The following is a 72089-nucleotide window of genomic DNA, read 5'->3' as shown; positions in this document are numbered from 1 at the left end:
AAATGTTACTGTCACTGTTAATTGTTGTGTATTTCGTGGAATAGTCATTTCTCCTTTTATTTGAACATCAGTAGCATTAATCAGCAATTGGTCTGACTTAAATGGTTTTTCTAGATCAGTGAAGTCTATCGGGATTCCCCCGATTTGGGACCAGTCTTTTTTATTAATAAGATCTGAATTAATTCAGAGTCGATGCAATATTTCCATGCCGAGCAGAAATGAAATCCCTCACGAAACAATAATTTTGGTTTACTTTATATTCTAATTGGGATTTCCAGCATGTACCTGCTGGTAACCATGTGTTTCTGAATCTATCACATCAAGCCCAGACTCACATTTATCAATTAGATTAAATGTGGGAATATTTCGATCCTTTTGTAATTTCCTTAATATTTTCACAATGAAACTTTTTGAGCTATGCAAACTTTGGAGACAATTGTTTTCTTATCTTCATTGAGTTGAATAGAGACAAATATGTGGTACTGTGGAAGTTCCTTCACTTTAATCAAGTTCTTTTACAGATATGATGGTAATGTCTGGGACCTGAGTATTCTGGAAATGAATTTCTCCTCAGTCAGGGCATTTTTCAATCAAATGAGAGGTGCTATTCAAACTGATATATTTATTACTTCTTTTTAGTTTGATTGAGTGGCAAGTTTGGGTCCTGAGGACCTGGTTCACACAATCTATCAGAGGTGAAAACTTACAAGTAAATCATTTCCTAGTAAAACATGTCTGGAGCCATGTGGGGAGCCACAACCATATCTGGTCAATGGGTGGGTCAATGGGTGGGCCAACAGGTGGGTCGATGTCATTATACTTTGAATTCTATTTCAGTAGCCCCATCTACTGGGATGTGCTTAGCCATTGAAATTATGGAGCTGTTGAAGGAGCGGTATGAGTGAAATATGGTGGCTTTTCCCTCTAGCTTGGATTAGAGTCTCAAGCACTTCTCTAGATATCAAAGTCACTGCATCTATTGGTGCCCACAAGTCACACTGTCCCTAAACTTAGGCAGGCACAAAAAACCTTTCGTCTTTAATCTCCAATTTACAGAGAAGGTGTGAGTTAGCAGATACTTCCAATCTCATTTGATGAAAGTCTGGGATTTCGTAAACGTGACTTCAGGCAGTCGCATCAGGGGCATTCTCCCAAGGGTCAAGTTCATGTGTATTGGTCAAGAACTCAGTAGGAATTAAATAGCATTTTCAGATTATGTAAGGGATTGGGCGTTCACCCTTTTCGACGGGTTCCAGGCCACTGCTACTGCTTGGATAATTTTGACCGAACTTTGGACAACCTGAAGCGGGAAGAGCATCCTTTTGTTTTGAGGTTTCTGTCAAAAAGATTCAGTTTTGTTCATCTTGGTTTCTTGGTTTCTCTGATTCTTTACTTTTAGGTTCTTTGCCGGACTTCTTTTCACTAGAATGCCCTGTTCTTGTGGAATAGACATTATATCTGGTAAATAAGCAATGGTGGGGTTACTTTCCCCAGAGTTCTCTTCTTTTTCAAATATAATACATTTTTCTCCACATTGAATCTGACTTTTTTCTGGTTTCTCTGATTTTATTTCAAGTAATAAAAAGGGCTCACCATCAGCCTTTGCAAATGTTTCTGCAAACTCGGGTATTTTCATTCATGGTAAAATAAGCTTCCTCTAAGGCTTGGCATATGCTTTCATTTGCCTCCCCCTTTCCTCTTTTCTTTGTGTATTTTTAACAGGAATATCTTCCCCTTGTCATTGCCCACCTCGAATTGTCAATTTGTTCTGGCCAAGGTTTCTATGAGTGTTAGAATCAGGGTTTCCCTGTGGGGATCACATGAATTGACCAATGCCCCCTGGCAACTGTTTGACCTGGTGCTCAAGTTGTGAGAATCTCTCACCACTTTCTAGACTACTTGGACATCTTTGTTTATATCTCTGTTATTTTGTAGAAAGGCAACTGTCACTTCTGTGGTAGTCATTTTGGCAGTTCTGGCAACTATTGCATGCATTGTTAGGTCTCCCTTCACCCTGGTACTGAGATCTGTTATCCTGGGACATTGGAGAAGATGGTGGGACATTTTCTTGATAATTACTCATAGAAAGTGGTGATTGGTTTATCTCCTTGGAAACATTTTGATTTAAATTTCCCTGGGAACCTACTCCTGGGTTCTGAATATTTCAGTCTGCAGGAGGAACATACTTATAGCCTAGTATATGTTTTAAGCCTAAATACATAGGATTTACATAAGTCTCTAGTTTTGTAGGGTCGATATTTTGCATGAAAGGGGGAGGACTAGTCAGTTGGCTTTGAACACACGGTCTTCTCTGTCTGTTAGGTTCCTTACATCAGTGAAATAGGCCTTTGGCCTCCCTGTCTCAAAGTCCTACTAAGGTGTTCTCTTTACCTCATCTACTTTAATGATGGCTAGAGAAGGTGTTTGCTTGAGGTTCTTTTCCTTGTTTTGGATGTTGTTGGGTTCTGTATTTAATAGATCCACATAGCCTGCATGATTATCCACTCAAAGTTGTTGAGTTATCAAAATCACTCATTGAGCTACTAAGTATTTTGGAAAGTCATGGAAGAATGTGGTGTTGCATTCTCGACTTTCGGTATCAACATGTTGAGATATCTGAGCAAATGCACACTTGTGTTCTTGAGCAAACTCCCTAGAGGATTGGTGCTTAGCACACATTAAATTGTAGGTTGCCTTGCAGGTCTCTTGTGAATTTATGAAAAATGCTTCAAAATAGCTGTCTTGTAAGAGGACCATTTGTAAGGATTTTGGTCTTCCAGCCCTGCAAAGAAGCTTGAAAACTCTGGATGAAATGTCCATTTTACAAAGTCCATATTCTTTTTTTGTTGTAATCTTTTTATTAGTTTCAGTTGCTCAAACAAAGCGTTACAATATATTTTGGCATGCCCCCATGCCACAAACTGCAATGGAACAACTTTAAACCCCCCCATCAGTCGTAGAATTCTTCAAAGACAAATAGCCTTCTCTTGTGCACACAAGGGTGTAAACTTTCTCCACTCCCTTCCCCCAGGGCCAAAGGGGCACAGCAGTAACAACTCTAAATGTCAGGGTCTTGAAACTTCTTAACCCGTTCTAGGTAATCTATACCTCTTATCCTCCCTTTCCTATTCCCCTGCATGTGCCCTATGCCATTCATTCCTGGTCAAACAAATTCAGGGCTCAGAGTCTCACCGGGCACGTCAGAACGCAATTTTTTCTAGAGAGAAAGGTCACCAGCTGTCCCCATTTCTTGGCAAAGGCCCGGCAAAGTATCTCTAAGGCATGCCATAATTTTTCAAACCCCAGAATGAGCCATATTTTATGGCACAAGGCTGTGATGTGCAGAGGCTCTACCTTCATCCAAGCTGCTCCTATCACCACTTTTGCCACCAGTAATAGTTCAGATGTCAAGTGACCGCCTGGTAGGTTCATGTTAAGAAGCATAATACCCAGTTCCCATGGCAAATCTATGCAAATTATCCAATGATGGTCTTGTGGGCCACCTCCAAAAGAGCTGTAACTTCGGACATTTCCACCAGATGTGTAACAGTGTTCCTTGGCTTCCACACCCCTGCCAATATCTGTCAGTCTGCTGAGGTGAAATCTGGGCTAATCGCACTGGAGTCCTGTATGCCTTGTTTAGGAGTTTGTAATTAGTCTCTCTATATTGTACACTTGTGGTGACCTTTTTCATGTTTTCTAATACTTCCTCCCAGTACCTCATTTCTATTGACTGTGCCAGCTCCCATCTGGCCATATATGCTCTTGGACACTGATCATCGCTGTCACTAAGACTTTGTTCGAGATTAACCCTCTCCGAGAGGCTGCCTTAGCCATTCGTTTCTCCAACAGGCACAGAGATTGCATGGCCGCCTGCCAAATGCGTGACTGCATTACCCCGAGCATGATCTAAAAGTACTGGTATCTATCCTCTTCCCTGAGGGAGAATTCCTTTTCACAATCCTGGAAAGTTTGTTCCTTCTCTATTTCACCAAGGAGAACCCCTACCTTGCAGGCCCAAATTCCACGTTGCTGTGTAAGGGCATAAACAGGGAGGGAAAGGTTGTCAGACCCATCTTCTGCGCCATCCCATTCCACACTCTCATTGTTGCCCTTCTGACTGGGTTGATATACAGCTAAGGGGGCCTATTCACCTTCGGCAACCAGACCCACCTTCATAGGACCTCCCCCCATGCATCCACTGCCCACCACTGTTTCTAAAATTCCCCCTTAAACCATTCTCCCAATATATGCCGATAAGCCTCCTGGTGATATCCGGAACCAGCTAGGAAATCCAATTCCTCTCACTTTCAAGGGGGCCATTAAAGTGAATTTTCTTATCCTAGCTCTCCCATTGCCCACACACATCTCAGTGACTCTCCCTGTAGCGTCATTGGGTCTAGCCTGGGAACTCTGAACGGAATCACCTGAAAAAGATATAGGAGCTTGGGCAGTTGTCATGATGCCTACCCCCGGGGACCCAGACCAAGTCCAGCAACCCCGGAAGCATGCATCAAGTTGTTCTATGCAAGCCCAACAACCCCTGCTAGGGGCTATTTGGGTGCAGTCCTGGCTCTTTAGCGACAGGCTCATATGGAGAGTCAGTCCTGGCGCCATGGGCTCCAGGCTCATAGATTAAAACTTACCTGATGCAGACCATGCTGCAAACTCACCTGATGCAGACCATGTTGCAAGAGCTCCAAGCCAAAAGAGGCTTGGAAGGAACTACTTTACCTAGGGACTATTTTTTACTCGGGTGGGGCTGGGGAGGAATACTTACCTGGGACTACTTTGGAGGCTATTTAAACCACGCCCGAAGAGCAGCACACGCTTCGCGTTATTCTGCATCCAGCAGCGTAACGCTCACTGTGCCTGCAAGTCTGCATCCAGTCTTCTGCCACGCCCGCCTCGAGTCTGGAGCTCCTAGAAAAAGGGAGAAAGAAGGAGAAAAGGTTAGAACAAGAGCAATACCTTTGATCCTTACCTGAATTCCCAATCCATCGCGACTTCGAGCTGGAAGAAAGAAGTTGTTTTATGTGCGTCGCCTCGCCTGCTGCAGTGCCGAGCTGAACTCACCGGCCTTCGCAGCATCTTCACATTCCACCGCATCCTTCTGCATGTTCCTGCTGCACTCCGGCACCTAAGGGGAAGACAAGAACAGCAAGGTGAGCCAAGGGAATACACAGAGGCAATATTAGTTACCCCCCCATAGACTTACCTGATTTTACCACCGGGGGTACTATTCCTCTACACGGGTCGGCGCAGCTTCCACTGCATCCTCGCCGAACCCCGGCCCCTAAGGGGAAACAAAAGGACAGCAAGGTGAAACAAAGGGACAAACAAGGGGAAACCTCCTCACCACAATAGACTTACCTGATTTTACCACCGGAGGCATTATTCCCCGAGACTTCATACTTTCTCTCAGCGCCTGAATAAGGGAGAAAGCAACAGGTTACATATTGACATTATTTTATCGAGCTGTGTTGGATAATACAAATCCTTACCTGAATATTACCGGTTGCCACGAGGAACTCTTCGCTAGGGTCAAGCTGCAACCTGCAAGGAATCGGACAAGAGTGAAGGTCAGACATTTGAACTCTTGCGAACTACATACTTACGGCGTCTTGCCGGGAATCTCAGAGTCAATATTGTTCTGGAACTCACCAATTCTTTCGAGCCAGTAAAGCAACTGGTTATCTACTGGAGCTCCTTCCAAACCATCAGGTGAGACTATAAGAAGGGACATCAAAGGTGATCAGTGGGGAGAACAGCGGGAGTGGGGGAGGGTTAACGCTCAACTCCACGGGTGGTTAATTCCCTTTCTCCATTTGCAGAAGAATATTCCTACGGGCCAAGCAAACGAAGCTAGGTTGGCCAGTCCAGTCCGTCATCTCGGCACTGCGCGTCACATTGGTGGAGGCCGCAGCTGTCCAGTTCAGATCACCTGGGAGCCAGGTGAGCATAACAGCAGCAGCATCCTCTTTATTGTGTTGATTCCCCTACTCATGAAATAGTTAGTCTAAGCCACTTCACTACCTTTTCCCTGATCATCCTGTATAATTTGGGCTATTTTAGCCTGATTGGCCGGGTTTGGAGTGACTTTAACCCCCAGATATTGGATCGACAAACTCGCCCATCTAAATGGGCATGACTACGCAGCTTTTCTTCCGGTCTCATTTCTAGTGGTAGTAGGTGTGGCAGAGACTGTTCTGGGTTGGCTACTGCTACCAGTACATCATCTACAAACATTGCAAGCTTTTGTCATCGCCCCTCAAATTGCACTCCTTTTATGTCCCTGTTGGTTCTTACCCTGTCTGCAAATGACTCCATGGAAATCGCGAACAGGAGCGAGGAGAGGAGGGAGAGAGTGAGCAGCCTAGCTCCCCTCCAAAACTGGACCTCATCCGTTAGGACCCCGTTCACCCTCACTCTAGCTGTTGGCCTAGTGTACATTGCGGATACCCACCCTTGAAATGTCTGCCCTAGTCCCATGGCCCTCATTGTCTCGTCCAGAAAAGCACACTCCATTCTGTCAAAGGCATTCTCTGCATCTAGAGACAGCAGGATAGCCGGCCCCTCTTGAAATTAACCACCATCTCCACTGGGTGGATCACCGTTCTGACAATGTCAAATGTCTGTCTCAACCTAATGAAACGTGCTTGTTCTGGCCCAATTAGCCCCAGGAGCAGGGAGTCGAGGCTATTTGCCAGAATCTTAGTGAATATTTTATAGTCTGTGTTTAGCAGGGCAATGGGCCTATAAGACCCACATTGCATGAGGTCTTACCAGCTATAGGAATAATTGCAATAATTGCCTGAGACATGGTGGCTGGTATTTCGTTTAATGAGTCCATTAGGAGCATCAGGCATCCCAACAGCACTTTGGAGAATGTCTTGTAAAATTGGGCTGTGTGGCTGTATGGGCCGGGGGTCTTACTGGGGTTTAGGGAAGTAAAGGCCTTCAGTACCTCTTCCTTCTCGACTGGGTGGTTCAGCGACCGTCTCTGCATCTCAGTGATCCTCTTTAAGCATGCCGCCTTCACATACTCCTGATGTGAGTCCTTGTAATGCTCTGTGCCTCTGTATAGGGTGCTATAGAATGTGTGAAATGCTCTCACTTCACCCTACGCCCTTCCTGGTGCTTCCCAAAATCATCCTGTGTCTCAGAAATAATGTCCTTGCTTTCCCGCCCCTTCAGATAGTGAGTCAATATCTTGTTAGTTGTGTTGCTTTTTTTTATAGTTGCTGCCTCATGTCAAGACTTTGTCAGCCTTATTAACGGAAATGACGTTAAGCTGCCCTCTTAGGTTGGTTATTTGTCTCCAGGCCTTCCTCAAGCCCAACTGATTGTGCTTCTCCTCCCAAGATTTTAATTCCCCCTCTAATCTGATCTGCTCTGCCTTGTGCATTCTTCGCAGTGCAACCGCAGCTGATATCAGCTTCCCACATATGACCACCTTGAGGGCGTCCCAGACCGCATTAGGAGGGATGTCCCTCTCCTGGTTTATCTGAAATTATTCTTTGATATTGTCCTATATGTCTCTAACCACCACTGGGTCTCTCAGAACTCGCCCTGGTGGGGAGAGGGGATAGAACGTGGGTTCTTCTGACATATGAGTAACTGGGACATGAGCTGACAAAGAAATGAGCCCTATCCCTACTGAATGTATGGTTTCTTGTAGTGATTTGGAAATGAAGATGTAGTCTATGTATGTGTAAGTGACATGAAGGTGGGAGTAGAAAGAGAATTCCTTCTGGCCCTTGTGCTGTTTCCTCCAGGAGTCAATAACTCCCAGACCCTCCATTATTTTGGGGAGAGCCTTGGATGGAAAGTGGGCGGGGGGTTTCTGGCTCCTTGAGTGATCGAATTCTCTGTCTAATATTGCACGGAGGTCCCCTCCCAGTATCAACTCCCCCTCTGCAAATTGGGATATCATGGGAGTTACACCTTCTAGGAGTCATGGTTGGAATTTGGGGCATAAATGGATCCCACCATCATTGATTTGACCCCCCAGCTCGACCTTCACAAGTATCACCCTGCCCTCTTTGTCATGCCATGCATTTGGCACCATAAAGGGGCATTGTCGTATAGAAATGGGGACTGCACACTGAGTGTCTACAGCTATATTGCCGTACAAAACAGTTAGTAGAGAATAAGTAATACAAATGCACATGAATGCTGCTAAAGGGTTCTGCCCACAAAAAACTCACAGCAAACTAGCCACGCTGCACACTGCTAAAGGAGAACCCAACGGTACAAATGGGACTCAAGATAAACCATTCAAACTAACATTTCACACAGTTGTTACAAATAGTCAAGAAACAATATCAAAACAATGTGAACCAAAACACCTTATATACAAAAGGTAACGTTCTTATTACACAAATGAAACCTAAGCATATATCACTCATTGCCTCACTTTGATGAAGCCGCGAACATTAGCCTGAATCGCATCTAGATAGAAATGCGATGATGAATGTTAGCATGCCCACTCTTGTGTCACTGTGTACCCTGCTTTCCTATTCCCCATGCTGTTGCTATATAGCCGTGTGCCCCCTCCTGTTGCTATGTGTCTGTGTTCCGCTATGTTCCCTGCCATCCTGTCCACGTGCTTGGTCTCGGGCGCTTTAAAGATAACCATCATATCACATCACTACGCTTACTCTCTACTATACACCATCAGTCAACTAGAGCACAGCTATACCCCTGATTAATTCGGCCGAGCTGTTCACATACGATTACTAACCCGTGAACACCTCATCACCCTAATGAAATGCAGCTAGCCGAGCACATTCCGGCTTAGTCGTTCACACATGCGTCCCTCAGGCCTAACGCAGCCACAGCCAGTCTGGAAGTCCACTCCCCAGACTGCACACATCCAACAGATATCTACAGCACCACACTTAATGCTAGGATGCAGCTACCACCCGTCAATTACATCAGCTGCACACATCTGGTGCACCCACACACCCTATGACACTCTCTCTCTCTACTGACCAGAACTACGGTTCCTGAGGGCGTTCAACCTACCAGCGCTTTGAGGTCATACCAATGATATATAGAGCGCTATATAAATGCCAAGTAACATAACATAACATAACATTAAGAGTATACAAGTTAAATACACTTGACACATACAATGATGCTTTGAAAAATTGTTTCAAATATTGCTAATGAGGGTCCAAAAAGAACTAGCCTGCACGTTTCGGGACAAGAGTCCCATCTTCAGGGCAACACCCTCGTTATCTTTCTGTGAAAGTAATACATAAATTACAATCAGTACTCAATTTATCAATAAAAATATCACATAGATATATTCAACTAGGCAGCAACCAAAGAACTCCTAACCTGCAAAGGCCAAAAGACCATTTGTTTTTCATACCAAACGATGTTTATGGACAGCAGCACGCAACCAAAGAGTCGCCAATATAGAACAATCATAAGAGAATCAGTTGTCTGGAAAACATAAACATAATAGAAAACCAATGTGAGATGAACACCATATTTTAATGAACCCTCAGCACACGTGATTACACACCCATGTTGTGTAGTAGCTGATGGAGGTTCCTACATGGCGGAAAGTCAGTTTAAAACTCTGTGTTGTGTAGAACGCTACAACAGTAGGAAGAAAACATTACTTGTGTGCACCGACCAACTTAAAAAAATATCCAACTCTGCCGGAGGTCGGGTACTTATCAACCGGCAAGCCGTGTAAAGTTGAACTAGCCTTGTTGCTGGATGTGATCACTGAGACATGGGGCTTACCCCCTACAAATAGAGCTGGGCGTCTAGTCATAACGTGCACGTCAGGTACGCAAAGCCAGAGGGGCAAGCAAAAGATAGGCAAGCGCCATGTTAGAACAAGATGTCCTTGATGAATGTCTTGATTCGTGCAGAATGTGGTGATATAACTAAGCTTATATAATCTAGGACTGGGACGTTCCCATGTTATGCTTGTCAACACTGCAAAAGGGGCATCCTCACCTAATTAGTACCACCACCCCTGCTCTTTTGCTGGGGCCGAGGAGCAGAGCTGCGTTGAAAATAGTCTGCTTCTCAGCAGATGTTTATCCCTGGCCACCAGATGTCTCTTGTATCAGCCCGCTCTCTACCTGCAGGCGTCCCATAAACTGCAGTAGTTGCTGCCACTTATTGGGAAAGTTGAGGCCCTGTATGATTTGTTCCCCCTCTACGCACTCTCTGCTGCTGTTTCATCTTGTGTACCGCTGCCTTACTCAGCATCCCTGCCTTGGTCCTTATTCCTCCCTCCAACTTAACACAAGTGAATGTGCTTCCTGTCTCGCCATTCTGGGTGTCACTGTCCCCCTGGTGAGGTAGTCCTCCGGCATCTGCCCATCTCAAAACAAGATTATGACAAATAAGGAGCATCCCCCTCCCTTCTGCACATTTGTCTGACCGGGGACCCACTTTACTGGGCCTCATTCGGGCCCCAAGTCTCCAGAGTCTCTTCTCTGCTGTTCTTAGGTTGACAAACATTTCTCCGACCCACTTCCTACTGCTCAGAGCCTGTCACCCTGGTTTCTCCCTGTGTATATGCCCCTGTGTTTCTTCCTGGGGCCTTTTGTTTCCCACCCCTGGACCCTCTTGTGTCAGGGCTATGTCTTCTCTGATGTGGCTCCCCATCTTGCTCCAATGGAATGTCCAGTATTTTGCAGCCCTCTTGTACTTCCTCGAGTCTATGCTGCAACGCCTTACATTCAAATAGCAGTCCACTCGGGTGCAGCCACCTATATCAGACATTTTCCTTCTGTAGCTTGGCTTTAAGAGTTTGCGTCTTTGTAGAGTCGCTCCTGCCAGGTCCTGGAACAGATGTATCTAATTTCGTCCTATCTTTAGCAGCCCAAAATCATTAGATGCCCTCAGGAGTTGTTCCTTAAAGGGAAAGGAGAACAGTTTATGAATGTCTCTGAGCCTATTCTTGCTATCTCTCTGTTGTGCACCAACCCTGTGAGCTCTGGTGAGGTCCATAACAGAGTCCGATGCTCTGGGGATCAGCTCCCTGAACATCTTCTTAACAAGGCCTTCTAGGTCATTCCTTTCATGACCTTCAGTGAGGAATTTGAGCCTGATGTTCCACCTTCGTGACCTGTTTTCTAATTCCTCGCATTTACGAGACACCTCCTCAGATTGATCTCTTAGTTCTGGATGGTGCTTCAGAGCCTAGGGATCTCATCTGATCATCTGATATCTCTTCTACTGTCTGCTTGGTGACATTGATAATTTCCCTGAGGGTTCAGACCTCTGTCTGCATCCCAGCAACATTCTTGCAGATGTTGTCTCTGAATGAGGTGAACTCCAGTGTCAGAGAGTCCTTGAGGTTTTTCATTATTTCAATGAGGTCCTCCTTGGTGAAAGCGTCAGGGAGGATCCTTTTCCTCGCAGCTTCCACCCTTCCCATACTATTCCATGGAGCTTTTTTAAAAAAATGAGCCAATACACCCCATGCTGCGCTTCTTGGAGTGTTTAGGCATGGGAGCTGGTGAGTGGTACATTAGATCCCTCTCAGAACCATATCACACTGGGGATTCCAAGGATCTATCAAACAGCTACCAACCACATAGTGTTGCCCAGGTTTGGTAGCCACTTCAATCCTCACTCCAGCATACCCCCTGCCTCTTCTTCTTCTTATTATTAGTATTATTATTTAATGTTTATAACGTGCTACGTACCTCACAGTGCACAAAACATACATTAATTTGGGGTCATCAGTGGTGGGGACAGGATAAGAGGGAGGATCACTTAGTCTGCTGAATTGAAGAGGCGGGTTTTAATGGCTTTCTTGAAGGCAGCCAGTGATGAAGATGCTCTTATGGGAACAGTAAGAGCATTCGATTCCTGAGGCGCATGTGTTTCAAAACCTCTTCCACCAAATGTTTTCAATTTAACACACGGTTGAGTCAGTGTGTGGTTGTCTTTTGAGCGTAGCGACCGTAAGGGTTGCTGGCTGATCAGATATTGGGAGGTGTGAGGGGGGTATTCTGACTTTTGTAAGTAAGGGACAATGGGCCTCATTACGAGTCCGGCAGTAACCCTGCCGGTGCTACTGGCGGGTTCTTGCAAGACTAGTAGCATTTTACCTGCGCCTGACTTCCCGGTGCCACCGGAACATTACAAGTCCTGGTGGCGCGCAAAGTCAGGCACTGGATTTCATAACTCCCCATTCCCATAGAGTCCCATAGGAATCTTCCTACTGGGGCCGCTGCACCCAGTAGGGTCAGAACCTGTTGGGCACAGCGGCCCCGGCAGGCAAACCTGTAATTTGCCGGTCCGGAAACAAGGGTTCCAGTAAGCTTACCAGCACCTTTGTTTCTAGACTGGCATGGTCGTAATGAGCCCCAAAATCATATGAGTAATTGTTTGATGTGCAACCAGTGTAAGGCCATTCTATATGCGGTAACATGATCTTGCCTGGATAGCCCTTAGATTGCCCTGATACCTCTGTTTTGAGTTGTCTGTAGGTGGTGCAGGTTAGCTTGTGACGTACCTGTAAGCAGGCTATTACAGTAATCAAGCCGCGAGTTTCACTTAGGTAGTAGCAAGAAGGGATCTGTTTTTAGTAGTTAGGTAGGGTCTGATTTGGTGTAACAGTTTAATCATGTATCCGCAGGATGAGCGTATATGTGAGACTTGTTGTTTCATAGATAGTTCAGAGTCCAGAAGAACACCCAGTGTTTTCATGCATTTGGTGACTGGAATCTGATTACCTGAGATTGAAAAATGAGAGTACTAAGCGTCACATTTCTTTAGTCGAGGACTGGGGGCAATGAATAGAAGCTCTATTTTTTGTTATTGAGAGCCAGGGAATTGAATGCCATCCAGGATTGAATTGACATGTACATCCTATTCAAGGCCTTAGTGTCTTCAGAGTGCATACCTGTCAAGTAGTACCTGGGACTGTATCTCTCCAGCCCCAAAATCTGTCCACTGACTCCTGGTTGCTGCAAGGATCAAGTTCAAACCCCTCTGCATCATCCATAAGGCTGTCTGGGGCCAGGGACTGCGCTATCTGCAACTTGCTCTCACCAAATACTTCCCCTTCAGATTCCTCTGATCCTCTGGCTCCAACTCTCTGCTTGTCAAGTGATTCTCTAAGCAGAGAGGGGGCAGCCGTTACCTTTCCTCAGCTGGCTCCCTCCTCTGGGACAGCCTCCCCCACCTTCTCCACCTTGAGTCGGAGCTCCTCAAACTCTGCAAACACCTCGACTTTCCTCTTCTCCTCCTCCTTCCATCCCTCCCTCCCTCGCTAAACCCCCTCAGAGCTATGATTGGTGGCCTGGGCCCTTATGTGTCCTGCTGGGTCATGGCCTTCAATCCGATCACCACGCAGTATCCGCCCTTCCTCTGCACTTGCCTCATGACCTGTGCTGCCTCTCGCTGCACAGGTCTGCACTCACTCTATGGGCTGGTGACCCCTCTTCCTTTTTGGGGTCACTCCCTAGCATTAACTGGCCTGCCTCGCAAGTGACTTTCGCACTTACTGGTTGCCTTGTTATGGTCTCCCTAGCACTTCACCCCTCTGTGGATCCTTAGCACTTACCCTCATGCCCTCTCCCTTCTCTCTCTCTACATTTGCATGAGCAGAATTTTCACAAGATCCCTAAATAAACATGCTCAAGATCTACATGACCTTGTGCTGGTAGTAATCTTGATATTCTGTGCATCACGGAAACCTGGACATGGGACAAAAGTGGCCCTATGATCAGCCTGGCGGTTCCTGCAGGTTTTTCCTTCTTTTGCACTAATCGCGGATATGGTGGTGGGGTGGTGATTATTGCCAAAACCAAGCTTGGATATTTTCCAGTGTCATGCCTTGGCTGTGAAATCCTACATGTCAAAATGACCCCGACCAATCATAATTGTATTAACATTGTTTTAATATACAATTGTTCTATTGCCATCCACTTCAATTCCTGACTTCAATGATGAAATCATAAAAATATTAAACAGCTTCTACAGCCCTAATTCCGCTACCCTTTTCCTGAAGCACTTGAACTGCTGGAGAAGAAACAAACAGGATAAAGAAGCAATTGAGTTAGAATTCACCCTGAATATCATAGACCACGAGGTCCAGAATAGCGAACCAACCACAAACAAAAACAACATACTGGACTGGATAGTGACAAGAAAGCTTATAGTCAATATTAACCAGACCATCCCATGCATATGATCAGACCATTATGTTATCGACTTTACTATCCAAACTATAAATCCCCTCCCCAAACCTAATAACCAGACAAAAACAGTTCGTAGTTAGAATTTCAAAAAGGTACTCCGCCAAGACATCCTACTTTGTCTAGATACCATCATGACCAATACCTGTACCCTACGACCTAGCTGATTGCATGGTGACCTCTTTTTCCAATACATTCACTGAAACGCTGGACTCAACAGCACTGCTTAAAACCAAACTGGTAAGAGACAACACAGGACACCAAACCTGGTTTACTCCAGAGGTCAGAGCTCTCAAAAGACAAAAATGCACCCTAAAATCATGATGGCTAAAACATAATTCTGAGGAAACCAGAATAGCCTGGAAGGAGGTAGACAAACTATATAAATCTCAAATACTGGACACCACATTTCTTGTCTTCAACAAGCAGATTGAACAATCTTCCAACTGTATGGGAAAGCTATTCAAGATTCTGAACTGCTTGTAAAACCAAAGGTATCCCAAACTTCCTTTCATCCCACAAGCCTTGACTGCTCTATGGTCCAGGCCGTTACTGACGATAAAATTGTCAATGCAAGAAACAAAATACTAAATGCCTAGAGCAGTGCTTTCACACAGAAGGACCAGGCTATCACTAAACCCAAGGGTCTTGAACACTCAAGCAAATCTCTTTCCCAGATATGCTCAGAATGTTATCCTCCTTGTACCCCTTCAAAACTAATTTTAGAGCCCAGGGATTATTTGGCCCATGCCTGACCAGATTTGTAAATGCCATTCTTCAGGGATGGCCAAGTACCCAACTCAATCAGGAAAGTCACAGTTACCCTCCTTCCGAAAAAACCCAATATAGACCCAAAAGAACCAAGTAATCTGAGACCAATTACAAATTGTAGATTCCTTCTCATAATCTTAGATAAATTTGCCAACGCACAGCTCCAAGCCTTTGTGGAGCATAATAACATCCTTCATGTCCGACAATCGGGCTTCCGTGCATCCTTCAGTACTGAGACAGCTCTTGTGGATCTTCAATCCCACATGTTAAAAATCATGGATGAAGGGAAAGCCGGATTGTTGAGCTTGCTGGATCTTTCCCTGGCTTTTGATTTGATAGATCACAAATGTCTCTTGCTTTCCTTGAGTGATCTTGGCCAATGCTCTAAGGAAGCTGTTGGCTGGTTCCACTCCCTCCTCTCTAGAATTCAGTGGGGACCAATGTTTTCTCCTCCAACACCTATCACATGCACAGAGTGCCTCAAGGAGCTTCCATCTCGCCCATGCTCTTCAATCTATATATCAGATCCCTCGGCACTCTCATTGAAAAAGTGGGCGCATCCTTTACAAACTATGCGGATGACACACAGGTGGTCATGGAAATTAGTGGTGATCATGCCAAAGACTCAATCACTTTATCCAACATTGACGTCCAAATTGAAAGATGGATGTCAGAGAACTAGCTATGTCTGAACGGCAGCAAAACAAAGCTGCTGATCTTTGTATCTCAACAGGCCGGGCCAACTTAGTTCAGACTACAAAGAATTCCAAATAAGAGACAATGAAATCCAAGTCCAACAAAAAGTAAAAACCCTGGGAATTCAATTGGAGGCCTCGTTAAATGCAGATGCCCTCGTAAATTACTTAAACCAAACCAGGAATATTCTCCCCTACATCAAAGAAAAGAACTGCACCACCATCGCTCGAGCAGCCATCCTGACCGGACTTGATTATTGTAATTCGCTACTAAGTGGAGCCTCGCTTTCTAATCTTAAGAAGTGCCAGATCATTCTAAACGATGCTGTGCGTATTGTTAAAACACCCCCAGAAGAACTCACATAACAGATCACAGAAGAAATCTCCACTGGTTACCAATACAGGAATGCATACGTTTCAAAATGGGCACCATTGTTCATTGCTGCTTTGTCAGCACAGCCCCTGAATACCTTAAACCATTAGTTCCCCTGTGTCTCCCCCTTTTGATCGTCCAACCAAGGACAAATACTTGCCCTGTGGGTGCTTTGAAACACAATTTACTTGATGTATAAGCGCCTTACAAATGCCCAATAAATAAATACAACAATTTGCATTTTGGACACCCAGGCTATCGAGGAGTACAAGTAACGGCCTGATGTAGATGTTGAATAGTGTGGGGGATAGGCATGAGCCCTGTGGCACACTGCATTTGGAGGTAATGGAGAAGCCTGGGTGTTTTCAGCAGCTAGCCTTGATGTCCTAGGACCCAGAAATGACAAAATCCATTGAGTGGCCTTCTCTGAGCAGTGGTGACACTTTTCAATCTCTCTGGAGGAGACTATGATGTATAAGATTGAATGCCGCAGAGAGGTCTAACAGCGTCAATAGTGCTAGGTGACCTTTTTCCACGATGCCCACAATGCTAGATTTGCGGTCTAAATGTGCAGTCTCTGTCCCGTGTTGGGTTCTGAATCGAATTGATAAATGCCCAGGATTTTATTATCCTCTATACATTTCTGTAGCTGCAAATACGCCACTCTGTCGATGATTTCAAGGAGATAAGGAACGTTGGTTATGGGCTGATCGTTTTTGGCCAATGCTGGATCCAACATGTTCTTTTTCAATAGAGGGGTAATCCCTGCTTCCTTCAGTAATGAGGGCACAATGCCGTTCCTGAAGGACATGTTGATCATCCTGGTGATCCATGGGATTAGTACATCTAGGGAGTCTTTAAAGATGTTAGTAGGACAGGAGTCCCCTAGGCACGAGGTGGATTTGAGGTTCAAAACTATGTCATGGATTTCAGCTTCTGTGCAAGTTTGAAATTCAAAATTAGGTAATGAGGACTTGGTGTTGGCTGTAGTAAGATTGTTCAATGTAGTAGGGCCCTTGGTACATTTTAAGCAGGACTGTTGGTCAACAAGGGCCTGCTGGTGGCCAGTGGTTTTGTTAGTAAACTTGTTTTGTATCTTCTGACACCAAACAGAGGGCCTCATTACACGGTAGGCGGTAAACCATGGCGTTTTTAGCGCCATGGTTCATGCCGGTAATTTACTGGTACCGCCTTGGAGGAAAGTGGAATTAGCGCCCTATTCCAAGGTTGGGAAGGCGGTAATTCCTCCTTCCTCCATTGCCCTTCCCCATTCCCATTTTTGCCCTATAGGGCATAATGGGAATGGGGAAGGCGCTAATTACGGTACCGCAAATTGCGGTACCGTAATTAGCTCCCTGGTCCCTTTGCGGGTTGGATTTTTAACGCCTGCAATAAGCAGGCATTAAATTCTCCAACCCGCAAAGAGACCTCGTAGTAAGGCGGTAAGGATTTACCGGTACCGGTAAAGTACCGGTAAACCCTTACCGCCTACTGTGTAATGAGGCCCAGAGTCTTTTATAATAGGTGGAAATGGAGAGGTACTGCTCTCAAATTGTTAAAGGATTTTAAACAGTCAAGAACTGGATCTTGCGTTGTTGATACGCAGATTGCAGTTTTGGCTTCAATGATAGTATGTTTAAATGTATGCGCAGACTCCTTATATTTACTTAGTGTGAGAGGACCGGGCTTCTACTGCTCGTTTCACTTTCCTGGCTTGTTAGATGCTGTTGTTAAACCATGTTTTTTTCCTGGTTTCAGTCTTGATTTTCTTTGTTGTTTCTGGGCCAGAGTGTCGATGGTGGAGGCAGTCGCATGGGAAAGAGGTAACACTAGGTCTGGTTATCAAATGATTCTATTGAATCCAGGTTGGAAGTCGGCAATGTAGAGAAATTAAGGGCCAGGACATTTATTTCTTCTCTGTTCTTGTCTTGCTTTCTGCTGTCAGCAGTCGTATTATCGCATTGACCTGAAGTGGTCAGACCAAGGACAGGCCTGCATAGTAGTGGATGTTCTTTGCAGATTGTGAGTCAAAATCCAATCTAATGTATGATCTTGTTTGTCTGATGTATCTTTTGCCCATAAATTGAAGTCCCCTAGTACGATCACTGAGGATTTCGTTTTTGTGATACTGTTCAATGCTGCAAGTAATTGCTCTTGGAACAGAGGTAGGTTTTGTGGTGATTTGTATAAAATAAGTATTGTCAATGAGGAGTTAGGTTTAATTTTCATTTTAATAAGTAGGTTTCGCATCCTTCAATATTTGGGGTGTTTATGGAGTGACAGTCAAAATGCTCTTTCGCAATGAGTGCCACTCCTTCTCGTTGTCCAGTGCGATCTGTTCTGAAAATGTTGTACCCCAGTGGTAGTGCAAAAGAGACTGAGGTCAGGGCAGGGTCATGAAGCCAGGTCTCCATCACGGCAAGCATGTCAATGTCGTACATGGTCCTATGATGAATCCCATGTTGAACTAATGAGCGTGTACTGAGGAGAGATGTATTTAACAACTCACTGCAACGAGACTCCTTGGTATTACCCCTAGCCTCTGAGTTTGTGTGGAGTGACTCGGCAGGGTTGTCAAGGGGCTATTTTCTGGTATCTCGACACAGAGAAGGGATTGCATTTGGTCTGCAATAACTTATTAGGGACTCTAAAGTTTGTGCTTTTACAATCCTGTTGTCGCCGACCGGGGTTAGTTAGTACGAGAGACTGGTCATGGGTCAGTTTAATAGGATATGTTTGTGTAAGAACATTTTGTGGGGTGATGTTTTCAGGATTATCTATGGTTGTGTCTCCAGTATAGTCAAAGGGGTTCATAGGAATGTTAGGCAGAATGTCTTTCACCTCCTTTTGCATAGCTTTAGGAAGAGGTTCGAGCGTTTGGTATCTTGCTAGAATCTCAGTTTGTTTCAATTGGTAGCGAGTTCTAAGTATGGAGGGCATTCTGATAAGTATGCACAGAGATAGGAGTACTACGACAAGAATTCAAACCTTGCAGGATGTTCGGTGGAGTGGGGGCTAGGGGTCCTCCGTGGACAGTCGTGGGTGCAGGAGCAAGAATCAGCTCCCCTAGTGCAAACCTTTATGTACCGGCATTAACCGTTCCTACAAACGCGCCAGTGCTAACACGCCGCCGACATGAATATAAGGCCTGGTTAACGTTGGGTAATGTAGTTCTGAAGGACTGCAGATATGAAATGAGATCCCGGTGTAAGAGCTGACGGGGATCTAAATTCTCTAAACAGCTTGTGTGAGCTAGATATAAAGATGTTAGCTACAAGTTAACTAGTAAGTGCCAATCCAGATCTTGCAGATCAGTTAAGGTGACAGAAAGAGGTAAGTGGATAAGTGCTAGAGGGGCCCCCTGAGCGGGGAGGAGTGCCAGAGTGCCCATTGCAGAGGCAACAGATAAGTGCGAGGCAGAGATCACCTGGTGAAAGGGGGGTCTGACGCCACTCAAGTAAGTGCTCCGACCTGGGAACACCACAGGCCAGTAAGGGTCCGAAGGCAGTTGCAGGGGGGATGGGTGCTGTGGGTGATTAGGCAGAAGGCCAGGACCCAATTCAACTCTTGAGGGCCCAGGCCGCCAATCTCAGCGACTGAAGGGGATTAGCACAGGAGGGTTAGCAATGCTTAATTTGTGCCATTATTTGCCGGTGGGCAACACCAGCACTCTTTCTTGGGCACTGGCAGTCATTTGGTCCTCCAAACCCATGCCGCAGCGCACGGCCACCAGGCAGCTTATTTATTTATTTATTTAGCATCTTAATCATTATAATTTTTTTTTCTGGCCTAGCCTGGGTGGCAGTGCTGATGTGCAGTTTTTTTAACGTGTGTCTGTGCATGCCAGCCAGGCAGGGGGGCGCAGACTCATTGTGTCTGGCCACACCCTGGTGCTGGCTGGTGCGCATGGCCAGGCTCATGCCGGCGCCAGCGCACACGTCACAGAGTCAGCACGTTCAGGCAGCCAGGTGGACAAGTCTTTTTTCCGGTCCAGTCTCAGACCGTCTGTTATAATGTGTGTCTTCCCTCCTGTGTCTTCCTTGCAGGGTGAGGTGATGTCAGTGGAATGTGGTGAGGTCACTGTGCTCAGAGTGTTGTCATTTGAATAGTGTTCCATGGGGGACAGTTGGAGACAGAGAGCTGGCTGGCTAGGATGTGCCGGTGTTTTCCTGCTGTACTAATGAACTAATAAACCCATATAACTTACCTGCTGGCTCAGATGTGTTGATGACGAGACCGCATTGTTACACTGGCGACGAGGATGGGATCCTGTCGTGGAGGGGACAGCAGTTAAACAGGACGCCGCCCTCCAAGTGTCCACATCCAGTACAGCAGCCAGCTGTGCAGCCGTTGGGGTCCAGACCGAGGTTGCACCCCAGCAGGCCGGGTGGTGCTGGGAGAAGAAGCTCTTATACTGTGGGAGCCGGGACCCTGGAGGTGAGGGGTCAAAGAAACTGTTCGTGGAACTCCGGTGGTCTGCAGCAGGGAGTGCATCCCTGGGTCCAGAGCTTGAGCGACGAGCAGCAAGAGCAGGCTCTTTTGCGGGGGGAGTTGAAGACTGGAGGCGTGGGCGTGAGGCCGTCTGGATGCCTGCAGCGCCCTAATGTGATCTCTTCTGGCCTGTAGTGGGGGGCTTGAAAGCCCTCTTGTCCCCGTGTCTAGTGCCATTTGTTCAAGGCATCTGAGAAGGTTCGTGTTGCGCCTTCCGGCGTTTGCGAGCTGTTGGAGCTAGTGGTCGCAGGGATACTACAGCTGAAATCCTCCGTTGGTTTTGGGTTGATTTTTTTCAGTAATCGAACGATCCTGTTTTCGCCTGGAGGCCGGGTGGTTCAGGCGGAGTTGGGGCTTACAGCGCTCGCCAGTGGAAACAGGAGCCCGTGTGGAGAAGGGAAACAGGAGCCCGTGTGGAGGAGCTGGCAAGCAGTGTAGCCAGTCTTATCCATTTGGAGGCGGTCGGTTCCGCCGTCGGGTTGGTGTGTGCCTGGGCGCTGGGTTGCCGGAGAGGAGCCGGGAGCGATCCTATCCCTTCGGTCCTGCATGAATAATGATGACGTCGAGGGGGCATTGTCATACGTTCCTGCGTTCCGATCACGGAGAATGGAACGTAATGGTGTGCGCGGCGTGGTGGACGCATGCTGTGCGGCCTGACGTGAGCTCCTTCATCCAGGAAGTGGAACTTAATGCTTCAACGTCCTTTCCAGGAGAGTGCACTTCGGATGTCTGGACGTTGGTAGTCGGCGGGGAGTGGACTCCCTTCAAGGTACTGTTGCAAGTGATGAAAGAGGCAGATTGCCAGGGTCCGGAGTGTTCCCTTGTGCAGCTGTTCAGGAAACGCTGTGGACACTAGTTCCGTCTGCAGTGACTCTTGGAAAGGACTGCGTTTGAATGCCAACATCAGAGAGAACCATTACGCAATATAGTAATGGTATCATGTAGCTGTGGGGTCAGTGTGCGTTGAGTGGTGTATTTGTGTTGTGGCCCTATGTTAGGAATAGTTTTCTTTGTGTTTGGCCAGTTTGGATGAGAGTAGGTGTGTATGTTCATGTTGTGGCCTCTTTAATGAAACGTAGATGTTTGAATTATCTTGCCGTTGTCTATTAACGTGCTTCCTTACAGGGAGGTTTCAGAACTGTTTGATTATAATGTTGTGCCATTAACATATTTTCTTACAGGAGGCATTTGGAAACGGCATCGGGAGATGTTTTATTTATGATGCGATGGAAATATTTATTTCGGTCTGTCTGATATTCGTGGGAACTTTGATTTGCTTTGAACTTGCCTGGCGTTTTTACCAGTGACTTTTTGTTGACAATTTTTACTTCTATCTATTTTTATGCAATAAGTGTTCTGTTTTTAACACATGCCAGTGTACGAAGAAACATATTATTATTATGTGTCATGTTTTTATTTTTTTATTTTTTTTGGAGCATTGCAATTATTAGAGCTCTGTTGATATTTCATTTGAAATGCTACAGTTGTTTTACAATTTGCGTGCTGTTGTTGTGGTGTGATTCTGGGTGTGAGTGCGCATGTAGGTTGTGCGCGTGTGGTGGTGCCTGTTGTAGTAGCCACCGTGGTAGCCTAGTAGGTTCTAGGGGTCCCATTTCAAGGTGATGTGTATTTCATTTTGCACTTTGTTAATAGTTGTCCTTTGTGGTAGCCTGGCGGGTGCTGGGGGTCTCATTAGGGGATGGTGTAGCGTGATTTTGGTGTAGTGGTGTTTTGGCAGGGACTAGGGTCCCACTGGTGTAGTAGTGTTTTGGCAGGGACTTGGGGTCCCAGGGTGTAGTGGTGTTTTGGCAGGGACTTGGGGTCCCAGGGTGTAGTGGTGTTTTGGCTGGGACTAGGGGTCCCAGGGTGTAGTGGAGTTGGTTGGCAGGGACTAGGGGTCCCATGGGTGTAGTGGTGTTTCTGTAGGAACTAGGCTTCCTGTGTGCTTGTGTGTGCTCACAGGAACTTTATGTGTATGTTATCTTCAGGTTGGATTGTGTGTGGAGGTAAAGCTGTTCTCTATATTTTTAGAGTGTTGGAACTGATGTTGTCGTTTGTGCTTGTTGTGCTCATTAGAGTTGGGTTAGTGCCCAGTGGTTTCTCTTTTGGGTTGGGTAGTGCCCGGGGGTGGCAGCCCTGGTACCCTGGGGTGGCGGACCAGGGTGGAAGGTTGTAGGTGCACTGAGGGGTTTCGGTTGTCAGTGGTGTATCCGTTTTAAGGGACGCTGGGGTGTGGTAGGCCCTAGGCCTCAAGGGGCAGCTTGAGGCAGGTGGAGTTCTTGTTTTTGTTTTGTTCCTCGATATGTATTCCAGTTCTGTTGAGGGGAGGTGCAGCCCTTTATCCATCTCGGTGGGTTCCTCTTTGGTGAGTTATTGGTGGATAGAAGGTAGGTGAGGTGTTGTAGGTTCTATCTGTGTTTCGTTGAGTGGTAGTCACCTTGCATTTGTTATGCTTCCGCCGGTTTACTGCTTTGGGTTTTATTAGTGGGAAATAGTTTCAATGGTCTCAGTGTGCTTTCACCTTTATGGAGGGTGGAGTTTTTGTGCTCCTTTGTTGGCCTTGGTGTGTGAATGGACTCATGTGGACCGTTTCCTGGGGGTTTGGGTAGCGTGTTCATATTAGTTTGGGTGTCGATGGGCAGAGACGTGGTGGCCACGCGTATTTGTATCATTTTGTGTAGGATGGCATTTGCGTTAGGAACACCTTTTTGTCAAATTAAGAGCGGGAGGAGTGTTATAATGTGTGTGGCATGTAGGATCCACCTTTATTTAATTAAGAGAGGGAGGAGTGTTATAATGTGTGTCTTCCCTCCTGTGTCTTCCTTGCAGGGTGAGGTGATGTCAGTGGAATGTGGTGAGGTCACTGTGCTCAGAGTGTTGTCATTTGAATAGTGTTCCATGGGGTACAGTTGGAGACAGAGAGCTGGCTGGCTAAGATGTGCCGGTGTTTTCCTGCTGTACTAATGAACTAATAAACCCATATAACTTACCTGCTGGCTCAGATGTGTTGATGACGAGACCGCATTGTTACACCGTCCTCCTTGGCTGAAGACAGTCGGTTGGCCCGTGGGACTGGCGGGAGTCCAGTCGAGTAGCAGTAGTTACTGGCTCCGCACCAACATGCAAGATAGTGCAGAGGCATGGTACACTGGCTGGTTATTGGCAAGGCTCAGGTTCGAATCCTGAGTACGGAAGACGTATTAAAGAAAATAAAGTTACCTTCTTGGAAAGGTAGTCTGCGTTACAGAAGTTAGGGTACGTCGCCTTTAGTTCCTGCCACTTTGACCTCTGTTTATAACACGTTTCAGGACCTGGTTATGGGGCCGCAACGCAACTCTTTAGGTAATCAGATGTTTCCCCACATGCTTATTAAAAACACTATAAGACACATTTCCAGTCAAAAAAGTGCATCAGCCCAAGAAAGGATTCTGTACGTTGCGTGTAGCGATCATAAAGTGTATAACAACTACAAAACAAGACCACCCAGTTCCCCAATTCGGGCCTCATCACGAGTTTGGCGGTAACTCTTAAAACCGACGGTCGCGCTATTACCGCCGGATTTAAGGTTCCGCCAAATCAGGGCTTCGGCGGATTTCACTCCAGCTCTGAGCTGGGGGGAAATCCGCCGAAAATTCGTGCTATTACCGCTGGTGGGAAATTCGCTAGCGGTAAGAGCGCGAAAATTCCCCATTCAGCCCAATGGTGAATGGGGCATTCCCGAATGGGCTCAGTGGGGAATGGGGAATTCCATTACCGCCAAACCCGTGATCCGATGCTAATAGCCCCGGGGTTTGGCGGTAGGGCTAATACCGCCGGCGGTAATACCGCTGGCATTACCGCCCAACTCATGATGAGGCATGGACGCGGCATGTGACCTGAAACTCGTATGCCTTCCACTGCATCAGGGGCATATTTTCTCAGGCTACCTATTTTACTTCCACATTTTCTCATGGGAAAGGGGGTTCAGCTTGCTCACACGTATAATATGGGGCCACTTTGAAAAACATTTCCATGGCCTCTTTTGGTTCCTACTGAAGTCGTTGGCAAGCAAGCAATTGATGACACACATGGTGCTGTTTTGTTACAGATAACATATGGAAAAGTGATTCTGGTGCAGAAGGCGGCAAATGCATGCGAGGCAGGTCAGCAAAACAGCACAGAGCAATGCATGACAGTGCCTCCCAGGACCAAGGTTTCCAAGCACAAGATAAACCTTCGTCAGTGTGTAAAATTGTCACCTAATAGATTGACTATTTAGGTGTTCGCCGTTATGCACAGGTCATGTGTGGGAGTTTTTTTATTAAAAGCGGGTGCAGACCCATACCTGCCTAACCTCCGAGTTTAGTCCAAAGACTCGGGGTTTTTTTGTTGCTCTTTTCCGGGTCTCTGTGGAAGAGCATGGAGTCTCCGGGTTTATGGCCGTTCAGGACACCACTCTACAAATGAGCCGTAAATGAGCCATAGACATTCCTGCATTAGGCAAATTGCTGCACGGGCGCGAACCCCATACAAAAATAAACGTTTCTGCAATCTGGCTCAGGTATCTTCCACTGAACGTTCATGACAGTGCCTGGACCTCTCTCGTTGGTCTCGTTGTCAAGTTATAGAATGTATGTAAACATGGGCGAGTGCAGAACATTGTGTATAAAGGTACAGGCCCTTTTTAAAGGGAAGGACATGCATTGTGAAGTCTAGTGAGAAAGAAAACAAAAGTTGACTCATTTGCCAGATTTTTCCTGTTTCTATTGCAATTGTTAGTTTGGGGAAAAACTGCCCTCTTTTCATAGCCCTTTTGTATGTTTCTTGGTAGTCATGTTTTTTTAATATGTGGGCATGGCCAGTGGGAGGAGCTTGGGTGACGTAATGCTCAGGGTTTTTGGATCTGTAATGTAGGCAGGTATATGCAGACCTCAGATGGCATCTGAGATACTGAGCAGAGATAAAAGGGCCGGTGGGGAAAACAGAGAATATTGTGAGAGTTTGCCCTTGCACTGTACTAGATATGGCCTGCAAACATGAATATGACAGCACACGCAAACAGGAAAGGTAATATTTGGCCACAAGCTGCAATGGGTGGGGTATTTGGATGTTACTTGGGGTTGTCAACTCTGAGATAATAATGCATATTTTTGATGACTGCACAATGTGTTTAAAAACCACCGCCCCATCTCAAACACCAGGTTCCTTGCTAAACTCAACGACCGAACGGCTTACTCCCAACTAAATGCCTTTATCGAAGCCAACCATCTCCTAGACCCCACAAAATCAGGTTTCAGAGCCCGACACGGAACTGAAACCACCCTAACCTCAATCTGGGATGACCTTAAAAACACGGCAGACTCCGGGGGTTGCGCCGCTTTAATCCTTCTTGACCTATCCGCAGCCTTTGACACAATCAATCACTCAATCCTCCTTGACCGCCTCCCCTCCCTAGGAATTCGTGGTACCGCTCTCAAATGGATAGCATTGTTCCTCAAAGATAGGAACCAAATAACTCTACTCTCCAACTATTCCTCCCAAGCCCGACCAGTCGACACGGGAATTCCACAAAAAGCTTGCTTATCAGCCCCCCTGTTCAATCTCTACATGGCTACACTCCCACAAATAATTTGTTCACACAACATCCTGTGTTACAACTACGCTGATGACACTCAACTAATTCTAAAACTCCTGAACTCAAAACCCATCTGCCAACCTGACCTCGCTTCCTGCCTCATCGATATAGAGCTCTGGATGACCACAAACCACCTCTTGCTAAACCCCTCCAAAACCGAAATCATGGTATGTGGCAACTCCAAACTTCTTCCACACCCACTATCTTGGCCATCTGCCATGGGCAACTCACCGACTCCCTCTAATTCAGTAAAAAACCTTGGACGTACCCTAGACTCTGACCTAACACTATCGCCCCAAGTCAACGTCTCAAAGTCCTGCCACTACCACCTTAAAACTCTTAGGCACATCTTTCCATACCTCTCCTTTCCCAACAGACTCTCCACCGTCCAATCAATTGTTATATCAAGACTGGACTACGCTAACCCCCTCTACCTCGGAGTCCACGCATACTAACTGACTAAACTACAAGGAGCACAAAACGCCGCAGCCAAACTGCTACTAGCGCTCGGCCTGAGAGACCACATCTCCCCAGCCCTCAAAACTCTGCACTGGATTCCGGATGCCCGGAGGGTGACCTTCAAAACCTTATGCATTTCTCACCGAGCACTGCATGAAACCGGACCTCAATATCTGCAAGACAAACTAAAACCCTATCACCCTCCACGTACTCTAAGATAAAGCTCAGCCGGCCTCCTAGCCATACCTAAAACAAACTCAGTCAGGTTAGGCGGATCATCTTTCTCAGCCTTGGCTCCCACGCTGTGGAACGCACTCCCACCCCACATCCGACTCACTGAAGGACCTCATGTTGTTCTGCAAATGACTGAAATCTTGGCTCTTCCCCTAAAACCGAACCCGAACTCAAACTAACTCAAACTGGATAACAGCATCTCAATGACTTTACCAATTAGTAGATCATAAAGAGCAATGCAGCATCATGATCCAAGCGACAAATCGAAAACTAATTAACTTTTATTGGTTAGCTAAAAAGGACAAACAAAATAGAATAAGTAAAAAGGATCAAATCAGCGAAGTAGATAAAAAGAATGCGTTGTACGAGAGCAGTAAAGTGGCTGAAATTATGGAAATGGACAAATAAATGTAATGGATAAGATGAACAATGTGGACGTGAGGAATAAAGTGGATAACAACAATTCAACTAACCCAAACTACTAGATCTTAAATAACAATCAGACAAATAACAATATATCAAGATCCAAGCAAGAAATCGACAACTAATAACCTCTAATGTAAACTAAAAGACAAACAGAATAAAATGAGTAAACTAGATCAAAGCAGGGAAGTAAAAAAGAAAAAAAAAACATTGTGCGAATACAGTAATACGCTTGAATGATTGCAATGGACGAAAAGGAACAAAATGGAGGAAATGAATAAAGTGAAGAGGATGGAAAGGTGAATATACGAGAACGATGAGTACACAGATAGATGGCACGGAATGTTTAAGTGCATGGTATAAATGGAAAGTACAGAATAGACGATCTGAGTATATGAGACGGGTGTAGTGCATGGGACTGATGGAGAGCAAGGAACGGATCGAGTGCGTACGACAAGTGACATGCACTGAACCAATAATGCAAGATGAATGAACGAAGGAGTGGAGTGGATGAAGTCGGTGGATGAGTGCGTTGAGCGGATGAGTGCATTGAGCGGATGAGTGCGTAGAGCGGATGAGTGCGTAGAGCGGATGGGTCTGCAAAGAAGATGAGTGAATAGAGCGGATGAGTGCGTAGAGCGGATGAGTGCGTAGATCGGATGAGTGTGTATTAGCAGATGAGTACATAGAATGGATGAATTTGATGAATGCGCAGAGCGGATGTGTGTGCAGAGCGGATGAGTGCGTGGAGCGGATGAGTGCTTAGAGCGGATGAGTGCATAGAGTGGATGAATGCGTAGAGCGGATGAATGCATAGAGCGGGCGAGTGCGTAGAGCAGGCGAGTCCGTAGAGCGGGCGAGAGTGTAGAGCGGGCGAGTGCGGAGAACATGCGAGTGCAGAGAACGGACGAGTGCGTGGAGCTGATGAATGCGTGGAGCTGATGAATGCGTGGAGCGGATGAATGCATGAAGCGGATGAATGCGTGGAGCGGATGAGTGCGTAGAGCGGAGGGGTGCGCAGAGCGGATGAGTGCGCAGAGCGGATGAGTGCGTAGAGCGGATGAGAGCATGGAACAGATAAGACCGTGGTGCGGATATAGGTTGTGGTGCAGATGTAGGTTGTGTTAGTGGATAATAGAGTGGAGCGGATGTAGGGTGCATGGAACGGACTGGAGTGCATGGAACGGATTGGTGTGCATGAAACGGATTGGTGCGCACGAAATGGATTTGAGTGCATGGAACGGATTGGAGTAGATGGAACCGATTGGAGTGCATGGAACAGACTGGAGTGAATGGAACGTATTGGAGTGCATGGAATGGACTTGAGTGCATAGAAATGCGTGACTTACATGGAACGGCCTAGAGGGCATGGTACGTTTGAAAGAGCATGGAAAGGAATGGTTCTGAGTGCTTGAAACGCACCTAATGCATGGAGCAGTCGGAGTACATGGAATGGATGAGTACATGGAACTATTGGAGTGGGCCGATCTCAAACACCTAAGGTAAACCACCATATCCCATCTCCACGCTTACTCTCTTCTTACACCACCACTCAACTAGAACACAGCGATACTATGACACCATTCGGTATAGCTATTCTCATACCATCATCTGCTTCATACTCCCCATCACTCTAACTAAACACTGCTGGTTATGCACCCTCCAGCCTAGGTGTTCTCCTCAGGCCAAACGCAGCCAGAATCGGTCTGGATAAAACCTTCCAGAACGAAAACATACGCTTGATCTCTCAACCACCACACCTACCGCTAAGAAGCAGCTATCACCCAAATGCCACACCAGCTACACACATATCCGGTGCTCACACGCACCTTTGATTCTCTCTATTTTCTCTACTGATTTGAACTTCGGTTCCCGAGGGCGTTCAACCTACCAGCGCCTTGAGACCATACCAATGATACATAAGGCGCTATATAAATACAAATTAACATAACAAAACATAACATATATATCAAAATAGACAAAGGTTTTATAAAAAATATTAGCTAGTGCCTGTAATGAATATGTAGTCGCGTATATACTACATTTTCATTACAGGCACCAGCTGGGCCAAGGTTCTGGGTTTTGAAATAGTAGAAAGAAGTGAGAGTGCCCACTATCCTCTCGTGCTTAATCCATCACCGAAGCCAGTCTTACCCAGGAGCCAAGCTGCGACTAGTTTCAACATTGTAAGGAAAACTATGAATTGGGCTACATGGATAACAAGAGACATAAAGCCAAAGGTATATGACTACCTTAATGATAACCTGGGAAACAGCCACAGTAGTGGTTTGTCTAACAAAATGATTGTTGCAGAATTTGAACTAATAAGCAGGGAAATTACTTCATTCCTAACATGTTCCAGGCCCCATGAAAAAGAAGACCACAGTGCTAAATTCATGGTATGACAAGGACTATACAGGGGCAAAGAAATCCATTGTTTCATGCAAAAGAGTTGGTGCAGTTCTGGACAAACACTGGCTTTGGGACCTCAGGGCACAATATAAGGCTATATTACTAACAAAAATAAATGAGTATGCCAAAACAAGGTGGATATTCTTGCATATGGTATTAGCGCAGGGAGATAGTGCCGGCTTCTGGGGACTGGCAACATCAAGGGAGTCGAACCCAGAGCAGGCCCTTCAATGGCATATCTCTGCAGATGAGTGGTGGGCCCATTTCTCTAGACTGTATGCGAGTCCGGACCCATTAGGAGGGAATGTGCTTGGGCAAAAAGAAAACGATGGTCCATTATGATCGATGAGGTCAAAAAGGCACTGATTTTACAAACATCGGGGAAAGCAGCTGGCCCTGGTTGGATACCTGTGGACTTCTACATAGATGACATTGTAATCTGGACCCTAACTCCGCTTAAGGTTTTTAATGCTGTTACCTGTTCAGGAGAAATCCCCAAGACTCGGAGAGATGCAAATATAGTCCCCATATAGAAGAAAGGGGGAGGGGACTCCCAGAGAACTACCGCCCGATCTCTCTACTAGATTGTGTCGGAAAAACATTTGGCAGAATAATTCTGACCACACCACAAACCGGGGTGAATGAAGCAGGGGTTATTACAGGAGCGGAAGTAGGCTTGTGTGCCGGTAGAGGCACTGTGGATCATTGCTTTCTTTTATTTTCATGCTTATGTTGTTCTCATGTTTATATAATATATATCTTGTTATGTTAGAGTCTATTTTTGATGTCTGCTCTCCTGAGCTCAGACAGCACTTGGCCGATTCCAAGGAGATAGATCCAAAGAAGCTAGCTAGGGCTGCTGACGTGTGGGTCGCCAACAGGGCTACTCACAAGGATTCTGGGGCTACTCAGAAAAAGGATGAGTTAAAACAGCCAAAGAAAGATAACAAAGAGAATTCTAATACCTCCAATCCAAAAGAAGGCCACAAACAACAACATAAGGGTAAACCACAAGGGAAAACAAATCAGGCTAGTGCACCATCTGGACCCAAACCAGATGGAGGTCAGAACAAACCCCCATTCATCAAGACATTTGGGAAATGTTATGTTTGTGGTCAACTGACCATGTGAAAGGGGATCCCAGGTGTAAGGGTAAACCTTCAGGGGTCCACACTGTCTCCTTAGCCTTCTCCCCAGAGGAAGAAGTACCTATGGCAAGTGGAAACTTTCACCTACTGGCTGATGAACCCATGAGAGTCTCAGCTAGTGTTTCTTTAGTGTCAATGGGCTTGTGGGAACAACAGAATGTAGATGTCTATAATGTCATCCCAGATAATACTAAAGAGTATTATAAAGATAGTGTTCTTGTGAATGGTCAGGAAACCCCTGCCACCAGAGACACTGGAGCCAGCATAACTGTGGTGGATGAATCATTTTTCAAGGTGGAGGATGTTGCCAAGGCACCCAAACGCCTCACCAAGTTAGCTGGAGGCCCTGTGCAAATGCTGCTTCCCAGTTACCAGCTCTCATCCAGTGTAATGATATGACTGTCAAAATACCTGTTAGTGTGCACAGTGAAATGCCTGGGGGAGTCCTGTTGGGTAATTATCTGAAAACTCTTAGAGATGTGTCAAGCACCCGCAGGCCTCCCAGTAAAAGGAAACAGGAACTCACTAGGTCTGCAAGGGAGAGAACCTTGAGAGGCTCTCCAGAGTAGTTGATAGAGGAAACCATCACTCCCTCTCCACAGGAGTTGCTCACTGCTATTTCTAGGAAAACAGAGGCAAAGGGGAAACCCAAGACCTCCAGGAAAAAGTCAGACAGCACCCCTGTGCTACCAACAAGGACATCCCCAAGATTGTCCAAAGTCACACCTGTGACTCCTACACCTGCTGAGGCAGAGTGTGAGGCGCAACATTGTGTGGTTGAGCCAGCTTCTGAAGAATCAGATCTGGAAGAAGACACTGTCTTAGTTGGAGATCTTGACCCTGTTGACCGCCCTGAGCTGCAGTCTTTACTGGCAGAAGGTGGACCCCACAGGGCAGACTTCAGCAGAGGACAGAGAGAGTGCCCTACTCTTGAAGGTCTTCGACAACAGGCTGCTAACCAACTTGATAGGCAATATGTTGGGAAGCACAGGTTAAGCGGGAAGATGGCCTCTTCTACAGTGAACCAACTGAGTGTACCCCTGGGGACTGCAAATGAATTGTAGTGCCCTTTGCCAACAGACTCCAGTTCTTACAGTTAGCCCATGAAATACCTTTGGCCGGTCACTTGACTTTCAAGAAGACCAAGGGAAGGCTCTCTCTCTACTTCTACTGGCCTAAAATGGGTTCAGAAGTTGACAAATTCTGTAGGAGCTGTCACACTTGACAAACCTCTTGCAAGAGTGGAGCCAAGAATGTGGCAGCCTAGGTGCCTCTCCCAGTGGTGGGAGTTCCTTTTGAGAGGGTGGGCATTGACATTGTCGGTCCCCTTGACCCTCCCACATCTTCAGGGAACAGGTTTATCCTGGTTTTAGTAGATCATGCTACAAGATACCCAGAAGCCATACCTATGAGAACTGTTACGGCTCAGGCTGTGGCTAAGGCTCTACTTGGTATTTTTACCAGAGGAGGGTTTCCTAAGGAAGTGATATCGGACAGGGGATCCAATTTTACGGCCCACTACATGCAAGCCATGTGGAAAAACTGTGGTGTCACTTACAAGTTCTCTACAGCCTACCATCCACAGACAAATGGACTCGTAGAGAGGTTTAATCGTACTATAAAGAGCATGATAGGTGCTTTAGAAGAACCTCTTAAGAAAAAGTGGGACTTTCTACTACCATGCCTTCTCTTTGCATACACTGAAGTCCCTCAGGAGGGAGTTGGTTACAGTCCCTTTGAACTTCTCTATGGCCATCCAGTCAGAGGTCCAATGGCCCTGATCAAGGAGGGGTTGGAGAGTGCTCCTTCCCCCAAGCCAGTCAGAGTGAGTGACTATGTGATAGGTCTCCGGAGGAGAATGTCACACATGATGGCAGAAGCAAGTGATAACTTGAAAGCAGGTCAGGCTCTGGTCAAACATTGGCATGACCAGAAGGCCAGCATGGTTGAGTTTACTAAAGACCAGCTTGTATTAGTTATGGTACCAACAAGGCAGAGGGCCTTGCAGGACAAATGGATAGGACCCTTCAAGGTTGTGGGCAAACTTGACGAGGTGAACTATTTGGTGGACTTAGGTAGACCTAAGGAGGCTCCCAGAGTCTTTCACACCAACCGTTTAAAGGCTTATGTCTCAAGACCAGAAGTAGGAGCTTTGCTTCTAGCTTCAGCTCACGAGGAAGAGGAGAGTGAACCTGTACCTGACCAAGGGAAGGCTCTCTCTCTACTTCTACTGGCCTAAAATGGGTTCAGAAGTTGACAAATTCTGTAGGAGCTGTCACACTTGACAAACCTCTTGCAAGAGTGGAGCCAAGAATGTGGCAGCCTAGGTGCCTCTCCCAGTGGTGGGAGTTCCTTTTGAGAGGGTGGGCATTGACATTGTCGGTCCCCTTGACCCTCCCACATCTTCAGGGAACAGGTTTATCCTGGTTTTAGTAGATCATGCTACAAGATACCCAGAAGCCATACCTATGAGAACTGTTACGGCTCAGGCTGTGGCTAAGGCTCTACTTGGTATTTTTACCAGAGGAGGGTTTCCTAAGGAATTGATATCGGACAGGGGATCCAATTTTACGGCCCACTACATGCAAGCCATGTGGAAAAACTGTGGTGTCACTTACAAGTTCTCTACAGCCTACCATCCACAGACAAATGGACTCGTAGAGAGGTTTAATCGTACTATAAAGAGCATGATAGGTGCTTTAGAAGAACCTCTTAAGAAAAAGTGGGACCTTCTACTACCATGCCTTCTCTTTGCATATACTGAAGTCCCTCAGGATGGAGTTGGTTACAGTCCCTTTGAACTTCTCTATGGCCATCCAGTCAGAGGTCCAATGGCCCTGATCAAGGAGGGGTAGGAGAGTGCTCCTTCCCCCAAGCCAGTCAGAGTGAGTGACTATGTGATAGGTCTCCGGAGGAGAATGTCACACATGATGGCAGAAGCAAGTGATAACTTGAAAGCAGGTCAGGCTCTGGTCAAACATTGGCATGACCAGAAGGCCAGCATGGTTGAGTTTACTAAAGACCAGCTTGTATTAGTTATGGTACCAACAAGGCAGAGGGCCTTGCAGGACAAATGGATAGGACCCTTCAAGGTTGTGGGCAAACTTGGCGAGGTGAACTATTTGGTGGACTTAGGTAAACCTAAGGAGGCTCCCAGAGTCTTTCACACCAACCGTTTAAAGGCTTATGTCTCAAGACCAGAAGTAGGAGCTTTGCTTCTAGCTTCAGCTCACGAGGAAGAGGGGAGTGAACCTCTACCTGACCTCCTCAGAGGCCAACCTTTAGATGAAAAAATAGAAGGAGTTAATCTCTCTTCTCAGCTGACTTCTGAACAACAGGAGTAGTGCAAAGTTCTGTTGAATCAGTTTGCCTCCCTGTTTTCACTATCACCAGGCTTGACCTGTTGGGACCAGCATGTTATTCTCACTGGTGACTGTTTACCTGTAAAAAGCGAGGTTACAGAATGTCCGAACATGTGAGATCCCACATCAAAGGAGAGGCCAACAAGATGCTTGATCTCTGGCTTAAAGAGCCATCTACAAGTCCATGGCCTAGTCCAGTTGTTCTAGTACCAAAGGCAGGATCCAAGGAGTTGAGATTCTGTGTGGACTATAGAGCTGTAAATGCAGTCACTAAGACTGATGCCCATCCTTTGCCAAGGACAGATGAACTGGTGGATAAACTTGGTTCAGCCAAGTACCTCAGTACATTTGATCTAATCTCAGGCTGTTGGCAAATAGCACTGACAGACCATGCCAAGGAGAAAACTGCATTTCCCACCTCAGCAGGCCTCTACCAGTTTAAGGTTATGCCTTTTGGACTAAAGAATGCACCTGCTACATTTCAAAGGATGGTTAATTAAGTTCTGAATGTGATAGAGGACTTCTGCATGGCATACGTGGATGACATTGCAGTGTTCCGCCCTACATGGAAAGTACATATTGATCACCTGGGATATGTTTTGCAGGCTCTTGAGCAGGCCCATCTGACCATAAAGGCAAGAAAATGTCAAATTGGTCAGAGTAAAGTGGTCTACCCTGGTCATGAGGTAGGAGGAGGTGAAATAAGGCCATTGCCCAGAAAAGTACAAGCTATGCAAAACTGGGCCACCCCTACTACTCAAACCCAAATGAGAACTTTCCTAGATCTCACTGGGTACTACAGGAATTTCATAGAGAACTATGGGACCAAAGCTTCTCACTTGAATGTGATCTCCTCTCCAAAATACCCTAAAAAGGTTAGATGGAATAAAGAGTGCACTCAAGCCTTTGAAAACCTGAAGAAAGCCCTTTGTCAAGCTCCATTCCTAAGAGCTCCTGATTATCACCAACCCTTCGTTGAGGAGAAAGATGCCTCCAATATAGGTATAGGTGCAGTCCTTAGTCAACTGGATGAGAAAGGTAGGGAGCACCCCATTTGCTTCATCAGTAGTGGGCAACCATAGACCGTGAATGTTTGCCATTGTGTAGGCTCCAAAGAGGTTTAGACCATACTTGTATGGATCTACCTTTGTGATTCAGACAGACCACCAACCCTTGAGATGGTTAATGCAAATGAAAGGGGAGAACCCAAAACATCTAAGAGGGTCAATCTGCCTGCAAGGGTTTGATTCCACCATTGAGCACAGAGCAGGATGTCACCACCAAAATGCTGATGGTCTCTCTAGGATGTTTTTAACCGACTAGAGGTAGAGATTCATCCAGGAGTGGATTAAATCCTCCTGTCCCTTAGTCTGCGGTGGGGAGGGGGGTTGAGTGTTAGGTAAAATTCTCATACATGGCTGATTTCCCTTACCTAATGAGTCCCTCAGCAGCTTTGCTGGATTTCTAGCATTTCTTTTTTTCACCTGGTAGGAGTTTGAGCCTTTTTCCCACTCTTACTTGTGTTTTGCTGTGTGTGTTTTTACCATTTGTGTGATCGTGGGCTCTGGAGCCTCACCTACTCCATGAGCATCATTTTTATGTGTGTTACACAGCACCTTCAGTGCAGTGACACAGGGTTGTCTTTTATACTTCCCACTGACTCAATTTTTCTGGGACCGACTACTGTCTCAGAGAAACATGTAAAGTTGCCATTACCTTTATGTAGTCTCTTTACATCACAGACCCAGTACAACCCATCTTACATGGAGTATTGGAAAGGGTTAATTCTTATCCCTTTTTGTCTGTTTCTCTTGGAGCACTGTTTTGCTCCCTTTTCATCAAGACTTGGCTGGTGGCTGTGGTAACTACCCTATTTTTCATACCACGGTTATCTCATATAACCATGGTATTGTTTTAGGCTATTTTATTACCCTCGAACATAAACCCGCTTGACCAAATATATTTTATTTCGGCTCCGGCTGGGTTTATTCACCATTTCTTTTTGTTAAAGTCTTTCCCGTGTTTTACTCTGCGCGCCAAACCAGGTTTGGTGCCTTTGTTTGCCGTCTTTTCGTGGGCTTCTGCATAGGCGCCTGAAAGTCTGGGTAGGCAGGATGTGAGGGAGGGGTCTTACGACCCCTGCCATGGGTTCCCTTGGTAACCCAAGTCGCACTCCTGCTTGATTGGCTGGGTGACTGTCCTTGCCAGGACAGCCACCCTGCTGTGTGATTGACAGCAAGGCTGTTTGAATGGGGGAAAACTGCATAAAAAGCAGGCCTCGGGGACTGGAAAGGCAGCGTCGCCACTGGAACGAAAGAACCAACGAGGAGCTGATGTAAGAGGACCCCTACAACGACTGAACCGCCCGGTGAAGCCCTGCTGCAGGTCTGAATCTTCAGAATCCGACGACAGAGAAGATCCTCCAGGAAACTTCTCCCCTTGAGCTGGTGGGACCAACCCCAACCAGTTCGCCCAAACTGCAAGCCAGGACCCCTCCTCTGGTCAAATTTGCTGTACAGAGCTACAGTGGGCCGGATAGCCAGGAAGGTCGAACCCTGCTTGGGTTTTAAGGAGCGCACATGTTATTCGTTGTTTTGCTCTGCTGCTGGTTTCCTCCCTGGGTAGTGCAGGATCCTCCACTCTTCCTTCTTCTTGCCAGTCCGACAGTCGCTTCAGGAACCGTGAGCCTGCAGGAACTACCAGGAACGTCTGCCTCAGCTACAGCTTTTTCTCCGTTTTAAGGTACTTTGCAAATCCGGTTGTTCATTTCGTTCAGCAGCGGTGAAAGTGTTTGAAATCTTTCTCCAAACCGAGGGCTTGTTCTTCTCTTCTCTTTGAACTAACTTTTCTACCAACTAACCTCGTCCGGAATCCGTGGCAAAAACTTTACAGCAAACTACACTGAACTGTGTGACCTTGAGCAAAAGACATTTGACCCATTGTCTTTGGCCCTAAGCCTTTTCTACCTGATTCTATCACTGTAGTTCCTCTTGCTCAATTGCCCTGAGTACTTACCTGTTGGTGTGGTTTAATTCCTATTAACTTTGTCTTTCCCTCCCTTTTAAATTGCTGGAGTGCCATTTTGCTCCCAATTCATTTTGTGAGCTTAACCTGTCTGGAACTTATTGGGAGTGGTGTGGTGTATTAACATTGTGATTTTTTAAACTGCTTTATGATATTGAAATGTTATATAACTAAAGAGTAAATAAATGTATATTCTTTTACTTGGACACCTTGAGTCAGTGTTTGCCTGAATCACAGTGATTGCTGTCCTTTGTGTAACTATTTGATACTGCTCACTTGCTCTTGAGATAAGTCTGGCTGCTCAGCCATCGCACACCACTTTACTGTGTAGTACAGGCTTGTACCAAAGGGGAATTTGTACTGTCACTTGTAGTCTTAATTGTGTGTGGTGTTCCCAAAGGGTACTGTATATGATTCTGCCTAACATCCGTCTAGCGCGCTTTCATGCCTCAGCAATCTTCAGGGAGACTGATTGAATGCAGGTGTGCAGGGTTGAATCCCTCTGGTATGTACCAGGCAGTGGCATCAGGGAATTCTGGTTACTGTAGTGTAGAGCCAGCCAGGATCCAACTCTCTCCCCACTTACAAGGCATAGGTACTATGGCCTGCATAGTAGTTTCACGTCCATTGGGAATGTGAAGTCTTTTAGATTTGAAACTATCCCAAAATATTATTCCTCTTAGTTTGGTAGAAAGGGAATGTGGCTATGCACTGCGTAAAGTTTGCCTTTGGTGGTGGAAAAAACAACCAGGCCGATATTCTGACAGTTCAAGAAAAAGGCAACTTGAGTCTGTTGCAGTAGCACGGCTGTAAACACAGGTGTAGTTTTTGGTTGGGAATACTTAGAATAGGGAAATCGACGTTTGGGCACTGGAACTGGAAAAGACACGGCTCTATTTTGCATGATTTCCTTTCCATGCTGCAGATGAAATCCTAATTGTAAGTTATTATTTGAAGGTTATTTGGTAGGAGAAACTACTCCATCATCCCCCATGTCCTACCCCACTAAGACCGTGATTCATGGAAAGTGTGCATTGATCCTGCAAAGCCTGCGCGTGGAGAACTGCTCTGTGCGGTCATTCGCGCAAAGTTTTCAATGCACGCTTCTCGTATTCATGAATTGAAACATGCACTCCAACCCCGCGCGCAAAACCGATTTGCCCGAGGAATGCCCACGACACGCCCCCACGCAAACCAAAAACAGAGCCACAGACCAACCATTCCTCAAATCTCCATGTCCACCATCGACTCAACACCCTGCACCCCTACAAACCTGTGAAAGTTCCCCCGTACATAACGACTGTTCCCATGAGAACCTGGCCAAGCTCCCCCGTAAGTAACAGCAGCACCCTAGCCAATCTGTGCGAGGCCCCACGTAAGTAACGGCGGTAAGCCTGAAAATCTGCACAAGCTCCCCCATAAGTAAATGCTGCACCCCAGCCAATCTGTATGATGCCATACGCAAGTAATGGCTGCACCCCTGCAAGCCTGCGTGATCTCCCCCATATGTAAAGGCAGCACCCCAGCCAATCTGCCCGATGCTCCACGCAAGTAACAGCTGCACCCCTAAGAACCTGTGGGAGCTCCCCTGCAAGTAACAGCAGCACCCCAGCCAATCGTCTCGATGCACAACGCAGGTAACAGCTCCACCCCTGCGAACCTGCACAGGCTCCCCCGTAAGTCACAGCAGTAACCCAGCCAATCTGCACAACGCCCTACGTAAGTAACGGCTACACCCCTGTGAACCTGTGCGAGCTCCCCCATAAGTAACGGCAGCACAGCAGCCAATCTGTGCGATGCCCCACGCAAATAAAGGCTGCATCCCTGCAAACCTGCGCGAGCCCCTCCATAAGTAACAGCTGCAGCCCAGACAGTCTGCGCGAGGCCCCACGTTAGTAACGGCTGCACCCCTGCGATACTGCCAACCCTATACCATACTCCCTATGCACCAAAACAGCTGCCAAATACCCAGATTGTACAGGAGCACCCTCAAGCCTAGACACCATCCACCAGCCACCCTCACCGCCGACACCACCGCAGGCAGCCACAGAGGTCCTCACACCACCCACCTGCTCCCCCTCACCTCCGAAACCACCCCAGGCAGCCCCACAGGTTCTCAGACTACCCACTAGCACCCTCACCTCAGACACCACCCCCAGGCAGCCCCACATGTCCTCACACCACCCACCATCCTGCCTCAACTCTGTCACCAACTCCAGGCAGCCTAACAGGTCCTCACACCACACACCTGCCCACCCCACCTCTGACACCACCCCCAGGCAGGCCCACGGGTCCTCACACCACCCACCAGCCCCCTTCACCTCTGAAGACACCCCAGCTTGGCTCTGCGACATAACCCCCATACTACTCCAATGTTGACCAACAACTTACCTCAACTCCGAAGGCCTGCCACCAACATGAAGCACACTGGCCGCATTCCCACCCATAAACATAACAACTGGGGCACTGATGCAGACTCCATGTCTGTAGCTCATCACAGGACTCCCTGGTACATCACAACCAGTGGCACAGCAACAGGACACCAGAATGTAGCACCAGCATCACAGTGAAAGCACCATGTACACGTGACACAGTAAAGCAATGGAATGTTATGTGACGTATCATTGTGCCCATATGCCATTGCAATGGCCCAAAGTCCTGTAGGTGAATGACCGAGGCGGACACAAGTCCAAGACATCACTGATAGGACAGAGTGAGTGCATAGTAGCCAGCAAAAATCAATGAATGAAGGGACTCAAGTAGGAGAGCATAGCGTTCCAAGACCCTGGAACTAACACAAGTTGAAGAGGGTGATGTGAAGGAAGTCTGAGAGTGTTTGAGCCAAGCAGATGGATGATGTGTACAGCCAGATATAAACAAACTCACATGTGATGATGAAGCATTCCAGTGGCAGATGTGCAGCATGAAAGAGAGCACCCACTGGCTAGTACCTGATGTGTGTAGGTGGGTGGCCATGCATTGGCGGGCAGTGGCAGATGTGCAGCATGACATGAGAGCACCCACTGGCTGGTACCTGATGTGTGTAGGTGGGTGGCCATACATTGGGAGGCAGCCCCCCCACCTGCACAATTGGTGAGTGTATGACACACATCCACAGTTATGGCCGCAACCCACGTGACAGTCACAGAACAAATGCATACTGAAATAAACCTAAACCAAATGCAGTGAATGAACAAAGAGACAATAACAACTGTGTGATGAACAAAGATAAAACTTTAATAGCAATATGCACACTATGACAACAAACTATGTGTAAGGGGGAAATGTTCAAGGGTAAAAATGTACTATATACATAGGCAGCGGTCTCAATAGCCTCTCATGACATCCTCCAGGGAAGTGTCACATTCATTGTCCTCTACTTGGATGCGGGACGCCGTCCGATCCTGGATGGCTTGCAGGATCTCCCTCAACCTCCACACCTTCTCCTCTGTATCCCTGCAAGCCTCCTCTAGTATGGCAACCCACCTTGGTGTTCATCCCGCCATCAATTCTGCCCTTGGCCTAGCAACCCGTGCCATCCTTGCCCGCTGCGTCTATGCCATCAGCTGCATCCTAAAGTTCATCCGGATGCACACCAGTTCGCGAAAGCACCTGCACTCCTCTTGCCAGGTGACTGTATGTTGCTGTCTTGCTTGTCTTCTCAATGTTCATGGGCCCTGCGAGGATTGCCCCTGGCCAATCCTATACTGGTGCTGCCTGGCCAAGCATACACTGCGCAAGAACCCCCAAAGTCTGGATGTTGTAGCACGGGGGTACAGTACCAGCACTGTCTTGATGTGCCCGCTGTCTATTGATGCCTGTTCCTGTGCAGGTGCCTGGTCAGGCACAGCGACCACCACCTCTTTACTTTCCGGGACTTCCACCGGAGGCAGGGACGTGCTCACCAACAGACTAGTCGGTGTGGGTGGTATTGGAGTAGAGGGGGATGTGATGGAAACTGGCATGGAAGGCCCCCCAGAGGACGACTGGGGGACAGAGCAGGCAGTGGAGGAGGGGGCAACTGAATGTACCAGCGCATAGAGACTACCGAAAGCAGCGCATGTGCCAGCTGGCCCAGGTAGAGGGCCATCGATTTGTGATGCTGTGAGTACTTGGAATGCAAAGCTCTCACATCATCACAAATCAAGGCCGTCCACTGTGCCATCCCAGCCAGCAGGGCATGCATCATCTCATGGTTGATCCCCTTGGCCGCGAGGGGGGGTATGGTCTGGGTGGAGACATCCATGATGGTGGTCATTGCTGCATCATATGGAGAAGGGACAGGAGGTTGGGTAGCTCCCTCCACAGTGCACTGCACATCCTCCTATCCCTGGCCCAGGGGTGCGGCCTGAACACCCTCCTGATGCCCCCACCCATCCCTGTGCTCTGGCCTTCACCTGTCTCCTCCTCCACCACCTCCTCCATCTCCCTGGATGATTTGAGAGAGCCTTCCTCCCTGGATGGCCCTCCATTTCTGAGCCCTGGCCCACAGTCAATGAGAAGTCTCCCACCATAACAATCTCCTGGGACGTACCCCCATCAGCTCTGCCCGGTGGAACTTGCACTCCCCCAGCCAACTAACCCTCAGATGATGTGGACTCAAATCAGGCTGGATGGGGTGTGCGGTTAGGTCTGGTGATTCTGTCCCGGCCCTTATGCTCCACAGCGATGCCTCCGCCCTCTTCACGAGCTGCAGTAACTGTTGAAAATTGGGACAAAAAAGCGTTGACATCAGTAGCCGCCATCAATGGATGTGTGGCATACACAAAATAAACATGACTAATCATGCAGCATGTACTAACCATGAACTGATACACACACAATGCACACACACATGTACGTGCCTAGGAAAACTGCAAAGCAAATGCTGCATGAGTGTAGTTGGAAGTCCCTATCACAGTCATGACACATGTACATATCCACAAACCACATTGTACAGTGCCCAACAACACATTACCAAAAAAAGGAAACACCACCATACCAATGACCAGCAACACAAGAATGACATGCTGACATGTGCATGGGAACGTTACCAGGGCACCTGCCGACACAAACACAATCACTAATGTGCACATTCAACAGCATGACCTGCAAGCAAGCAACATGTACCGGCACACATCACATATCTGTATACAAATTACACATGTCAGGTGGCCAAACATACAAATATTGTATGTACATTGATACCCTTGTGTTACAAATGCAGTGGGATGAGAGGTCACATGGAGGCCAACATCAAGGGCCTACGGGCTGATCTGAGGTGTCAGCAGGAGTCCCTGCATGCAGATCCTCAGGCACAGAGAGAGGCTATGATGTGTGAGATGCCGGCCAGGAGGACTGCAATCCATGACGAACTCTCAGCCACAAGGACAGTGCTCCATGAGGATATGGATGCCTTCAGCCAGACACTGTCCGAGCAACTCAATTAATCACGGGTGAGTGCGCATACAGACTCTGTGGCCATCCGCGTGGAAGTGCATGAAGACCTCACCGCGTTTACTGTGCTAGTGCATTTGACCATGTCACTTTTTTTTTTTTACCCCTTGATTCGGCATGGACACTTTTTTCTTGTTTTTCAATACTCCTGGCCAGGATGGTGGCACATGTTTTTTTTATTGCCCTTTCCGAGGTGGTTTTTCTTTTGTATCTTTTTTTGCCTTGAGATGATGAGTATAGTTGTGGACCTGCAGCCATGCAGAGTGGTGTCAACTGCCACAACTGCTTTGAGGTTCAAAGGATGGTATGTGCAGGTAACAATGGGTTGGGGGAAACATGACACATATGTGCTTTATGTATGATTGTCAACTATGGCTGGTGATGTACCATGTCCCATGTTGTTGCAGTGATCCTGAGCCATCCAGTGACTGCACTCCATGGGAGGTCCACCCTGCACTCTTTCACATCCTTAGTCCCCATCCCCTCTGCCAGGCACTGGCCCTCCTTTCACAAATTTGGATGTACAGCTTCCTGTGAAGGTGATGAGGGAATCGCATCATGCCAGCTCTGTCACCAGGTAAGCATGTGCCCTGTCTCGCGTGTTGTGTCTGTACTATTGGTCATCATGGTCTTGCATGACACATTTGTGCTAGCTGTGTGTGTTATCCTTGAGGCACGGTAAATGTGTGTCCAGATATGTGTCTGTCCACATGCAAGTGTGTGTATGTGCAGTTACACTTCTAAGCGGGTACATTGATTTTGCGGGTGCACTTTCCCAATTGATGAAATTAATGGAAGTGATTGGCCAGCACTTGTCGCACTTTAGCCATTGTCAGTATTTCCAACATTCTGGATGTTCATACAAATTGACAGCATGCATTCTCTGTGGATCTGCACCCTGTGTATTTTGGTTCTCCAACACTTGCCTCACTGACCTTGAAGAAGTCTCCTTACTGCCCACCTTCTACTCGATGTGCTACCTACTGGCCCTGCATGTGTGCTCCTTGACCACACCACTCTTTGACCTGTGCCACTTCCCACTCCACTTACATGACCTGCACCTGTTGCACATGTACCACACAGGTCTATTGTAAGGTCTACTCAACCTCAGCTGCCCCACTAGCCTCTGGTGACATAGTTCTGGGCATTTGTGTACATTGAATCCACAAGACAGGTTTGTCACACTTGCTGCATGTAGTGTTGTACAGATATGCGTATGTGTACCACTAACAGACTGCTTCTGTGTTACCCAATCAGGTCACTTCTTGTACATTGTTTGTTTCTGTAGGTTATCTACACCAGGATGTGTCACATGAATTTCTGTTTGCATTACTTGTTCATCTCATCCAGCACTGTGAGTTAGTGCACAGTGTGTGTGCACTTTGTGGGCCCATGCATGTGTTACATCGTCCACTGCCCACATCTTGTCTCCATCTGTACTCCCCATGTGACTTGTGAGTGCACTCTGGGATCCATGCACACTTACTGGGATGGTCTCACACAGGGTGTGTGGCCTGTTGTGGGGTGAGTGAACAGCAGCATGTTGTCCTGAGGTCCATTTACAGTGATGTTCAACAAGGGACTATGGTGTCTGGTGTACGGTATGGGTGTGTGGTTGTAGGCAATTCTTTGCAGGGATGTAGCATACATGGGTCTTTTTCTGCTTTACATGCCATAGTGGGTGTTGCCTGAAGCTTCTTTAATGTAGAGCTGCTGATTTGTCTTTGATAGGTGCCAATTCTTGTCACTCTGGCTTTCTCCGTCACCTACTTTTGTCCTTCATGGCCCTCTACATGTGGTACTTTTCCATCTATGTTCCTTCCAGGCTCTCTGACCAGGCTGCTTCTTGCAAAAGTGTTCATGTCTCTCTCTACTTCTCTTGGACAACTTCTCCCTGCCCTCACCCACTCTGATGTCAGACATATCCATCCTCATCTCCCCCCCAGCCAGTCTCCTCCTTGCAATGCTTTTCGACTCTCTCTCTCTTTCACTCTCTCTCTCCCTCCACTCCACTGCTAGGCAATTGTCACTCCGTGTCCTGCCTCCCTCTTGCACTATGTCACCCTTCGACAGTGGATGGTCCACGCCTATTTTCTTGTTCCATACAGAAGTTGTCATGGATGTCCAGTATCTTTATGTTGATGCAGTGCATGTCTTTGCGATTTCAAACTATTTTTTCCGGTGTGATGCTGTGGATGCAAGCCCGGGGGGTACCCTGTGCAGGTAAGTGAAGGGCACTCAGGGTGGTACTTCTGTTGTGGTTGGTGGCAGGGGGTCTGCACTGTGTGGGGTTGTTTTTCTTTTACTTGTATTGAGGTGAGCGGGTCCAGCTTCATGGGTGCATGTGACACATGCTGATGGTAGGCTGGTGCGTCTATGCAAGCTGCTTTGTCAAGACAATCAGGGTGGCACTGGTAGCCAGGCTCATAGTTGTGAGGGAGGCTGTCGCTGTAGACCCTTTGTTGGTGAGTTGTCATGAGGGGGGCCGGCCGGACTGTTTGTGTGCTGTGACACATGGTGATGGTAGTGATGGGGAGTGTTTCCTTGCACTTTTCACATGTGTCTTGCCTGACACATGGCATCCCATTGAATGTTTTTTAATAGCCATGTCTACCCACGCAGACAGTCCAATCTTGGCCCTTCTTCCCCTTTTGGGGGTGCTGTCCCAAGACAATTCCACACACAGAACGGCATTTGCTGGCCATTTGTGTGATGCCGTGTTCACCAGAGACACCAGGCACACACCATTGGCCTGGGGTTGTTGTTTGCCATGGTGAACATTTACAGTGCACGGTACACCAGCAGATATGTTGGGGCCTGTTGACAGCTGCTGAGTGCATCTCAACGCTCCCTTCAGTTCAAAGCACATTGGACCCAATTCAAACCAGTCCCAGTGATATCTGCCTTCCCTTCCGCTTTCCTGTTGCCTGCTCCCTTTTGTGTGGCAGTGTCCTTGGCCTCTGTGTCTCATTCCTTTTTCATTTCTGTTTGTCTCTTTCATGCCAGTTGCCTTGGTGCCCAGCCTTCCAGTATGACAGCAGCCTTTGTGAAGAGCTGCCTTCTGCCAGAACCTGCCTTCTGTGCAATTGGTGATATTTCTCCATCATATCATCTTGGACTTTACATCACTGGCTACCCTGCCACTACTTACTGCACTGTCCCACCACCATGTTAATCATGGTAGGCCATATTATGGCATTGGGAGTACTTCCAAGGTGATCCTGTGTTTCTAACCTCTCAGTGGTCTCTTTTTGGGAGCCCTCTCACTGTCATACTGATCACATACGGAACACAGTGTTCACAATGTCCCATCACCATGATAATTGGTAAGAAGTGTTACGTGTCCCCTGCATGTCACTTGGGGGGTGGGGGGAGGCAGGCAGTGTAGGTGTTCTGGGTGGGTAAGGTTTCACTGTTTGGGGTCTTCATATTGCATTGCCATGAGCTGGGTGGATCTGGCTACATGGGTGCAGGGACACATGGTGATGGGAGGCTGGTGAGTTCTTGTTTGCATTTGTTACATGTCACTCAGGGTTGCACATTTTGTTGTGTAATTGGGTGCATTGATGTGTTGCCTGCCCTTACATTGTGTTGTATTTCTCTACAGAGGCATTCTGCAGGGGAAGATGGTTGCTGCGATTGTAGGGGAAGTTGTTGCTGTATGCGTGTACAGGACAAAGCATCAGGGTTTGGTGGTTTCCAGGCCTACAGAGGGGGGCATCCATGCATTCCAGGGTCTGGCTGGTGCAGACTCACAAGGGATAAGGTGTGAGGTGAGATGTCCATATTTATTGCAGTGCACTTGCATTTTCGGAATCTGATTGACTGCTTTGAAGTGACTGTGTATTGGGAGCATAGTTAGTGCCAGGGAATGGGTTGGACACTTAACCTGTTTATTGTGGTGGAACGAGCATCATGGGTCCAGGGCACTCCTCACATGTCTTATTGATAACTTCCATTTTGTAGTATGCCTTCCTACTTGTGGTCTCATATGTGTAGTTTGGTGTCTACGTGCAGAGTAGTTGTTGTGCATGTGACAGTGGTTGGGAACTTTGTTGTTTGTGCTGTGTGCTTTTGGGTTTACTACATGGATGCTGTTGGTTCACGTTGCTATGACTGTGTTTGTGATTTGTGCACGGCCATACAGATTAGGGGTGTATTTGCCACTTTTGCTCACTTAAAAATTGGCTCATCCTCTGTTGAAATTTAAAGATGGAGTTCAAATGCTCCCTATTCACAGTATGTATGAGACATGTGGAATCTTGCACCCCTGCTTTTACACTCACAGCTACATGGATAGGTTTCGGCCTGTAGTGCACATAGTCACACAGGTGCAATATAGTATTTTGACTGGCTGATTGGAATAAGTAAACATGTAGCTTTTGATGACCATGAATGACTAGGTGCAAAGAATTGAATCTTGCCAAGTTGATGCTTTTTTCTGTTCCGTCATAATTTTACTTTTTATGTATTCCTCACATTTGTGTTTTGTACTTATATTTTGTATGCCTCCAAAATAATTTTACTCCCAACTTTGCAAAGGGGGAGTGGAATACTCGCACTTACAAGCCTTATCTAGCGCTCTGTCCATATTGTATCATGTCTAATGGACACACATAATTTGGCTCTCGCAGAGACACATTCTCAGGGTGTTGTTATGGCCATGGAGGATGGACCCCAATTCAACATTGAATGGCACCTTGGATGTGTCTTCACTGTGTGTGCTCCACAGGGGATGTTATTTATGTGAAGTATGATTGCACCAGCTGGGTGTGTGCAGCCTCTCCACATGCCCTTTGGCCTACCAAGCGCAAGGGTGGTGCCTGTGGGTACATTTCCACTGGTACGCCATGCTGTGTGGCAACATTGTGCAGTACACATTCCACTATGATTGTAATACTACTGGTGGCGCATATAGAAACACCCCACCAGAGAGGTCAAGGGAGTGGAACCGTTACTTCAGCACTCTGAATGTGCACTGCGATATGCCCCTAGTGGCTACAGGTGCTGTATTGTATCTCACCTCAGCTGGTGTTGTGGGATTCCGGATTGGTGTCATCATGAATGTTGACAGCGGGTTAGGCACTTTACCCTGTAAATGTGTACATGGTTGTCATTGTCGTTTATTGTCAGGGTCTGTTGTTCTGTGTGTCACGTGCATGCATGTGCATGACCGTTCATACTCATCGATGAGCAATGTATTGCCATATTTTCCAGATGCCAGGACCCGGTGCAGTGGTGACTGGCAGAAGATGTAGCTATCATGCGTGCTGCCCGAAAAATTGGCATACACTTCCATGTTGATCCCATTGACATCACTCACTACCTGCACATTAATAGAGTGCCAGTGCTTTCGAATCCAGTAGATGTGTTCTGTCAATCAGGGGGGCGTAGCGCAACATGTGTGCAGTCAATTGCACCTACTACACAGGGAAATTGTGCTACTGCACAGAATTCCTGAATTACTGTCTGCCTTTCCACCAGTGTTCGGGGCATATATATGTGCCTATGCAAACAAGCATGTGCTGTTATGCATGACAATACCTGGTGTAGACAGCGGTAGTGTGTGTCTTGCGATATGCCACCAACGATTGTGGTGATTCGCTGGAAGGACCCAGTTGCTATGAAATGGAGTGCAGTCAGCACTTTTTCTAGGGGAGGTAAAGGCCTGGGAGCAGATGGTGGGTGATGTTAAGCCATCTTCCCACTCCCTGACGAGGTCTAGAATTACATGGGGGGACACCTGTAACTAGCACATGTCTGGTCATTTAGCATCTCAAACATCATGGTTGGTGTTGTGAAGAGTTTTTTAAATTAAGGGTTCCTGGTAAGCCTTGGTCATCCAGGTAAAGTATTAGCAAAACAAAAGCAACAATTGCCACGGTTGTTAAGTCACACTCCCAACATCTAGTTATACAAAACCGGTACTGAAGGGTTATCCTGGCTTAGTGACCGGGTCCAACGCTTCACTAGAGCTCTGAGTAACAGTTACACGGGATGCACCCTGTTCCGCATCTAGCACACTGACTGGGAGCTGTGGGCCATATTCTAGAACAGCTTGTGTGTGAATCCTATGCCTGAACACTGGGCAATAATAATCCTTTGACGTGGCCAGCAATCCTAAGCTCACCTATGAGTACACCCATACAATGGACTGCGCTTTAACACGGGATCCTGTCCCCTTGAGAGATTCGTTGGGCTACTACTTCTAAGACAGAATACACATTTTCTGTGCACTCTAGCACTTATTTTGTGTCCTGATGAAGGCTGCATAATTGTGACACTGCAGTTGTTTGAAGAGACAGCTGAAATACACTGTGTCGGCTTTAGATCAGCAACCATCAACACTGCAAAAGTTAGGGCAGGATAAATACAAAGAAAAATGAAACTCAGAAAGGAGCCTGGAGAATACCAGGGTCTGAAACTGTACAGTGATAAGAAGGATCTATGGGGTTCATAGATTGTAACTGTAAACATTGGTTCTGATTGTGTCGGTAAAGGATGTGTTTTTTGATTATTTAACCATTGTATGAAGGCCCTTGTAGGCTAAGGAATGTCTATAAATGAACCGTTTTTAAAGAAAAATATGTGTTATCCTGGTACAAAATAAAAAACAGGTTTTTTGTAAGAAATAGGTAATCCTTTGGTACCGGTTTTGTATAACTAGATGTTGGAAGTGTGACATAATAGCCTTGGCGATTGTTGCTTTTTGTTTTTCTAATCGTGTTGTGAAGATCCAGGCCATGGCCATCCTCCTCCTCCTGCGGTGTCTGTGCACGATAGCTCCTGCTATTGCTGGGTTCATGGTGGCTGTAGACGTTAGTTAGGTGTGCATTATGTGCTTTATACGCATTGTTTTCTATGCGCATTGAAGTTTACGTCTGCTATCATGTGGCATATGGATCACAGGGTTTGCGCTTACCTGTTCCCAACACGAGGTTGCACATTGACATCCATGAATTTGTTTGGGTTTGCGTAGGAATGGGTGTACACTTGCTTGGCTGAGGACCGTCCCTCAGCACGCCCATATTTTGCTGTGCTCTCCCTCATTCTGAATGTGCCCTTTCCTATTTCGGCCTCTGCGTAGGCCCGGACCACACTCTACACTGAGCCTCGAGCAAGGCGATGGTCCACTCACAGAGATGTGCCGGGTCTGCGCAAAGTCCGCGCAAGTCCCTGGAAAGTCCTGCACAGTCGATTCCATGTATCGACGAAAGGGGTTTTGCGCGCTGTTTGGCACGCAAAGGCACTATTTTCCGTGCAATACATTTCCTGAATGGGGCCCTTAGAGTGCTTGCTCACAGCGATTCTGGACAAATATGTAACCTCCACCACTTTACAAATTCACTTAAGGCCCACTCGATCAATGTGCGCCTCTCGATGTTTGTGAATATATTATGCATTCAGGATTACACACCAGCTCAACTCAGCAACTGCTCCACCATCTGTCAACCCAGCAGCCCCCACACCCAAACTCACCCCAGCCAGCCCATGCTTACCACAGCAACCGTCCCTCCAGAGATGTCATTTAGGGGTCACTAGGGGTCGCACATGCGACCCCTGAGGTCTCCCACCTGCGACCCCTGAGGTCTCCCGTGCTACCCCTGTGGTCTCCCTTGCTACGCCCTATTTTTAAAAGTAAATAAATTGAGGCTCCTAGGCTATGGCAGCAGCATGTGTATCTTTGTTTCTGGAGTGGCTGATTTTCTGATAGCTATTTCCCTTAAGATAGCTCAGTGGTTTGAGCGCTCGCTGCTGCAATGTGTGTGTGAACTGCAGGTTGCAGGTTTGACTCCCGGCAAGGTAAACTTGCGGAAGTTGATAAATGAGTAGCAACACGGGTTGGGTAATATCGTATGTATATGTGTTCTATATGAAGCGCTTAAGCGTAAGTGCTATATAATAACACAACATTATCGTTTGGCCTTGGACGTCTGCTTGCATTCACAGTAATTTTGTAATATGGGCCTATACGTGCTGATATTAATGATACATATGGTGAACCATTCTTGTATAAATGTATATCACTTTACAGTGATATCGTAACCATATTTTTCGTAGTGTACTTAGAAACAATGCTAAGTGATGCCACTTCCTGTTTTGTCAAGGGGTGAAAGGTCATGTTCCATCGCTTCCCGTGATGTCACTTTGGGGTGGGGTCAAATGACAACACTTCCCGTGATGTCATCAGACGTCAAGAGTCGTGTGGTGTCACTTCCGCTACCCCTGGCATTTTGGTGAAATGACATCCCTGCGTCCCTCACCCCAACTTATCCAGCCTAGCTCTTCCCAGCAACAAGTCCCAAACCACGCAGGTTCACCCATAAAATCTCATTCAATTACTCTATATCAACCCAGTAGCCTTTCCAGTGTCCCTAACTCACCCACGCACCCAATGAGCAACCCACCCTAACAGACCTCAGCTGACACTACCCCGAATAAATGCAACGTAGAGCCCCAGCCATACTTCACAAACCTGTTACTGCGCAAGAAGGCAAAAGCTGGCAAATGGGTTAAGTATGTAAGCATATGATGACAGTGGCAGCGAAATGTCTTGCAAAGTTGCAAATGGGTGCCCAATGCCTATTTAGAAGCCAATACTCTTGCCTTTGCCAATATGTGTTTCCATAAGATGCGCATAACATCAATCGGTGCACCAGAAGGCAATACAAAAACACAAACATGTAAACAATGATTAGCACTTTTGGGAGAGGATCCAGCCAATCCGATGGCCAGGAATGCATATGTTTGCAGCCGATCCAAGCGTGCATATTGGTCGTTCAGTCCTTCATCTTGTCAAAGTTGCTTGCTCTTTGCGACATCCCCACAGCTCGTCAGGCACCCTGCTCCTTTCATACTTTGCTCTCTTGCCATCCGCTTCCCCCCACCTCACACCACTAACCTGTAGTCGCGCCATCCATGACTCCTCCGCCTGCCACCATTTAACTAGAAAGGGGGTACACCTATGAGTTTCCGTTATGATTTTCCAGGGCGTCAGGTGTTTTGGTGGGTGGGGGGGGAGGACAATTCAGTGGGCGTTTTCATGTTTACCATGAGAAAAAAAGTTCATTAGCTGCCTGGATTTCATAAAATGTTCTAAATAGCAGTAATGGCCAGAAGGGGAAGGCTACTCAGCCAGAATTCTTCCTAAGCAGGCCGTTGCCAGTCAGATAAGCCCGCCCAACTGCGGCCATTAATGCCTAATTCTAAAACAAGCTACACAGATGACAGACAATATGCAGGAGGCTTGGCGGGTGAGTCAGCCCTTTGCAAGGCGGGTGACACTGCCTTCTTTTTTCCCTGTCTCCTTGTGTTTCTATGTCTCCATCTTTATTCTCGATATCGCTCCTCTCTTCTGAATCTTGTCTCCTCTATCATTTTCTCTCAATTGTTTTCAAGTGTACTCATGGTGTTGCTCCTCCATATCTTTCCTAGCTGGTTTCATTTTATCCTCCAGCACTGTCTATCCGATCTCAGAATCAGTTTCTTCTCAAAGTTTTTAAACCTCCATGTGCATCTTCTCGTTTCCGTTCTTTTACTCTTTTGGCACATACACATTGGAACTATCTTCCTCTTTCTGTTTGCTCTTCTTCCACTCTGTACTTTTCAGACAAATAGCTTATCGCCTGTCTCTCCTTGTAACTAATTGATCCTGTTCTTTCCCCTCCCTCCCTCTGGTTTATTTATCGGATTGTCTGTTCATTTTTATTGTACTGTTGTTGAAATCTGATGTACAGCAGTTTTGTTGAAGAGCGCTATAAAAAAATCAATACAATGAAGAAAAAAATGAAAATTAAGTGTAATAATTGCCCTTGTTAAACACATTTTGAATGGTTTATTATATTCTGAAAGTGGCGGTCACAATTTCCTTGAACTATCACAACAGTGTCAAGTAGCATCCCACAATAAACTTCCATGAGGATGAACAAGGACATTTTTATGGTCAAAACAGATCTGATCAAGATATGACCAAGTGAGCGGTTGCTAGAATTCCATGCACCCAACAAGCAACAGAACTAAGCATTCCACTCAAAGCACATGATGCATTCTGTGTCATATCAGACATCACACCCAGCCAGAACACAGAGGTACAACACAAATAAAATAACTTTTTAAACATAAATACAGTGGAACAAGAAGCTGCTCCCCTGTGGATACTGCCCCTGGAAGAATAATGGCCCCCGCGTTGTAGAACCTGCCCATTTTAACATATCATCACCTCCCACCCCCAAGAAACCGGATGCGCACAGACCATACTTCGTTCACCACATATTATGAAGGTTCTACATGTTAACAATTTGAGTTTAAAGAAAATGAACTACTCAATTAACAACGCTTTAGAACTTTATGTTATAATAAGAGGTTTTAAATCTTCAGAATCATGAATGGAAGAGAAATAGAGCATGCCAAGTCTCCAGTGCCCAGACGGCATTACCGAAATTGGTCGTTTCTAATTGATCATATGGTACAATTGGCCGAATTCGGGAAGTACCATTTGGTGGTTTGGAAACAACCAATTTGGGTAATCACTACAAACATGGGGAGCAGGGGTTTCGGGGGTGTCCCCCGTTCCCCATGTTCAGTAGTGATTGCCTTTGGGGGTAGCAGGTGTGTCCCCCACTTCCGGAGGTCTGGAGGTGGGGGACAAAAAAAACAGACCCTGACGCGTCGGATCCGACTTGCGTATGAGGGACAGATTTGATGCTGCAGGGTCACAGCATGCATGGACGGCGTAAAGGTAAGTAGGGGGGTGTTGTAGGGGTTAAGTAGGGGGTGGGTGTGGTTGGGTGGGTAGTTTTAAATAGGGCGGTTTCGGCCGTTGCAAAACGGCCTTCATGGCCTAATTGACCATAGTCAATTTGGCCGCAAACAATTGTGCCACGGCCAAAACGTATACATCTGTCCAGAAAGGTACTGCAAAGGCCTCCCAATTATTTGTGGTGCTTCTCAGAAGTACACATCTTTCCGAGGATATCTTTCGTCTTAGAGAGCTTGTCAGTAAATTCTGCACATGACAAGTGGACATTTGTTTTAACAGTTAGGATTGCTTTAACTGTTTCAACATTCATATGTGCCTGCTCTGGGGTCTGCAATAATTACATTGTAGAAAATGCAGGCGCAGCTTTGACATTTGAACCTGAAAGAGTGAATGTTAGCTTGGCTAAAAGTTTAAGCTTTTCATGGGGCACAAACATTTCTCTGGAATGTGATAAAACATCTCCCCAATTGCACCATACAGGGGATGGACATTCCAGATTGTTCCACTGTCCTAGTTTGCTGGAAATATATCTATTAAGGTAGATCGCCACATCAAAAAGGGAACATGTATTCATTTACACAAATGGGCTCTTCCTAGACATAAAGCTGACAACTTGTTCAATTTCATCCATAGATAGAACACGCTTCAGCATAAGGCACTTCATATGTTTGAACTCATCTGTATGTGCACCCCAGGAATTAAGAAACTGAATGCAGGTGTAAAAAAAGAATGAGAAACTTGAAGCAATCCCACTTTGCTTAGCCTGCCTACTTCCTCTGTAGATTATAGCATTTTCCTACTTATCAAGGGAGTACAATTGTCATCCCTTCTGGGTTGTAACTTCTCAATGATATCATCCAAGGGGCCTGTGGTCTCAACAGTACAGCGATTGTCACCTTCAATACATTTAATGGTGTCATGGAATAGTGAAAGATGGGCATGAGTGAAACAGAACCACAGCTCAGAACACACATTCTCAAGAAATGTATGTAGAATAGACTTTAATGAGGGGAAGGCTGCAGCACACTTTCTAGAGCTGGCATAAAACGAGCATTTTCACAAATGTGTACATAGACCTTTGCATAAGGCGCAGGAGCATAAGAAAAAGTGGTTGTTGCCCAGCTCCCCTCCTCACACCGCACTCGAGAAGATTGTGTGCGACAAAACGCTTACCAGAGACCTGAAGGCCTTCACAGATTTAGCCACAGTGGAGATTTGGGTGTGTTCCCTAATATGTGCCTAAAGTACAAGCCTAAAGGGTTGCATTTTAGCATATATGGTTTGGAGGCCAGAACAAGACTGGCTGTACTTGCACACAATGAGAACATTGGTAGGGAACAAGCTAAAACTGCAGGCACTTTCGTGATGCTTCTTTACACCATTGCGTTTACAAAACAATGGGTGACAACGCCAATATTACAGCAGATGGAATTTTACTTTGTTAAAGATCTGACATTGACTTTGCTGGCCATGCAAATACACACACTGGCACTAGATTATGTTTCCAGGGCGCAGTCTATACCACAGAACATTGCTAATGTGGCTTGTCCTCCAAAACCTGAACTTGTGGAAAGATTGACTTCAAGATTCAAATGATGTGTTGTGGTCTTTACAATTTTATCCAAAGCAAGTTTCATTTATATCTATAATCTTTGGAAACTGTATTGATCACACAAATAATATTATTGTTAAATACTTGAAATCTAAATATTTTAGAATTTCTTTTGATTTAATTATTGTTTATGATGTAATCTTAGTCGATATCTAATAATAAATGTGTTTAACATGACCTTTTCTTTATTTTTTTGCCTCAATATTATTGATTGATTGTTACACCTAGGGGGCGGCAGGACCCTTGCTCTGCAGGTCTTGTGCATCCATTGCCATATACATCAAGAAACTCTTCAGTATCGGGGGTTCACGCACTCCTGGTTTCCTTTGTTCACCACCATCCAGGGCCGTATACAATAACTTACCATACATCAAGATACAGATCTTTCTGACCATCACGAAGGGTATTATCGGATGTCAACAAAACCATTGCGTGCACTCCCCAACGCTCTGCAGGTCTTGTGCACCAACCCGGAACTAGTGCGACCCTCGTGCCATCCGGGTTACTTACTTACCTGTACTAACCTCCCTGTTTGTTGTTTTCTCCATGCCGTTGCCTTTCGGACTATTGCACCTTTGCAGGACTCAGCTCCATCCCCGCTGTGGTAAGCTAGTTTCTTTGCCCTATTACTGCTATTGTACCCCAGGATTAAGGGGATTCATTCTTACCCTTGATTTTCCCTAGGTCCATTGTCCATACGCCCTACCCACCAAACACCAAGGAATTACTGGGGATTATCTGGGAACAAAGTATACTTGTTCTTTATTCCGCTTACATTAACCTGTTGATTGTTCTTTCTTACAGCCTTGGTTTGGTGGTGCGTGTGTTCCCTGCTCTTTTGTGTGATTTACTCCTCTGCCTGTCCACACCTACCAGCAAAGGGGCGTATTATAAAAAAGAGTTCCCTCAAGTTGAGGAGGCCTAGGTTCTGGGCGAACCCTGGTTCACAAGTGGAGTCCCGAGGGATTGCTGTTCTACCTCCTTCCATCTGGTCAACTCGAGGTCCACTTCCCAGCGAGCCGGACAGTGCGGTGGTGAGTAACATTGATATTATAACAAAAAATGAGAACGTGATTATTTTAAGCGTGTGCCTGTAAAGACCGGGGGGGTCTGCACTTCTGCTCTCTATATGGTAGAGGCGAGGCACAGAGACCCCAGCCAAGATTCTCTATTATTGGTAGTTGTGGTCGAGCAATCAAGGCCTAGCTTCTTGGGAGGTGATGCGAGCTGGTTCTTAAGTACAGTGTAGTCCCCAAGCACCCACAAAGGAATGTCCACACACTGTATCGGTTACAACACAGTCTTTATATAATTAATGTTCAAAGGTATATACAATATCACGATAACTCACTTTATACTCTGAAAATCATCAATGGTAAATATATACAGTTTCTAAAGTGGTACCACTGACGTTATTAGATCTCATTAAAGTGCATACAGTCAGAATGACACACAGATCAGAATAAAGAGGAAACTAGCAGTAGATAGAGGAAGGAAAGCAAGATGGTTGAGCAATTGGCAGAATACTGTCCCCGTACTACTAGACACAGTTCTGTGTGGAGATCCCCCCACCTGGGCAACCTGTACAAGAAAGATACAAGCCCAGTTCATATATTGTTCACACTAGACTTTCCAATAGTTCTGCAACCCCAAAGTACCCTGGCGTTGTAGCGTTCCGTGTCAGAGAATCGACAGCCCTTCTTGAGTGTCCTCCCTTTCAGGCAGGAGTCACGGGTCGTCGAACGTACGACGGAGACCAGAGCTACGACGGTGAAGTGGCCGCGTCGTTCCAAGTGGTGCTCGTTGACAGGGAAGCGTAAACATCCTGCAAGGAAGAGGCGTGCGGGGCTCCTCGGTGTTGATAGTTCTGGACCGCAAAGAGTTGAAGAACTGTGGCCAAGCAAGGGCGTTGAGTCGTCGGTGTCTCTGTGGTCTTTGAGTGGCGGGAAACCCACCGGTAGATGCTCCTCGGCGCGTCGACGGTCAGGTCTTCTCCAGCAGGATACAGCAGCGACGATGCGGACGAGATCATCCTTGAATCAATTAAGTTCTTAGGCAACGGGAGCACGCCGGCTCCAGTTGTCGACGGCGGTCGTTGACAGTGGCGGACAACAGTCCGGGCGCTTCTCCTTGGACTTCCGCGGCAATCCCCGTATCGGGTCGGCAGCACCTGTCGAAGGTCTGTCTACCAGGGAGCTTAGGCTAAGATCAGCTGTGCACGATGGTCCTTCGTAGCTCGGGAAGAGGGTGCCTTACCAGGTCCTCTCTGGGTCAGTTCTTGAAGCACAGCAGCTTTCAGATTGTGAAGGAGAGCAACAGAAATTCTTCTCATCCAGCAGGGTTTCAAGATCAAGCTTCAGTTACTCCAGTTACTCGTCGTAGTGGACTTCAGCTTCTGAACACGATTCCTAGCAGTGAGAGGTCCCCAGATATACTGTTGATCTCCCATTCATTCCGCTGGGTCACACTCAAGCATCCAATCACGACTACGGTCATTCATGCAGGCAGGCAGCCAATCAGGCACACGGGGCATTCAGGCCATTCACTTCTCTCCAGACACTCACAACAAGTTATGTGTATTTGGACAAGTACCGAGCCATTCAACACTCCAAGCTGCATTCATACCGGTTTCGGGCAGGGCTGTCTCAACCATTGTGTCAACCACCAGATACTAGAGAGCTACAACATAGAATGTATATTCACCACACACTCCATTCACCCAGGTCCCACCCACAGGCGTACCCACAACATACGGTCGATGAGAAGGCTCCAGCCAGTCTGGTCGGCACTTCCCCACACTACCATATATGGAACTTCCACCCAACAGTCAGTCAGGGGGAAGGGACAGAGGCAGGGCTTCCCGGGACTTCGGGAAGATCAAGGTAACAGGTGATGGAAGGCAAGAGGCCCTGGGGGCCATTTTGTCTCCATCCGGAATCTACCGATTCCAATGACAGGGCCTGGGCATCCCAAAATGAAGGACGCTCAGGGCACCATTAGTTTCAGCACGGCCCGTACCCTGCTCTGTGGGTCACACACAGGTGCCCAAAAACATACACTAGGGGCACAGGGTTGCACCCCTACCCATGGGTGCCATAAGGGTATCCCATGGGTCTGTTCACAAAACCAAAAGAGAGAGAGCTGCACCGACAGGAGTCCCACATGAACTCCTGCGTGGAAAACACGACAGAACACACGATAAAAAGCAGTAAAGGACAAGGATACGGAGACCCTGCAACTCCGATGCATTTCCAGCATCACAGTCCCCTTTTTGAAAAATCACGGAAAAGTCTTTTTTGATTATTAAAATTCAATATACATATGTTTATTATTTTTTTTCAAAATTGTACTAAGGTCATAGTCAAATGTTCATTATGAGAAAAGGAACAATCATGGAAAGGAATGCATTAAACATTTTTTTATCTTTAAAATAAGACAGGTGCCAGATGTGATATTAAATTTGTTTTTAGGAATTTCAAAATAGTGCTTACAACAACAGAGTAAGTATCAGTAACTGACATTTCATTACATATCCATAATTAATACCCAGTGAGAGTCAAGCAGAATGCAACACGCATTCTGATTGGCTCTCGCTGGGTCCTTACCCGGCCGAGAATCCTTCGATTCTCAGCCGGGATTCCAGCGGCCTTGTCCTCGGGGGGGGGGGGAGGGTGTGGCAGCCCCTCAGCCAATGAGGAGGCTCGAAGTGGGGCCATCCTGGCTCCGAGCCTCCCCACGGCTGAGAGGCTGCCTTCGCCCCCCGCTGGGGACTCGGGTAAACTTTTTTTTTTCCCTTCCCTCCCTCCTCCCTACCCCACCCCACTTACCTTCTTGCTCCTGCGTCCCTGGTGGGGGACGATGGCAGCCTCCAGCAGTGTTGAGACTCCACGCCTCCACACAGCTGGAGGCTTCCATCGTCCTCTGCGGGGGAGGCAGGTATGTTCTTTTTCTTTCTTTATTTATTTTTTCTCTACCCCCTTCCCCTCCCTCCTGCCCTCCCAACCCCACTTACCTTCTGCTTCTTTTTTTTTCGGGAGCGGAGGCGCTGGGAACACTTGTGTTCCCAGCGCCTCCGCTCCCGAAGGCCGCCATGGAAAGAGAAAACAGACTCCCGTTTTCCCTTTCCCGGCGGCCATTTGCCATTTGCTTGGTTGTTTTTTTTTTGTTTTCGGTCCCGAAACGCTGCGGCTTTTCGGGACAAAATAAAATGCTTTTAGTGCCCCGGTCACGCATATAATGCGGGCTGGGGTACTAGTAGCAATATGACCCGAGCGGCGGGGGCATTACTGACTCAGGTAATGCCCCGGGGCCTTCGTTAAGGCCCTCGCTTTGCTTGGGCCTATAACCATGGGCCCTGGGACATTACTTGAGTCAGTAATGCCCCCACCACTCGGGTCATATTGCTTAAATATGTGACTATTAATTAGAATAGGGGCCATTACAATTGTGTTGCAGATGGAGATTCTGCAATGGAATAAGATGGAAAATCCTGCATTCCAAATCTCCATAGCAACTGTAGTCAATATGATGTCATGCACCATGATCACATTATGATTTATCTTGCACTCGGCACATGGAGTGACAGGAAAATTAAAAAAAAATAACTTTGTGTGGTTGATAGCAATTGTGCATTATGGTCTGGCCTTGTAAAACACAGAGCAAATATGCTGAAAATGTGTGGATTTTATCATGCAACCAAGATGCATTTAATTGTAAAGTTTGAAGACCATTACTTCTCTGTCACATTACAAAGACTTGAAGGCATTCAATTTGTACAGACTGACTGACCAACATATTCTCAATACCTGTACAGTTAAAAAATAAGATTTGTTTTTAAATGCAGTGTTTTCAATCCATACGTGTCCATCTCTATATATTCACCCAACTCCATCAATATCCATGCATTTGTATATCAAGCTGTAGCCATCTCTCTGTCTGTCATTGTACATCTGTATTTGCATGTTTCTATATAAAGTTACATAGTGCTACATAAATATAATCTATGTACATCGCTATTGATGTTAACAGACGTATATGAATCCATACGTGTACCTAAATCTCTATGCGCCTTTGCATCATATGCATACTTATGTCTATATCAGTCTACCAAAGTCCATTTGTACCAAAGGCCATACTCACATTTATATTCATCTATCTTATTGTTTCTCTGTGTACACTGACATTGCTTCACATTTGTTCCCTTTTCCTCTAACTATTCTGTATGGCTATCTCAAGGATGGGCAGCCATAAACTCATTCATACTTAGTTGTCTATGTATAATGCTCACTCTCTATTTATATATATAGAGATGAATCTACATCTATGTCTTTATCGTTCTCCATCCATATCTCTATGTACATTTTACAGAATGTTTCTCTTTATGTTTAGGTATCCACAATAATAGAACCTAGTTTGGGGATCTGGAACTCAAATCTTCCCTCGTATTGTATCACAGTTTGATTTGAGTCAATTCTATTCAGGTGTTACTTCTTATTTTGAGGATTAAATCCACACCGTTGAATTTCTGATTTGTTTTATCCTTCAAGATTTCACACATTGTATGTTGTTTCCCAAATAAACATTAATATTTATTTTGATTTTTGGAATGCAACCCTTTAAGAATAGAGGTGTTGATCTAATGTCTCTCAGATGAAAATAGGATTATATAAATCGAGAGGCAGAACTCATGAGTTTATTACACAAGTAGTATTTGTTAAAAAATGTGTTATTTGGAGTGTTGGACCAAAGATAGTCGAAGACTACTCCTATTTTTTGTGTGGTCCGGAGATATATTCCTTCGTGTAAGCTCCGTTCCTAGGCTTTTCAAATACACAATCCCTTTTGGTGTTGGGATTACAGTGTGGCCTGAGTCGGGGATATCTCTGATCCTTAATTTTGCCAATCAGGTCACATAAAAGCCGACCGGTTTCAGTGGTATTGGGATTATTAAGACCACTTTCTTCAGGGCTAAGGACCAACACCAGTTAGTGTGTGGTCTAATTTCTTCCGCTGGTAATAATGAATCTCTTGTATTCCAATAGGAGGCTGCCCTGTATGGTAGGGGGCAGGGTATGGGAGGGAGAGGAAGGAGAGAGGGAGAGTGCCGTTAAAGACATATCCCGCAGATAACCTCACAACCATAAGAGGTCATCATGTGTGCATTCTACCCATCACTGATGAGACAAATCCCATACGTCAAGGTCCTTGATCTGAACTAGTATAGTGATTTACAGTGTCACAGATCCAAAAAGATCGCACATTCCTTGCTCACCTACAAGAAAAATATGTGTTTTAACAATTGAGTGAGGTGAATAGGGACTCAAAGTATAACCCTGTATACATCCAAAAACTTTTTTTTACAAACTTTTTTACAATTTTTTACACAACGAAAATCATTAAAAACTAGCTTCTTCGGTTGACAGGTCAACTCCTGGGGAGTTTGGCCTGGGATGCACATCGGCCCAGTGGGCAACCCCACACTATCAGCCAGCAACCCACTACGTCACTATCCATGTGTTAGGAGCCTACATAATACCAAGGCTTTTTCCCAGCATGGTATTATGCAACAGTCATTTTAACATTTTAACATTTTATAAACTTATGTAAAAGGTTCTGCACATTCTAATGGGTGTGCAGGATGGGGGCTCTACGGAACGTATGTGTGCAGCCCCAGGTCTAAGTCAAATTATAGACATGAGCAGCCCAAAGCGCGATGCAGGAGTGCACCTGTAAGCGTCTAAGTGAGCATAGTATGCGTAGTTTATTATGAAGGGAAATAACCGAGCAAGCTCGAGCACAATGCGGGAAGTTCTGCATTCGGTATTGCTTACCTCCTGCTAGATAAGAGGTGCCCCTTGTGATTCGAATCCGACGTCGATGCACAGAACTGCATCTTGAGTATACGTATATTGCGTTTTTTGACGTCTGTCGTCACGTGATTGTCTCCATGATGACCAAAGTAAACATCCAAGAAGGGCCATGTTAGTGTGGTGCTGAAGGGAGACCGCAATCCTGTCTGTAATGGACATAGGGGGCCATTTCTACCCTCAGGGTAGATGGGAAACCAAAAGTGTCAGGGTGTCCTGAACAAGCAATTTTATAAACAAATCTCTTGAGAGGATAGCCAGATTATGACAAAATTCGGGCAAGGCTCTCGCATAACGGAAAAGATGATGGTGCTAACAAGGGCAATTAAGAAAGGCTGACGACCTGGTGTGGTTTTGATTTTTGGACATTTTTGATTTTTTAGAATTTTTAGAAGCCTCACCTAAGCTGCTCCAGGGGGTACCATGTGTATTCTAAAACCCTGTAGTAAGTGAGGTCACAGTGTGTAGGTCTAAATGGGTGCTACACAGGATCACAGATTATCACTGCAATTGTTGTGCCAATACATTAGGTGTAATAATTTAGAGATGTGGTCTCTCTATAGCACAACATCTTCTTAAGGTGGGCTGCAGTTTGACAAATTCACCAATAGACAACAAATTATACAAATACAAAATTATACAAATAAAAGCCACCCATGCAATTTGTGAGCAGATTACATCTAAATGACATAAGCATGATGGTCAAAGGGTTGCAAGTGATTGCCAGCACATAGCTTCATTTAGGCCTTCCACATCTGTTCTTAATCTGTATATCCACATTTGTTCCCGTCTGAAGAGCAGATTGTGGATATTTCCTCCTCTTGTTGGGATCTTCACCTTTTCAAGAATTGTCCATTGCATATCTGTGGGGCTGTGCTTTCTTTCTAAGTAGTGTTCCATCATGGGTGCTGTGATCATTTTTGTTTGTATACAGGAGCGATGTTCTGCCAACCTTGTTCTGATTGGTCAGGTAGTCATCCCTATGTATCTAAATGCACATGGGCAAGTGATCAGGTAGATGACATTTTTGGTGTTACAGTTGGTAATTTCTTTTTGTATCCATGGATGGTGCCATCCGATGTCTATGGTTTTGGTTCTCGTGGTCCCAGGGCATGCGTGTCCTGTTGGTTTCTCATGATTCCAAAGTGTCTCATGAGGCAGATTTTTTTCTCTATAGGTTTTGACGAGGGAATACCTCAGGTTCTTGTTCTTTTTCATGGCGAAACGTGGGCTAGCCAGATTTGATTCCCCCACATTTAAGATGGGCCAGAGTCTTAGGACTTCTTGTTTAAGTTTGTTGGTGAGGGGTGAGAACGTGAAGACCGCTGTAATTTTGTCCTCAGAGCTTTTTTGTTTAGCATGCTGGTCTAGCGTGTTATCACGTGGAATGTTACGTGCTCTCTTTCTTGCCTGTTTAATGTTTTTTTTTCGGATATCCTCTCTTTTTTAGTTTGTTAGCCAAGTGATCCGATTGTCTTTCAAAGTCTACAATGTTCGAACAGTTCCTTCTGTATCTTAAGAATTGACCGAAGGGCAAATTGTTCGTCAGGCTTGCTGGGTGAAAACTCGAGAAAGTTAGCAGAGCATTCCTATCAGTGGGTTTATTAAATACTATAGTAGTTATGGTGTTATTTCGCACTTCAAGTTGCAGATGTAACGACTGCCAATACAATTCAGAAGCACTTTGCAGGCAACAATGGAAAAGTCCTACCTTGTCTTCGGTTTCTCTGAAGGAGTGAAAGTTTACCAGAGACCCCTTACCCAACCTTCCAACAGAGGTGCCAGAAAGGGGTTCTCCGGGAAACCCTCTTAGAGGGAATAAACCCGGTTGTGGAGGTTGTTCTGTAGGTGGTCCGCTTAGATCCCTCACGACTGGAGTAGGAAGTTTAACCGGATGGAGTCGCAATGAATTGGCTTGGGTGAGACTCTTCTGTGGGAATAGAATAGGTAGAATTAACTATCTGTAGCACCCTTCGTCTTATGGTTACCCAAGTTTGAATGAGTGAGAAGTACCTGTGGGAGAATCCCAAGGAGTGTTATGGAGAGTCTCTGTTGGCTGGGGATGTGCTCCGATCTGAGGTAAGTTAAAGAAAAACAGAAGGGAAGTGTTTGAATGGTTTTGTGAGAAGAGAAGTAAGGGGGGCAGAAGCCTGAATGCTTAGATCCCTACCTGTTGGATAGGCAAGGATGCAGAGATCACGTGTTGAGTCTTGGGAGTTTGAGCGTAGTGTCGAGACGGGATCGACCAAAGGTAAATAAGACCGCTGAGAATTTCGTCCGTAAGACTGATCCGGGTGGAGCTGCTGGGTCGGACTGAATAGGGGTAAATGGTGGAAACTCCTGCAGGAAATGTAAGCAGAGTAAAGTAAAGAAAGAAAGGCTTCCCTAAATTTAAATCAATGAGAGGCGCGTATTGCAGTTTCAGTAACTCACGGAGCGGAGCTGTGATGAATCGTAGCAACGCGTAGTACTCCTGGCAACTCTCGTTCATATTGTACTTCCGGAGTGGAAGGAGGAGTCTCGCTCTCGTCCTTCTCACGAGCCACTAGACCGCTCCTCTGGGCTTGAGGCACCCTGTTGGTGGTATGAACTCGTATCCGCGGCTGTAACCGCCAACGATGCCAGAGAGTGGCATGCCGAAATCTAGGTGTAACAGTATACCCCTTCCCCAAAGAAGCGAAACCAGGTTTGCCAGGATGAAAAAGATGAAAGGAGCGAACCAATCGGGAAGCATGAACGGCCGAAGCCGGCTCCCACGACCTTTCAGAAGGAGAATAACCCTTCCAGTCCACCAGGTATTGTAGGACAGCACGATGATACAGAGAGTCACAGATACCCGAGATCTTGTATTTGGGACCCGCATCGGTCATCATTGGCGAAGAGGCGGATACCGCTGTACGATAAAAGCGGTTCCGTACGTCCGGCTTCAATTGGGAGACATGAAAAGTCGGATGAATACGGTTCCAGGATCTGGGCAACTGCAAGGTATAGGCCACAGGACCCCGTTTAGCCACTATGGGAAATGGTCCAAAATATCTGGGAGACAGTTTGGACGGGACAAGCCTTCTAGGTAGGAATTTGCTTGCCAACCAGACCTGTCCACCAATCTGGAATTGGGGAGTAGGAGAGCGATGCTTATCTGCTTGAGCTTTACTGGGAGTTTGGACTTCCTGAAGAGCCAGATGAGCTGTCCGGTGTCCTTGTTGGATGGCGTCCACCAATCTCTCTAGAGCCGGGAATTGTGCGTCTGGTGATGTGGCAACCGGGAAAACCGTAGGATGAAAGCCATAGGTGCAGAAAAAAGGACTTGCTTTGATGGCCGAATGTGCCGCATTATTATAAGCAAATTCGGCCAACGGCAGTTGGCGCTTCCAATTGTCCTGCGCAGAGGAGACATAACACCTAAGATAACCTTCCAACGTCTGGTTGAGGCGCTCCGTCTGACCATTGGTCTGCGGGTGGAACCCAGAGCTCAAAGCTCGGGATATCCCTAGAAGGGAGCAAAGTTGTTTCCAATATCTGGAAGTATACTGTGGGCCTCTGTCCGAAATAATAGTATCCGGAAGGCCATGTAGAGAAAAAATGCGTTCCAAAAATATATGAGCCATCTGGGCCGCTGAAGGAACTGCAGGCAAAGGTATAAAATGAGCCATTTTAGTCAATGTATCTATGGTCACCATGATAGCGGTACAATCTTCCGATCTCGGTAAATCCACAAGAAAATCTGTTGAAATTATTTGCCATGGTCTCTCCGGAATCGGGGTCGCGACCAATTTTCCCGTAGGTGGTATCCGGGGAGATTTAGGGCCTCATTACACGGAAGGCGGTAATGGTTAACGGCCACCGTTAATGGCAACGGTGACCGTGAACCATTACCGCCTTACTACGAGGTCCCTTAGCGGGTTGGTGCTTTAACACCTGCTTTTTGCAGGCGTTAAAAACCAACCCGCTAAGGGACCTCGGAGCTAATTACGGCACCGCAAAATTGCGGTGCCGTAATTAGCGCCTTCCCCATTCCCATAGAGCCCTATGGGGCAGAAATGGGAATGGGGAAGGGCAATGGCGGAAGGGGGATTTACCGCCCCACCAACCTTGGAATGGGGCGGTAAATCCCCTTTCCGCCAAGGCAGTGCCGGTATTTTACCGGCATGAGCCATGGCGCTAATAGCGCCATGGCTCACTGCCTTCCGTGTAATGAGGCCCTTAGTCTGAAGGCATATCGTGCATGACGCAATATAATCCCGTACATCAGTACGGACTGAAGGCCACCAAAAATGCCTCTGAACCAATTCGAGAGTGTTGAGGATTCCTCGGTGACCAGCTGCTATTGAATCGTGACAAAGTCTCAATACTTCTTTTTGGAGAGTTATATCTGGGACGTACACTTGTTCCCCTTTGAATAGGAGTCCTCTACTGCTTGTCAATCACCTAATGAGACCATGTTCTGGTTCTGCTGTCAGCAGATCCTTAGTCTTGTCCTCCAGTGTCTGCAAAAAGTGATGGACTACTGGAACAAAAACAGCCTTTGGAAACATAGGTTCTGCTCGGAAGGGGGTCTTCCCCGCAGGATCTTTGCGGGATAAAGCGTTGGCCCGGAGATTTGTATTTCCCGGGATGAAGGAGAATGTGATTTGATAGGGTGAGAAAAAATGTGCCCATCGTGCTTGTCGGCTGTTGCAGGTTTGTACATACTGAAGAGAACGAAGGTTGTGGTGATCAGTTCTGACTTCGATAGGGTATCGTGCTCCCAAAAGGAGATGTCGCCATTCTTCAAAAGCCCGCTTGATGGCTAGAAGTTCTTTTTCTAAGACGGTATAATTGATTTCTGCAGGTGAGAGGGTTTTGGATAGGAAGGCTACGGGTCTTTCGCTGTTATGACTGTCTGATTGAAGTAGAACCGCTCCCAGGGCATATTTTGAGGCATCCGATTCTACAATAAAAGGACGTTGTTGATCTGGGACTTTAAGTATCGGAGCCTGGGTAAAGAGAGTCTTCAGGTGGTCAAATGCTTCCTGTGTCTCGGAGTTCCAAAGATATGGGGTGCCTTTTTTTAGCAATTGAGTGATGGGTTTGGTATAAGAAGAGAAGTGTGGAATGAAATGCCTATAAAAATTGGCAAAACCTAGGAATCTTTGTATCTCCTTGATAGAACGAGGAGGAGGCCATTCTGTGATAGCGGAAACTTTTGCAGGATCCATAGCAATCCCTTCTTGGGAGAGAATATATCCCAGAAATGCTATGGTGGTTTTATGGAACGCACATTTTTCTAGTTTGCAATACAAATGGTTTTCCTGCAATCTGTTTAGGACCTCCTTCACTTGGGACTGATGTTCTTTCAAAGAGGAAGAAAAAACTAGAATGTCATCTAAGTAAACAATAACATAATGAAGACTAATATCTGAAAAGATGTGGTCCATAAATCTGTGGAAAACTGCCAGAGCGTTCATAAGCCCGAAGGGCATGACTTTATACTGGAAATGGCCGAATGGTGTTCTGAACGCCGTTTTCCACTCGTCGCCAGCTTTGATGCGAATCAGATGATACGCCCCCCTTAGTCCAATTTGGTGTAGAATTTGGCCCCTTGCACCGCTTCCAGTATGTCTGGGATAAGGGGCATTGGATATTTGTCCGGGATGGTTATTTTGTTTAACCCTCTGAAGTCTATGCAAGGATGAAGTTCCGATGTGTCTTTTTTCGGAATGAAAAAAACAGAAGTGGCTGCCGGGGATGTGGATTCTGTAATTAATCCATTCTTGAGATGGGTGTGCAGGTACTCCTTCAAAACTTCCTTCTCTCTTGCCGACAGAATATACATCCTGCCAAAAGGAAGGGGGGTGTCTAGGACCAAGTCTATGGCACAATCATCCCTTCTGTGAGGTGGGAGTTCTGAAAACTCTGGGTGAGAAAATACGGGACAAAACCGTTCGTATTCTGGAGGCAAGGAAGAGATCTCGTTGACTACAGTAGTCGAGATCCCGGTATCTGGAATCTGCTCTACCTTGGGGGAGTTTACCATTTGGTGATGTTGTACACATCATACGGACCCCAAAAAAGTGTGCCTGCTGCCCAGTTAACATAGGGATTATGGTGTCTTAACCAGGGCAGCCCTAAGATGATTGGGTAGTGGGCTGTCTTGATTATGTCAAACTCTATATTCTCTTGATGGGAAGCAACCGCCATTAACAAGGGCAAAGTTTGATCCTTAATGGGTCCTGACGTGAGCGGACTCCCGTCCACGCTTTCCACAGGTATGGCCATCTTTTTGGAGGTACGAGGAATGTTATGAGAGCGTGCCCAGGTATCATCTATGAAATTTCCTGCGGCACCACTATCAATGAGGGCAGGAACATTAAGTAAGGAAGTGTTGTTCCAGGATAAAGAGATTTTCAAACTGATCATGATGCTCTCTGATGAATGGGCGAAAACCCCACCGGATATGTAAGAAGAGGGACTATGTGTAGTGAAAGGACCCGATGCCGCCGTCCCTTTTACGGTCGGGTACTGGAGTTTCCTGCCCTGGTTTCCTGGGGGGGATCAGAGTACATTCCCTAAAAGTATGGCTATTAGACCCACAGTACATGCACAAACCTAGTGTTCTCCTTCGGGCTCGTTCTTCTGGGGTTAATGGACCTCTAGCTGTACCTAATTGCATGGGTTCGTCTGAAGGGCCTGACTTAGGGGAGGTAAATACCTCTACATGAGCTCGAGACCCTTTTCCCTTTCGTCTTTCTCTGTTCCTCTCTTGAAGACGGTAATCCATTTGCATAACCAAGGCAATGTATTCTGCGAGGTTCGTTGGTCTGGAAACACGGGACACTTCGTTCTTTAAGTCTTCTGACAGACCACGTCTAAACAGTGTCATTAGGGCATCATCGGCCCAAGAGGTATCTGCAGCCATTCTTTTGAACGCCGTTATATAAGTAAGTATATCCTGACTACCATGTTTTAAATCTAAAAGTTTCTCTTGGAAGGCAACTACTACTTCCTGTCGGCTGAACATGCTTCGGATACTATTACAAAAAGCAGGGTATGAATCAAGGATTGGGTTGTTGTTGGTGACTAATGGGGGGGCCCAGGCCAGAGCGGCACCAGTCATTTGGGCAATCATGTGCCCTACTTTGTCCCTATCTGTTGGGGAAAAGGCTGCCTTGAATGAAAATTGTATTGTACAAGATTCCAAGAACTCTTTCACGGCATGTGGATTGCCGTCAAAGCGCCCTCCTGGTAAAGGCCCCGGGGGTACCTCCGAACTCTGAGCGGAACGCCCTACCTGTTGTTTAAGAGTGATGTTCTCCTGTTTCAGTAATTTCACCTCAGCAGACATATTCTGCATCGCTGCGACTAATTGCTGTATCTGTTGTTACATTGTTGACAGCTGAAATGCCTGTTCAAGTTAATTTGAACACGTACCCTTTTTAGGCGTTGCTATCTGTAACGACTGCCAATACAATTCAGAAGCACTTTGCAGGCAACAATGGAAAAGTCCTACCTTGTCTTCGGTATCTCCAAAGGAGTGAAAGTTTACCAGAGACCCCTTCCCCAACCTTCCAACACAGGTGCCAGAAAGGGGTTCTCCGGCAAACCCTCTTAGAGGGAAAAAACCCGGTTGTGGAGGTTGTTTTGTAGGTGGTTCGCTTAGATCCCTCACGACTGGAGTAGGAAGTTTAACAGGATGGAGTCGCAATGAATTGGCTTGGGTGAGACTCTTCTGTGGGAATAGAATAGGTAGAATTAACTATCTGTAGCACCCTTCGTCTTATGGTTACCCAAGGTTGAATGAGTGAGAAGTACCTGTGGGAGAATCCCAAGGAGTGTTATGGAGAGTCTCTGTTGGCTGGGGATGTGGTCCGATCTGAGGTAAGTTAAAGAAAAACAGAAGGGAAGTGTTTGAATGGTTTTGTGAGAAGAGAAGTAAGGGGGGCAGAAGCCTGAATGCTTAGATCCCTACCTGTTGGATAGGCAAGGATGCAGAGATCACGTGTTGAGTCTTGGGAGTTTGAGGGTAGTGTCGAGACGGGATCGACCAAAGGTAAATAAGACTGCTGAGAATTTCGTCCGTAAGACTGAGCCGGGTGGAGCTGCTGGGTCGGACTGAATATGGGTAAATGGTGGAAAGTCCTGCAGGAAATGTAAGCAGAGTAAAGTAAAGAAAGAAAGGCTTCCCTAAATTTAAATCAATGAGAGGCGGGTATCGCAGTTTCAGTAACTCACGGAGCAGAGCTGTGATGAATCGTAGCAACGCGTAGTACTCCTGGCAACTCTCGTTCATATTGTACTTCCGGAGTGGAAGGAGGAGTCTCGCTCTCGTCCTTCTCACGAGCCACTAGACCGCTCCTCTGGGCTTGAGGCTCCCTGATGGTGGTATGAGCTTGCATCCGCGGCTGTAACCGCCAACGATGCCAGAGAGTGGTATGCCGAAATCTGGGTGTAACAGTAGATCTAGAAAGTGTATCTTGGATTTGCTATGCGTTTCAGTGAACGTCAAGTGTCGATTTTGTTCATTGAGCCAGGTCATGAATCTTATTAGTTCGGGTTCAGTGCCTCTGAAGATCATGAGCACATCATCGATGTAACGTGACCACAGTTCTATATGGGCTTTCCAAGGATTCATATTGGAGTAGATGGTATCCTCCTCAAAGGCTGCTACATATAGATTGTCAAGGCTTGGCGCAAATGTAGTGCCCATGGCAGTGCCCGATGTTTGCTCAAAGTATGTTTGTTCATAGAGAAAATAGTTCTTAGTGAGCGCTACTTCCGCCAGCAGCATAATCAGATTACCTGGAGTATCTAAAGGTGGATCCAGGTTTCTGAGGATGTTCTCTACTACTTGTAGGGTAGCAATTTGCAGGATTCGTGTGTATAATGACTCAATGTCCAAAGTGACAAGCAAGTGGATTTTAGGATCAAAGTACCGGTTCTTAAGGAGCAGTAGTGCTGCAGTGGTATCCTTGAGGTAGGAGCGCATTTTATTCACTCCAGGTCTCAAGAAGAAGTCTACAAATTCAGAGAGCGGTTCCAGGACGGATCCTATACCTGAGACTATTGGTCTTCCCGGGATAGGTGTTTTTCCCTTGTGTATTTTGGGTAAGGCATAGACTGCTGGTCTCCTAGGTGTTTTTGGAGATAATAATTCATATTCTTTTAGGCTAATGTGGCCTTCAGCAATGGCTTCCTCCAGAATAGGTTGAATCAGTCTCTGGATTTCCTCAGTAGGGTCTTTTCCCAGCTGTCTGTAACTGGTTCGATCTTCTAATAAAGTCAGGACCATTTTGTTGTAGTCTTCCACATCTTGTATTACAACCACACAAAAATAGGAGTAGTCTTCGACTATCTTTGGTCCAACACTCCAAATAACACATTTTTTAACAAATACTACTTGTGAAATAAACTCATGAGTTCTGCCTCTCTTTATGTATATCAATGTACTTATCCATCACTGTCTGTCTATATACCTTGATCCATAGGAATGTCTCGATGGTTCTATCCATCTGTACCCAAAAATATTTTTCTTTGTTTTTGTTTTTGTACATATATCAATGTATACGTTGATTGATCTCTATTCATCTATATGTATTATTTTCCATGTATACTTCTTTCTATATGCCTCTATCGATTGTTCTATATACATTGATCTCAAGTTTTATGTCCCTCCACTGGCTCCCGGTGGCTGCAAGGTTCAAGTTCAAGACTTTCTGCATTGTCTACAGGGTTTCTGGTGCCGTGGCCAGCACTACATCCAACTCTCTCTTCCAAAATACCTTCCTTCTCCAGCCCTTCGCTCAGCTACCTCCAACTCTCTGGGGGTCAGACGTTTCTCCAGGAAGAGAGTGGGGGGTAGATCTTTCCCCTCTGCAGGTGCCTCCCTCTGGAATGGCCTCCCTGCCCCTCTCAAACTTGAGCCCGTCCACCTGAAGTTCTGGAAGCTGCTCAAGACCTCCCTTTTCGTCTCTGCTTTCTCTCCCTCTCTCCCCTGCTGACCTACCTGTCTGCTGCACCAACTGGTTGCTTGGCTACCCCCAGACTCTCACTGGGTACCAGGCTCCTCCACGATCAGTCTCACCTGCACTGCCTCCGGACCTACTGTGCACTTAGGGGCTGTAACTGTAACCTCCCTCCTTGCACTTACCCAGTGCCGCGATGCCCTGGCTACACTCACTCAGAGCAATGCTGCCCTGATTGCTCTTCTCCTTTCCCTCTCCCTGGCACTGCTCCCTCTCC

This window comes from Ambystoma mexicanum, chromosome 2p (assembly GCF_040938575.1).
Source record: "Ambystoma mexicanum isolate Mex_15411 chromosome 2p, UKY_AmexF1_1, whole genome shotgun sequence".
In the NCBI taxonomy this organism is placed as follows: Eukaryota; Metazoa; Chordata; class Amphibia; order Caudata; family Ambystomatidae; genus Ambystoma; species Ambystoma mexicanum.
This window is presented reverse-complemented; position numbering follows the sequence as displayed.